At 35.6% G+C, this 72089-nt stretch overlaps 3 protein-coding genes across 3 annotated transcripts; 1 reads left to right on the plus strand and 2 right to left on the minus strand.

The window, feature by feature from the left end:
• Window positions 1-22282: 22282 nt before the first annotated feature.
• Window positions 22283-24323, minus strand: LOC142612909 (putative glycerol-3-phosphate acyltransferase 3). The gene is made up of 2 exons (XM_075785083.1): window positions 23561-24323; window positions 22283-23361 (listed from the first exon to the last, which is right to left on the minus strand). Exons 1-2 carry the CDS (start codon window positions 24266-24268, stop codon window positions 22471-22473), a joined length of 1599 nt encoding a protein of 532 aa, XP_075641198.1. The 5' UTR covers window positions 24269-24323; the 3' UTR covers window positions 22283-22470.
• Window positions 24324-28315: 3992 nt separating this feature from the next.
• LOC142614239 (tRNA (carboxymethyluridine(34)-5-O)-methyltransferase) lies at window positions 28316-32728 on the minus strand. Its single transcript, XM_075786812.1, has 3 exons — window positions 32624-32728; window positions 29734-30833; window positions 28316-28816 (listed from the first exon to the last, which is right to left on the minus strand). The coding sequence occupies exons 2-3, from the start codon at window positions 30798-30800 to the stop codon at window positions 28729-28731; spliced, it is 1155 nt and encodes a 384-aa protein (XP_075642927.1). The 5' UTR covers window positions 30801-30833; window positions 32624-32728; the 3' UTR covers window positions 28316-28728.
• A 12552-nt stretch (window positions 32729-45280) lies between these two features.
• LOC142612585 (putative LL-diaminopimelate aminotransferase, chloroplastic) lies at window positions 45281-51687 on the plus strand. The gene is made up of 10 exons (XM_075784686.1): window positions 45281-45953; window positions 46086-46114; window positions 46252-46319; window positions 46539-46655; window positions 47387-47449; window positions 49198-49302; window positions 49424-49474; window positions 50282-50602; window positions 50725-50931; window positions 51204-51687. Exons 1-10 carry the CDS (start codon window positions 45877-45879, stop codon window positions 51495-51497), a joined length of 1332 nt encoding a protein of 443 aa, XP_075640801.1. The 5' UTR covers window positions 45281-45876; the 3' UTR covers window positions 51498-51687.
• The last annotated feature ends 20402 nt before the right edge of the window (window positions 51688-72089 follow it).

Below are 72089 nucleotides of genomic sequence, written 5' to 3' on the forward strand. Positions count from 1 at the left end.
TGAATGTCTAAGCAAATTTCTCTTACTTTTATTTGTATCTTTGTCGGAATTTTAATGGGTAATTATTGAGTACTCCCGGAATATTATAAATGCGTACTTTTTTCTTTTACATAACTATGGGTCCCACTAATTAAATTTATGATGGGACTCACAATTCATGTGAGAGGGAAAATACGCATTTATAGTATTTTCAGAGTATTCAATAATTTTCCAATTTTAATAATATTTTGATTGAAATTCCCAAATTTAATTAAGGGAAAGAAAACTCCTTTGAAGCAATTAAATTATTGTGAACATATTTGGAATTGGAAAATTTCCCCAACCCAATTTTATGGTCATTTTATTTTAAGAATTATTAACTCTAATCTTGTTTAAAGAATTAATAATCCCAAAGAATTAGTCACGATTAATTTGGTAGAGTTAATGCTTCCATTAATTTGATGGTGGAGTCAAGGACTCTATTAAAAATTGGTGGAGTCAAGAACTCTATTAATGGGGTAAAGTCAAGGGCTTCATTATTTTTGTAGAGTCAAAGACTTCATTGATGGGGTAGAGTCAATGATTCCATTAATGGGGTAGAGTCAAGGATTTCATTCATTTAGTAGAGTGGAGGATCCCATTAATTTTACAAAGTTTGGTCAATGGAAAGTTAGGGGGGGAAAGTGTTTTATTCCTTCAAGTAATTACACTCCCTCTTTTGACATTTAGAGAAATAACACTCCACTCTAAACTTGACGGAAAAAACACTTTTCCACCTTAACATCCCACTGGCCAAATTTTGTTAAATTAATATTAAAAGTACTTTACACTCCTCTCCTTTATGGGTTGAGAAAATGATACTCCACCCCAAACCTTAAGTAAAAAAACACTCCTCTCTCTTGAAGTTTGAATAAATTGACATTCTCCCTTATTATTTTTTTATATTAATAAAGAAATATTCTAATTTTTTATAAGAGTCTCTTTAAAAAAACTAATTATGGTTAGTAAAAAAATAACCGATAAATTTAGAATAAAATACAAAATTTATCAAGCATAAAAAAACACTTGCAAACGAAAATTTCTTCATAACAAGTTGAAAAAAGAAGAAGACAAGAAAGAAAGAAAAATTCACACCTAATATTTTAAATTATACTTTAATTAAAAATTTTAAATAATGAATTTTAATTATGAAATAAGATAATTTTGGACATGTGCTCTTAGACAAACACTTTGTGTATTAAGAGGTATCAATTCCTACAGGATTCTTGACAAGAACATGTATTATTATTTTTGTTTTATACAGTAAATAGAAATTATTATTATTTTAAAGATATGTACGTTAAAGCTAGAGATTGAGTTGATAAAAGTTTGAGTTGATGTGATTATACAGTTTTGAATAATAATATCTTTTTAGAGATTATTTGATGCGATTATACAGTTTTGAACAATAACATCTTGGGCGAGTATTTAATTTTTCACTATCATTAATGGCAAATTATTCAACGTACCCAATGTACTACGCCTTCCTCTTAAATATATAGGTAGCTTATACATGAGACTCATGTTTATGTAAAAAAGAGAAGCATAGCACCGTATAGAATAATTTCTCATGAGTAATAGGACTTTCTTCTACTTTAAATTGAGTTGAATTGCCTGTTGAAAAATTAATTATTTTTTGGGTACAGTTATATTATGTTTTTTGATTAAATTGAAATATATAATTGTATTGATTTTAATTATTTTTAGAAAATGTGACACTCTTTATGCTTCAATAGTTAATGTAATAGTGTGTTTGAATTGACTTATAGGGAATCTAATGTATTACAATAAGGAAAAATTTCACATGTGCCAGAAGCATGAGATACCAGCTCATTACAATAATTGTATCAAAGTTTTGTTCTTGGAAAAGTTATTCAATGTGCAATGATCTCTCCTTTTACATCCATGACAGGTTTAACAATAAATTCGTGGGATCAGTAGTGATAATGCCAAAAATCATTAGTGAGTTGCATAGTCCTCACGTGCTCTTAGGTAGAACCTGCGAGACGGAAACAAAGAAGACCTTACAAAGAGTACTGGTGTAGTACCGACCAAATATCTTCCGAAGGTTAAGTTATAGAGAATTTCTCAAACTCTGTGCCAGAGCTGGGAAAAATTACGCGTACCTTGATTTGTGAGGGCTTTGGAGTTTTTATAATAATGTAAAACTAACCTTAATTTCTTGGTGGAGGAGGTATTTCCTTGTAGAGAAGATCCTCATTAATATTCGCAATTTATGGGATTCTTTCCTTGTAGGAATTCCTATGATTATGGTTGGGCGTAGAGTGTAAGATATTTTCATACTAGAATTCTTAGAGACCACTCATGCCACGTAAATGCCACGAAGGTGCCACATGGCTTCAGCAGACCGTCTTGCTTAGGTCCGTCTACCTTGAGGAATCCAACCGTCGCATCTCCTCTTCGTCCATGTCATGAGTCCGTCTACCTTAAGGAGTCCATCCGTCGCCTTACCTCTCCGTCCAGGTCATGAGCCCGTCCACTAGTTCTTTGATAGGCAAAGTGCCTAGACCGTCTCTTTTGGCAACTTCGTCATTAATGTCTGCTCCCGTTATTTTTGTTCGTCTGCTTAGGGATTTTATGCCTATTAGCTGCCCCTTCACTTCACGAGTCCGTCGCCCAATATTTTGGATGGACACGTGGGGTGACGGCTTCACCAAGTTCTAGGGAGTGGTGCCTTGATTGACAGGGTAGTTAAGAGTCATAAATGTTGAGGGGACATGTGGCATAGCTTTAGTGGCGGGTTACTTGGATCAAAGCGTCGCTTCGTCTTCCGCGCAACTTCTTCTATATATATATGTTGCTTTCTTCCCTTATTTCCATCTTTTGCTGCTAAGAGCATTCACATTGGGCCTGTGAAATGCCAAATGTAAGGAAAATTTGGCATTCAAGCTCAAAGGAGCTCAGCATTTGGAATTGTAAATGTAGACTATTGAAAAAAAAATTTGCAATTGTGCTTCAGTGCAATTCTACATGTAGAATTGCACTGTAGCTCAATTGTAAAAACAAAAATATTATTTTATTCTGTTTCTCTCTCATCTGTCTCCTGACTCTCCCATTCTCTCAACTCTGTCTCCCACGTCTCTCTCTCTTTCAGATTTCTCCCTTTCCCTTTGCTCTCCCTCAGGCCACCGTTGGCCACCATCGCCCAGCAACGCCAAGCCCAGGCCGCTTCTCAATGTTTTGCTCCAATGTTTTGCTCCGATGTGGTGTGGTTTACTCCGATTGGTGTATCATGGGTTAAGTGGTGGCGTGGGTTTGGATTAGTTGTGGCCGGTGGGTTTGGATCGTGGAGATTGGTGGGTTTTTTGGTGGAGATTGGTGGGTTTAGATTGGTGGGTTTCTCGGTGGAGATTGGTGGGTGTTGTTGTGGCCGTGTCTTGTGATTGTGGTTGTTGTTGTTGTTGGTGGTTTTTGGCAAGTTTTTGTGTTTCTTTTCCTCTTAGTGGTTGTTCTTGTAATTGTTGTTGGTGGTGAGTTTGGTTGTGTGGTGGTTGTTGGCCGATGGCATGGTGGTGGCAAGGTGGCCATTTTCATGTGGTTGTTCTTGCTATGGTTGGGGTTTGGGTTTGTTCACGGTGGAGAGAGAGAGAGACGGGGGTGGAAAGAAGAGAGAGAAAATTAGAGAGAGGAGATTATTTTTTTTTGGTTTTATATTTTAGTGGATAATATATATTATTTTAATGAGTAGAATAGGAAAATAAAAGTTGGGATGCTAGATGTATTATAAAATGATATTATATAATTGATAAAGTAGCTTATTGGGATGGTAAAATAGGATAGGATAGAATTCCCGGATGTGAATGTTCTAATTCCCAGTGTCAAAGCTCATCCTTCACCTGCGAGAAACTTGCGATCCGTCATCTCAGTGCATTTGTTCACCGTGCTTTCGCCTTCTTATTCATACCATATACCTGTAAGTAGTTCCGTCCCGTATACTTCTATCTTTTCTTTTATTTAAGACTATTGTGACTGTCATGTATATAGACCTGTAGAGTCTTAGGAGTTTGTGCGTCACTTGTAGGTGTAATAGATGTATAGTGAAGCGTCGAGTGAACAATCGTGTGTCCGCGAAGGAATGGGCTACGATGAAGTGTACCCGTCTGGTCAAACCGACCCTGGCTCTACATACACTGAGAAGGATTAGTCTGCCAACTCACCTTCCGAGGAGGAAGATGAGGACTCGAACGAGTACGGGTCAGAGAGTGATACGGATGAAGATTCAAGCGACGAGGAGAGCAACAAGTCCCCACTTCGAACTGTTGTTGGCCCCGACAGCCTTAGGAACTTCGTCCTCCCCCTAATATGGACGGTAAATGATTTTAGATCGACCATCAAAAGCAAACACTTCAACACCCTATGAGATAGGTATCAGATTCCTAATGATATCCCCATTCGTCTACCTCGAAAATTTGAAAAATGTTACTATCATGATGCCCTTGACGTCGGGATGTACGAGCAAATGTTCAAGGCTGGGTTTAGGCTGCCTTTGAGTGCGCTCCACCGTCGCTTGGTCCAATACCTAGGTCTAGCCGTCACCCAAATCTCTCTGAACGCCTGAAGAATATTCCTTGGCGTTGAAGTTTTATATGGAGTATTAAGAAAGGGGAGTTGTTGCTTAACCGTGGAGGAATTCTTCAACTGTTATTGTCCATAGGAGATAGTCAAGTCGAAGGGCATATACAGTTTCTTGCCAAGGAAACCGGCGCTGAGACGGGTAAATGAGACCCTTAACTCCAACTGGAACTAGAAGAACCGGTATTTCTTTGTCCAGGGGGACAACTGGGTGTGTCACCCTGATGAATGGCATAATATGCCTGTTATTGATAGGACTTGGGGCATATTGCCCCTATCTGGTAGGCGTCCGTTTACTTTGTTTTGTTTGTCACTTACATTTGTATTGTTGTCTAACTTAATGCTTATTTTGATTGCAGCTCAGGACTGTCTAGAAGTTACACTCAAGTAGTGGAATTTTTTGGAAAAGATCTTTCGTATCCCACTTTAAGAGAGGGCCTGGAAACAGCTTGTCACCCTCAACACCATCCACTAGTATTGTGAGGGTCTTGAGCCTACAGATGTTGCCCGTCTCTACGATCAGACTGCTCACAAATCTGAGGTCATTGCTTTCTCTTTATTATTATTATTATTTCTTGCTCTTCATCATTTTTGGATAATTTTGTCCAACTCTTTTATTCCGTCCACTTCGGTGCAGAAATGAACGATGGTAAGAGAAGAGCCCTCATCTGTAAGCAAGCTGCTGAGCGTACGAAGAAGCAGTTGGATGGGGTCGTGCCCCCTGCTGAAGGGACGGCACAAATGAAGCCGTTCTTGAAGCGTAAGTCTACAAATAAAGGCGACCGTCCATCAAAGAAGCCCAAGGAGGTGGTTGCGACCACCGTCGGGGAGAAGCCTGCCGCTGTCCAATTACCTCCACCTCCCCGTCATGGTGATGGCAAAGGTCTGATGACGGCCCAAGGTCCCGTTACCGAGAAATGCCCCCCTTTTCTTCGTGAGGATCCGTGACGTGTTGTGGGGCTTCTGTCATCCATTATCAAGAACGACGATTATGAGGACTTGGACAATCATGCTACCGAGATCATGGGGGAGACGGGTCTCTTCGGCTTGGCTCAGGTACACAACCGTCCTCCTTCCTTTCCATTCTTAATCTATAGTATTTTGGTTTTGACCGTCTCTTAAATTCATGCAGGGGGTGCTGATGATGAAAGGACTGATGGACCGTTGCCTATTCCACGAGAAATGGGTTGACCGTCTGAGGGAGAAAGTTAAAGCCACTAAGATGGAGTTGAATGAGCTTAAGGCTTGGAAGGAAGTACAAGTCAAAAAGTTGACCTTGACCAAGAGGGCTCTGGAGGAGTCGGAGAGCCATGCAGAAGAGCTGAGGAAAATTCTCTTAGACAAGAAGGGGGAGATCACCACCCTAAGGGAGCAAGTCCGTTGTGCTAAGGCTGACGGGAAGGCAGAGTTTCGAGACTCTGACGGCTTCCTCACCGAGCTTAGTGATTGCTACATCGACGACTTCAATGAATGCCTCCGTCAGGTCAAAGCTCTTCACCCCGGTATCGACGTGTCTCAGGTATCTCTAGATAACATGGCCTAGACTCCGGCCAGGACCGTTGATGCTAATGAGGTCTTTGAGGCCAACCCCAAGCCTAACGTTCAAGACGACAAAGAGGCGGCCCCTAAAGATGGGCAGGTTAAATTTGTTGAGGACAAGACTATCTTGTTGTGGAGGAGGACGACCCAGCCGAGCACGATCAAGTTGTGGACGAAGGAGCTCCTGTCGATCAGCCGTATATGTTTAAATTCTATTTTTGTATTTTGCTTTTTATTTTATTTTTATTAAATTATTTAGAGAACAATGGTTATGTAATCTTAACATTGCCCACATATTTTTGGGTTTTTATTTACAAGTTTATTCGCTTCCGTTCTATCTGAAAGATTTAGATCTTATACCCGTTGGCTTTGTAGGTTTTTGGTCATCCGTTTAGATTTAAAATCAAGAATGATCTGTCCATTTTATAAGCGTGACTTAGTAGATTTTTCAGGATGACTAAAGTCCGTCCACCTTAGTGTTTAAATAACTCGGGCTTGCGTAAGGACTTGCATGATTAAGTCATCTCTTGGGTTTTACTCATCCTATCTAGGACTTGTATAAATTTCAAGTTATCCCTTGGGATGTACCCATCCACACAAGGACTTGTATAAAATTTTAAGGCATCCTTTGGGATTCCTTACATTCGTCCACTCATGGACTTGTATAAATATCAAGGTATCACTCGGGATGTATCCGTCCCCTCATGGACATTAATAAACTTCAATGTATCCCTCAGGACGCATCCGTCCACTTATGGACTTTAATAAATTTCAAGGCATCCCATGGGATGCATCCGTCCACTTAAGGACTTTAATAAATTTCAAGGCATCCCTTGGGATGCCTCCGTCCACTTAAGGACTAATAAATTTCAAGGCATCCTTTGAGATGCATTCGTCCACTTAAGGACATAAACAAATTTCAAGGCATCCCTTGGGATGCATCCATCCACTTAAGGACTTTAATAAATTTCAAGCCATCCCTTGGGATGCCTTTGTCCACTTAAGGACTAATAAATTTCAAGGCATCCCTTGAGATGCATTCATCCACTTAAGGACTTAAATAAATTTCAAGGCATCCTTTGGGAGGCATCCGTCCACTTAAGGACTTTAATAAATTTCAAGGCATCCCTTGGGATGTCTCCGTCCATTTAAGGACTTTAATCGTAGACACGATTTTGTGGAAATGTATATGTGCACATGGTATATCTGAATAACTCCTCTTATTATGATAAACACGTGCATAAGCCAAAAATTGTTCTGAAAAAATAAAAAGCTGCCCTTTGGGCTAAAAAGTACTGTAGATAATAAAAAAATAACTAGAAAGAAATAAACTAGAAATAAGGAGTGATAGTCTATATGTCGTTGTCTACTGGTAGTATTTCTTTAGGTATTCAGTGTTCCATGGATGATGCAACTTTTGTCTGTGTTTTCAAGTGATAGGTACCTTTCCTTTACCACGAAGTGATTCTGTAGGATCCTTTCCAATTAGGTCCTAGCTTCCCTTGGGAGGGATTTCTTGTAGCGCCCGCCACCTTCCTCAGGACGAGGTCTCCAACTTGAAAGTCCTTGTGTCTGACTTTGGAATCGTAGTGCTTGGCCATGAGGTCCTGGTATTGTGCTAACCTTTGTTCGGCTGTTGCTCTGACCTCGTCCACTAGGTCCAGTTGTAGGCACATGGCTTCGTCGTTCCTACTCTCATCATGATTCTCCACCCTATAGCTTGTGAGTCCGACCTCAGCAGGGATAATGGCCTCGCTCCCGTACACTAGTCGAAAGGGTGTTCCTCCTGTAGGTGTTCTGGTCGTCATCCTGTATGCCCACAATACACTTGGTAGCTCATCTGACCATATGCCCTTTGCCCCCTCGAGCCGAGTCTTAATGATTTTGAGCAAGGATCGGCTTATGACCTCAACTTGTCCGTTGGCCTGAGGGTGGGCAGGTAAGGAGTGGTGATTCTTGATCCCTAATTGTAAGCAAAAACCCCTAAATGACTCGTTGTCGAACTGATTTCCGTTGTCCGATGCCAAGACTCTAAGGATCCCGTACTTGTAGATGATGTTTTTCTAGACGAAGTTATGTAGGTTTTTCTCTGTGATGGTGGCTAGGACCTCGGCTTCCACCCTTTTGGTGAAGTAATCGATACCGACCACTAGGAACTTCAGCTGCCTTATTACAGTTGGAAGTGGGCCCATAATGTCCAACCCCTATTGAGCAAAAGGCCACAAGGCAGTCATCGGAGCGAGCTCTTCTGTTGGCTGTCTGATGATGTTGCTGAACCTTTGACACATGTCACAGGTTTTGACATAAGCTCGGACATCATTTTGCATGGTAGGCCAATAATATCCTGCTCGTATCAGTTTGTGCACTAACGACCGCAATCCCGAATGGTTCCTGCAAATTCCCTCGTGAACTTCCCTCATGACGTAATTTGCCTCTTCGGTTGTGAGGCATCTTAGGTATGGTCGGAAAAATCCTCTCTTATACAGGATGTCTTTTATTAGGACAAACCGTGCCGCCTAGACCTTCAACTTTCTTGCGATTTCTTTTCTACCAGGTAGTGTATTGTCTCTCAAATATGACACTATCGGCGTGGTCCAGTTGTCTCTCGAGCCTATTTCGTGCACGCTCACGTCATCTATCAAGGGCGAAATTTGAACAAAAGAAAGTACCTTATTGGAGACGAGCATGTGTTCTACTGATGTTGCCTTGGCAAGACGGTTTGCTTGCTCGTTCTCTTCTCTTGGGATTTGAACAAACTTGGCTTGAAGGTCGTCTACCCGTTTCCTTACTTACTCCAAGTATTTCTTCATCTGTTCACCTTTACATTCGTAGTCTCCGTTCACCTAACTTGTGATCACCTGAGAATCGCAATAAACGACCATATTGGTGGTCCCTGCTACTTTGGCAAGATCTAGTCCCGCCACCAAGGTTTCGTACTCCGCCTCATTATTGGTCGTAGGGAAGTCGAGGCGAATCATGCACTCAATCTCGTCCCTTTCTAGAGAGCGGATCACTATTCCTGCCTCGCTAGCCTACTTGTTGGACAATCCGTCCGTATGGATACTCCGTTGAAGATGTTATTCTGCCCCTGGCCTTCCATATTGGTAAATTCTGCAATGAAGTTAGCAACTACTTGTCCCTTCATTGCAGTGCGCGAGCAGTATTGTATGTCAAATTCGCTTAACTCAATTGCCCACAGCGACATCCGTCTAGCAGCTTTAGGATTACTCATTGCTCTCCGTAGGGGCTTGTTTGTTAGAACAACCACTGTATGGGCCTGGAAATAAGGTTTGAGCTTGCGAGCTGCGGTAACCAGGGCGAAGGCTAACTATTCCATCGGGGGATACCTTTCCTCTGTGCCTCGGAGTGTTCGGCTAGTGTAATACATGGGTTTATGCACCCTTTCGTCTTCTTTGATTAAGGCTGCACTGACCACAGCTGGGGAAACGGCCAGGTAGAGAAATAGCTCATCCCTAGGTTTGGAAAGACTTAGCAACGGCGGGGAAGAGAGGTATGCTTTTAAGTCCTCGAATGCTTGTTGACATTCACCTGTCCATTCGAAGGATTTCTTCAACGTGCGGAAGAAAGGTAAGCACTTGTCCATTGCGCTTGACGCGAACTTGTTTAACGCTACCACCTTGTTGTTGCGGCTTTTTACTTCTTTTTCGTTCATTGGTGGTGTCATCTCCATTATCTTCTGGATCTTGTCTGGGTTGACTTCAATGCCTCTCTGAGACACCATGAACCCTAGGAACTTTCTAGCCGTTACCCCAAATGTGCATTTGCTTGGATTAAGCTTCATGTTTGTTAAGGACTCTTTTTTCGCCCCACGTGGCACTACTTTATTAGCAACCCATGCCACATCAACATATTATTGATTTTTGGGGTAAATCTATTTAAAACCCAAAATAAGCTCATATTTCATTCAACTACATGGATTGGGCTCACATGGCCCATGAGATCTTTAATTCAAGAGGCGGATTCATGGTCCATATTTTCTTTACATCGATTGGGATCATAACCTATGATATCATCAACATCAACATATGGATCAGGCTCATACAATGAATCAAAGCTCACGGCCCATATTACCTCTCTCATATTCAGAAAAATCGGCTTCTTCAACAAAAGCCCATATTAACACAAAACGATAACAAAACCCAAGGTACGTCATCTCATCTTCGGCTTATGATCCAAGCTCACGAGTCTCTTTGGGGAAACTTTGGGAGTCGTGGTTTGGAAGGCCAAGAGGTGTGTTCAGTAAAGCTCCAGTGATTCAAAGTTGATAAAAGAAACATGTTGTTTGGCGTGTCTTCTCCAACTCCTTGAACTCTGACAAGTTCGTGTATAGCGGGTAACATATGGTAAGCATCTCTTATTACATAGCACTTAAAATGCTAAAACTCCTAATTACTCTTTTCCTAAAACTTAATATTCATCATATGACAAATACTCAATATCTCCAGCCATCCAAATGCTGAATAAATAACTATTCATTCAATCTCTAACTGTTGTTATTCGAATTTAGAAACTTCATTATATTATTCTACATAAACCACATTACTACTTTCAGTTAAAATCCAACTCAAACACATGACCTAATTTGATTGACTATCTCTAATCTCCAAATACATAGAATATTCATGATATCTCTAATACCCAGCTGCTGCCTGCCACAATCAGACTTGATATCTCTCTGCCAACTGCTAGAGAAGAGCACTAAATGCTCTTCTTGCTCACCAAGATTAAGTCACAACACAATGAGACCTTAACTAAATCTCTAAAGCTTCATTAACTATCAACTAATTATTCTATCATTTACTAAAAATGTGTTGTAATAGAACCTTGGACTAAAAATACAAACACCCAAAAAAGGAAGCCTTTCCAACAAAACCCCAGCAGTGTATTCAGCACTTGACACCTGGCTGAAACTGATATCACCACCATTTAATACTGAAATCCCAGTAGCCAGCTATAATACCCAAAATAGCAATATACCCTTAAAAGAGATATTGCCATCTTCAGTCAAATCCATGAAATATCCATCCCAGCAGCCTGACATCTGACTTCATCTGCTTCTGTCCCAAGCAACAACTGACTTATTACAACTGTGACAGCTATCTTATGACAGTTGTGACAGCTTTTTCTGACAACAAGGATAGCCTTTTCAGAATAGCTGTGACAGTTGACCCAGCAGCCTCAACATTCGTGATTTTTCTTCATTTGGTTAAGAACTAAAACCAACTAAGTAACTATCTCTTTCTTACTAAAATACTTTCATTTTCTACTTTTCTTTCCATAGCAGCTACTACCTAAAACAGTAGAACATCTTAAAGCTAAACATACCATTCTTGGCCAAATCTTAGGATGGATTTTTTGAAAATTCATTGCAATTTGGGACAGATTTTGGCTGAGATTATTTGCTAAAAAACCCCCCTTTAAACTCAGCTATAATTAAGGACCCCCCATCAACACCGATAGAGAAGAACAACTCTCTCATAAAACTTCTCTATTCCTTCTCCCTCTAATAATCTTCTTGAGCTCTTAATGAAGTTTTGAGCTTCTGAGTTTTTTAGTTTCCAAATTAGGAACTAAACTCTTCAGCCCTTAGCTCATAAATGCCCTTCATAAGCCTTCATACATCCTCCAGCAGAAGATCCTAGCAACATTGCTAAACACACTACAGCATTATTACCCCTCTTATACTCATTCTCTCACTCTCTATATTCAGAAAATACACCTATCTTACCGCTCCTATCTCCAGATACTTAAATACATCTCCATACTCTTCTCTTACAAAATCTTTCTTCTTGGAAAGCAATCTCTACAACTTCTCCAGCAGTTATAATCTCATATTTTTACTATCTTTAACCTTCATATCTCTCTTACTTCCATGTATCATACATATTACAAATACTACATCCCACAAAACATTTATATCTTTTACCATCTCCACACTTTTCAAGAAATATCAAACACTCATATTAAAAGTCATTCTCATGGAAGACATAAACTTCTAATGCTAAAGCCCTTCTTCTAGAAGACACCAATAACTCATATCAAAGCCTTTTTCATGGAAGACACAAATCTATCTTACATAAAGCCCTTCACTTAGAAGGCACAAATACTCCGTACAAAAGCCCTTCTTATGGAAGGCAACACTATTCATAACTTCACAACAACTAAAAAAGTATTGTCAAAGGGAAAACTCATTTAAATGCATGATAAGAGGGGCAACCTTAACCAGCCCCTATACATAGCTGGACATACTCTCTCTCCCTCCAGTTGCACCCATTTTTCCCCCTCAATCTTGAAGTTATCATAGCAAACTACATTTCTACCGCTGGGGTCACTCTGCTGGGATATTGTCAACTCACAGAAGCTGTACAGCTGGAGCTACAAACCATACAAAGATAAGTGATTTTGCTTTCATATCTTTAAATATACATCATTGAGTACATGATTACGTCACATTTAAATACATATTACTTTATTCTAACTACTATTACAACTATTAATCAAAGCTATTATATCAAACATATATTACATATTTATTCAACCATTATCGTGATTTTTAGACTTTGGCTTTAATGGTTTTATAGGCTTAAAAGTACGCTGGTAGCTGTTGGACCATATGACCTAATGTTGAGTCCCGAACGCAACTCCCCAAACAAACCCAAGTCTAGCAAGGTCACCCATCTAAAGGACCACACGTGGCCGAGCAACCGAAAAAGGCTCCCGAACAATGTTATAAGAGCGGAGGGTATTGAAGGTCTCCTTGAGGTCGTCCAAATGGTCATCTTCCCGTCAACTTTTCACTAGCATGTTATCCACATAGACTTGGACATTCCTCCCAATCTGATGTGCAAACATTTTGTTCATAAACCTTTGATACGTTGCTCCCGCGTTCTTGAGACTGAACAACATCACCTTATAACAGAAAAGGCCTTGGCTAGTGATGAACGAAGTTTCCTCCTAATCAGCCTCGTCTAGTTTGATTTGGTTGTAACTAGAAAAAGCATCCATGAAGCTCAACAACTGGTGTCTCACTGTTGAGTCTACTAGGAGTGGGTAGCTATCCTTGGGGCATGTCTTGTTTAAGTTCGTGAAGTCTACACACATCCTTCACTTTTCGTTGGCTTTCTTGAACATCACTACATTGGCCAGCCAGTCGGGGTAGTATACCTACCTAATGAATTCTGCATCTTGTAATTTGCGGACTTTTTCCGCTATGGTCCTATCTCACTCCTGGGCAAACACTCGCTTCTTCTGAAGAATTGGGGGAAAGGAGGGTGATAGATTCAACCTGTGAACCATAATTGAAGCGTCAATCCCGGGCATGTCTTCGTGGCTCCAGGCAAAGACATCTTGGTTTTCTCTTAGGAATGTCGTGATTGCTTGGCGAACGGGAGGACTGGCGAGGGTGCCAATTCTGGTCGTCCGCTCAAGTTTGGAGTTATCGAGAAGTATCTTTTCCAACCCTTCAACTGGCTCCACAACCATCCATTGCTCCTCTATGCTCAGAGTCTGTAAGTGGTCGTCCATTTCTAATATTGCTATATAGCATTCACGTGCTGCCACTTGATCTCCTCGCACCTCTCCTACACCGTACTCGATAGGGAACTTGATCATCAGGTGATAGGTTGAAGTCACGACCTTCCATGAATTAAGGGTAGGTCGGCCTAGTATGGCATTGTAAGCAAACGAGCAGTTGACGACAAGGAAAGTTACATTCTTTTTGATCTACTGAGGGTAATCTCCAACAGTCACAGGCAATGTGATTTCTCCGATGGGATATACTTTTGTTCCTCCGAGTAATAGAGGATATCAGTAGAGCTTCTATTATCAATTGGGACTTGGTGAGTGTTGTAGTCCCCTACCCGTATGATAACAACAAGTGCATCGTCGTGGGGGTGGTGGAGACGTCGAGCATCTTCCTCCAAGAACCCAACTATGGGGTTATCGACCCGTGCCATCTTTGGAACGAATCCCATCAGCTGGACGTTCTGAACCATCCTAAGGTAGGTTTTGTAGGCTTTCCTAGACGAGCTAGATGTTGCGGTGCCTCCTACAATCGTCCTTATGTCCCCTAAAGATGGCCTAGGGAACTCACCTTCCCTTCTCCCAGCCTGTTCTTGCGGTAGGTCCGTCATTTCTTTGCTGAAAAAACGTTGTAGTTTCCCCTATCTGATGAGGGCATTCAAATGTGTCGTGATCGTGATCCCGATGAAATAGCAATACTTGTCTCTTAACCTCTTGTTGGGATCTCCCTTCAACTTGCCAGGCCACGTTAAGGTCATATCGTCCTTGATTTGCATCAGAACCTGATCTATCGGGGCAGTCAATGGGGTGAAACTTGCAAACCTTCATGTGGGCGGTTAGGAATGCCTATCCTCCCGTCAATCTCCGGTTCTGGTTGCCTTCCGTCTCCTATCCTACCGTGCATCTTCTTGCCTTTCCCTCTTCTTGGGTTTTTCCTCTTGGGCCAATAGCACATCTTCTGCATTCATGTACTTAGTGGCTCGATAAAGCACATCTGACATGGTCTTTGGGTCGTTTTTGTATAAGGAGAACAAAAAAACTCCCCTTTCGCAAGCCATTGGTGAAGGCAACAACAAGTATCTTGTCATCGGCCTCGTCTATCGAAAGGGCTTCTTTGTTGAAATGTGCTATATAGGACCTTTGCATCTCGTCTTCTCGTTGCTTGATGCTTATCAGGCACGCAATGGATTTCTTGTACCTATGCCCCCCTATGAAGTGCGATACGAATTGCGCACTTAGCTCCTTGAAGGTATCGATGGAGTTGGGCATCAATATGCTGAACCATACCCTGGTGAGACCTTTCAATGTAGTTGGGAAAGCTCGACACATGATCTCGTCCACAACACCTTGTAAATGCATGAGGGTTTTGAACGATTCCAAGTGATCCAAGGGATCTTTAAACCCGTCATAGGCTTTTATCTGTGGCATGCAGAACTTTGGTGGAAGGGGGAACGAAGTGACGAGTGTAGTAAAGGGTGAGTCTGTCCGGTGGACTAGTTCGTCGAGGTCATTTGACACCCGTCCCTTGTGAGTGTTCATCATGAAATCCATCATCTCCTTCATCATCTGCATCTCCGCAACCATGTAAGGTGGTGCCGTTTCCGCAACGGACGGACATCTGGTGTCTTGTTGCTCTTGTCTGCTTAGAGCGTTGTTGCCCTCTGGTCCTTCTCGGTCCCTCCTTTTGACATTGGTACCCTATTGCTCCTCTCCGTGGTACCTTTGGCACAGCTGTTCTTCCCAATGTTATGAATACCGATTCGGTGACCGTTTCGGTTTGTCTATTGGAATGGAAAATTTCGATACCGGCCAATTTTGGTGTACCGTTTTATATTGTTTCAGAATTACCCACTAATATATATATATATATATATATATATATATATATATATATATATATATATATATATATATTATTGCAATTATTTTGACATTAACTAATGAACTTAATAGAGAGGTTAGAAAAGAAATCTTAATCAACTTATCCAAGTAGTTAGATGGTTTTTTTAAAATTAAAAAAAAAAATTAAATCAGAATAGTTGGGTTTTTTTTTTTGGTAAATAAACATGGATGTTGGGCATTGTAAAATAGGAAGCTTCCAAGAAATTACCATCCTCACGTGATTGTCTTTTCAATGACTTCCTATTTCTACTTTTTATACTATTTTATTTATTTATTATTATTACCTGGATTGTGTGGTCAACTCAGTAAAGCAAATGAAACACTATCTCTTACTTTGCTAAAAGTCTGAAACGCCATCTGAAGTTCACTTCTCAAAGATCTTCTTAGCTGGGTTCTAGCGGAGTCTTGGCAAAGACATGGGTTCTAACTTCTAAGAGGAAGCATACATAAATGATAAATCTCATTATCGTGAGCTTTTCTTGATTTTTTTTTTCTTTCTTATCTTCTTTTTCCTTTTGTTTTTTTCTCTTGATTTTTTTCTTCTCACCTCCTCCTCCCTTTTATTTTTCCCCCCTCACCATGGCTCATATGATTTTTCCTTATATTCTATCAATTTTTTTTTTCACATGAAACTCATTTCGGCCGAATCCATAATTTCAGCCAGTATTTCTTGAAATCACCCGAAACAACTGGAACACTCCGGAATGACCTGGAATTTGTTTCGAGGTGGAACAAGGGCGTATACAATTCTAGTTTACTTGCCAGAATGGTATTTTTCGGCCATTCCGGCCGAAACGGAACGAAATTAATAACTTTGGTTCTTCCAGGTCGTGGTTTTGCTTAGTAAGGCGTTCCACAGTCACGGTTAGAGTTTGTACCTGCCTTTCAAGGGCAGTAGTGCGTGGTTCTCTCTTTGATTGTTATTGGTCGCCCTCGAGCGAGTGAGTACCATACAACTCTTTGTTTAGGAAGTGCTGATATGGTTGCTAGTTTTTTCTCATAAACGGCGCTAACTGATGATGCCAAAAAATGTCAGTGAGTTGCATAGTCCTCATGTGCTCTTAGGCAGAACCTGCAAGACAAAAACAAAGAAGACCTTACAGAGAGTACCGGTGTGATACCGGTCAAATATCCTGCAAAGGTTAATTTAGAGAGAATTTCTACAACTCTAGAGTGCCAGAGCTAAGAAAAATTATGCGTACCTTGATTTGTGAAGGCTTTGGGGGTTTTTATAGTAGTGTAAAACTAACCTCAATTTCTTGGTGGATGAGGTATTTCCTTGTAGAGAAGATCCTTATTAATACTCGCAATTTACAGGATTCTTTTCTTGTAGGGATTCCTATGATTATGGTTGGGTGTAGAATGTAAGATATTTCCATACTAGGATTTTTAGAGACCACTCATGCCACGAAGGTGCAACGTGGCTTCAGCAGACCGTCTTGCTTAGGTCTGTCTACCTTGAGGAATCCAACTGTCGTATCTCCTCTTCGTCCATGTGATAAGTCCGTCTACTTTAAGGAGTCCATCCGTCGCCTTTGACTCTCCGTCTAGGTCATGAGCCCGTCCACTAGTTTTTTGATAGGTAGAGTGCCTAGACTGTCTCTTTTGCCAATTCCATCACTAATGTCTGCTCTGGTTATTTTTGTATGTCTGCTTAGGGATTTTATCCCTATCGGGTAGAATATGAAATGTTCTTTTCTTTCATATCCATAACATGTTTGATAGTAAATTCGTGGGATCTATAAAATATGCAATGCTATGTCTTTTTACATCCATGATAAGTCTAGTAGTGAATTCTTGGGATCCGTAGTAATATGTGAAAGGAGGAAGCATTGTTATATACACTCTTGACTTAGGTCCATTTGGTTTGGTAGATTTTAGAGAGTATGGAAAAAAAAATGAGAGAAAATAATTTATTTTTTTAAGTGTTAGGTTGGGTGAATTTTAAGGGGATGAGAGCACTCATGGAGCTTAGGAATTTTCTCTCCAAGCTTACTAAAAATGAATCTCCCCAGTTTGAGGAAAAAATTAGAGAAAAAAAGAAGCCTAAGGGGCAAAAGTTTATTTTGCCCGTGTAACTACATAATACCAGTACCCAGCCACAACTCAATTTGTTTTGTCTTGTCCAAAACTTTTCTTCATTATTTTTTGCATCTAATTCGACATTAACGTACCAGCAAGGTATAGCAAGTACCACTACCCAAGCATTTGTTTTTGTTTTTTTATTCCTTCTTATTTAATATGTTATTTTAACCAATTTAATTAATTAATCACATATATATATAGATAAAAGAAGAAGTTAAAATAATATTTGTGTTATGTCACTTTTATAATGTGTCAAATTATATTTCATATATAATTCCTCTAATATATATATATATATATATATATATATATATATAAATTCTCTCTTATTTTCCATCTTTCTATTTTTCTACCCTCCCATTCAAATACAAATAAAGAAAACTAAAATTTTTCTATCCTCCACTTCCCAATTCCCTTCCTTTATTTTCAATCTTTCATAGTATTTCAACTCCCTAACCAAACTGACAAGACTCTCCCCAAAAAACCCATTAAATGAACCGGACCAGTCTTGCATGTAAGAGCATCCACATCAGTGGATGGATAAATGGGTATAAATGTGTAAAATGAGAAAAAATCATTAATTTTACACATTTTAAACAAAAAAGCCCCTACATCAATCCCTCTAAACTTATTTAAACTCATCTATATCATCCACAATGCTACAGTACCGTGTAAATTTACACGGGTACTGTAGCAAGTGTATATGTTTTTTTTATTGTTTTTTCTCTCTCCTCCCAACTAACTCTCTGTCTCTCTGTCTCTCTCTCTCTCTCTCTCAGACACAGCACCTCTCTCATTCTCTCATCTCATCCATTTTTTTCCTCTAGCCGCCGATCGTCCTCGCCGCCGATAAGAGCAAGGTCGAGCAAGCCGAGTCGCCGGACGGCCATCGCGAGGAGGGGGCGGTGCTGCGAGGCGTCGATCTTGCTCCGATTCGTTGGTTTTTTTTTTTTTTTTTTTTTGGTGTGGGTTAGGCTCGACAGATCGGGGGGTTTGGGTCGACGGATCGGTGGGTTTGTTGAAGGGTGGCTGATCGGTGGGCGACGAATGGGTTTGGGTGTGGGTGAGGCTCGACGGATTGGTGGGTTTGGTGGGTTTTTTGATTGGGTTTTTTTTTTTTTTTTCTGGTTTTCTTTGGATTCCGGTGTGATTGGAGGCCGGAGGCGTCGATGGTGGCTGTGCCAGGTTGTGTTGGATTTTTTTGATTGGGTTTTTTTTTTTTTTTTTTAAACTGGTTTTCTTTGGATTCTGGTGGCTGTGCCGGTGGCTGTGAGAGAGATGAAGGTGGGAAGGAAATAAATATTTTATTTGAGCAAACGTGTATAATAAACAACTGATGTGAGAGGTTTGTAAAAGTGGGTGTATAAAATAGAAAAAGTAGGTTTTTTAATGTAAAATAGAAGAAAATTTTGCATAAACTGATGCAAATGCTCTAAGTAGAGGGATTCATATCCCGTGCAATATCTAAATTTCACTCACAAATTTTTTTCACTTTTTACATTTTCAACTTTCACATTTTACTTTTTTTAATTTTTTTTCTTAACTTTTTTGAACCAATGGTTGAGATTGAAAGTTGCTTTTTGCAACTATCAATTCCAACCATTCAAATGAATTGCATCAGGAGCAATAGCTAGGTATGGTACTAAGACGATCAAGAAATCATAAATGTCAAGAACCACGCGTCATTGTTATAACTTGACTAGAAAGAGGAGCCGGGTTCGTATATTGAATCTCTGGGTAAGCTTTTTTATTTCTTTTGTGTTTGTGTGTGAATGAATCTTTGATGAAGCTAAAAGTGAAATAGTCTAACTTTCAAATATCCACATGAAAATTCCTGCTTCTTTGAGCAAATTATGGAAGGATTATGAAGGAGTTTTGTTTCATCGTATATAGTATCCGTGCATTACAACTTCTATCAACACACCCACTCTTCTCAAAGTGGGTGCTATTCAGTGGTGAAACTAGAATTTTAGTCTAGAGGGAGCAAAATTAAAAGACGATATTAAAAGTGAAATTTATCTAAAAAATATTAATCAACAATAATAACAAAATAAATAAAAAATTGTAACAAAATAAATAAACAATTGTAAGCAAATATGAATATATTTCATATTATTAAAATAAATAAACAAAAACAATCAATTCATAACTACTAAAAAATTTACAAACTGATAGAGTAAAAAAATGATTAGTGTTACTTAAAAAATATAATGAATAAATGTTTGAAATTATTTTTTGTGATTGGTGACATGTTAATTTGTAAGACATAAGTAGTAAAATTTGTAATATCTCTAGCATCATTCAAAGATAAAAATGCTATGAAAAGTATCATAAATAGTAAAAATGGTGTAAATAATGATATAAAAAAAATAGTGAAATAGGAGCAAGTTGCATTTAGGACAAAACAAAAGCAATGCTTTGATCACTTTCGACAAGTAAAAGTTTTTTTTTTTTTTTCCCCTCCATGTGACTACTAATACAACAAAAAAAAATTTAGGAGTCAGGGCGGGCAGGTGCCCCCCTCGCCCCCCTCTGGCTCCGCCAATGGTGCTATCCATTTCACACACAACAATGCGTATACACAAGCCACCTTTGCACCTATACACACCTTTTCAACTTAAATACCGAAAACTGTGAGCCCAAAAAAAAAAAATGGTGTTTTTTTTATTGGAGTATTGTCTGAGTTACGTTGTTCATTTTAAAGGGTTTAAATATTGAATTTAAAAACTCTTTTTATCAGTTTTCAATTTTCAAACAACATTGTTTAATGACATTTTTGTAAATATGTTGAAAACTATGAGGCCTACTTGATTAGACAAAACATAAATTCATTTCTTTCTTCTCAAATAAAAAAAATATTAAATTATATTGTACTTATTACATAGATACCAAACACACAATTATGTATTTTTCATACTGAAACATGTTATTTAAAACATGATACCAAATACATTTTTTACTTTATGAATACTATAAACACGTGTTTTCAGAACTTTTTTAAACCATAATTTTCACACCATTTTAAATAATGACACTAAAGGTCTGTTTGGTAAAGTAGTTCAAACCCACATTTTTAATTTTTAAACAACTTTACACACATTTTCACACATTTTTTTATCTATATATATTTCAAAAAAATTACAAACAATATTATTCAACTTCTCTCTCAAACACTCTCTAAATATCTCCCACCAAACAGGCTGGACATCCTAAATCTTTTTTTTTTCTTAATGAGAGTTGAGCTAGAGTTCACGAGTTAGCCGGTGGAGTTTTAATGAGAGAGCTAGAGTTCATGAGTTAGCAGGTGGAGTTATGGCATTTTCTTGAAAAGAGTGTCGCAAGTAGTAGGCTTTCTTTACGGATTAAATGATACAGTAGTACGAACCCTAGGGTAGACGTAATAATCAATGGATTCTAGTTGGTAGTTAATAAACGCTTCTTTATTATTGTCATTTGTCATTTGGTACGAAATAATGACATGCAGACTACTTTACCAAAAAGAAAAAAAATGACATGCAGAGAGCTGTTGTCCGCGTTCCATTAGTGCTCTGTACAATCTGTTGAAAGTGTTGAGGGGATGTCGGTATATATTTACCAAATATAATTTTTAATTTTTAAACAACATTTTATATATATATATATATATATGTATATACACTTTTTATCCGCATATATTTTTAAAAAATTCTTTTAAATTTAAAAATTATTATTTAAACACATATATTAAACAGGTCCTAAGCATTTGATTCTATATTTCTATTGATATTGATCTATTGAGATTGTTACACATCTATTTTTAAATATGTTTCACCTATGTTCAGTGCACTGAAAACACTGATCCTAATCTGGAACCTTGTGAAAGAACAAAAGGAGAAAGAATTCAAAGAAAAGATAAAAACACATGGCTTTGGTCCGGAGTGAGGTAACCTTTTACTTGAATATTGAAATATATACTAGTATTAATTGTAACAATTTTATTTTATAAAATTATAGTTTGCTTTTTTAATAATATTTTTAATTTTTTGAGTAATACATGCAAAAGACACAAACTTTTTTACAAAATATTTAACAAACAGCTAAAATGATGTTAACAATGGGTTAAATGAAAACCAATAAAAAGTTATCCACAATAATAGTTTGTAAAAATATTGTAAAATAGTTTGTGATTGTAATATTACTCTAATTCTTTTAAGAGTGATGTTATAGCCAAAAAATTTTCTACAATTTTTACAAACTATTAAGGTGGCAAATTTTTATTGGTTCATACCTAGGCTCACCACTTACACCACTTTTTTATTTATTAATAATTACCCACCACGTCAGTAATTTATAAAAATATTTGAAACTATAGAATTTTCTTCTTTTTAAAGACAATAAAAAAATCTATAAATTTAAATTTTAAAACAAAATATGCAAACTCAAAAGAATTAGCGTCCAACAACAAAAATTACTAACAGTGAAAGTAAAAAAATATTATGTCTAATCAACATTTAACCCAAAATAAACCACCCGACCTTTTAAAAATTTTCAAACAAAGTAATTGTCTTTATCTAACAACACGCAAAAAAAAAACCTCAGTGGCTAAGCTACTGCACACAATCCGTAGCATAACGTAATGTCCCTTGCTTATTTAGTTTTTCACAATTACAGGCCTACCCAGTAGTATATAAAAAGTAATTAAAAACTAGATTCACTTCTCTAAAGGGAGATTTGAACATTGATTGGGCTACAAAGTTCTTGCCCACCTTATGATTTTTACTACATAAGACTAATTGTCTTACCAATGGGTGTTCATGGTCTTTTAGAATCCTGAATTATGCCCTCGTTACCTGCTAAGATCATATACTTGTCTTTTCTTGTAAGACTGGTGCACTGGAACCCCAAAGCTTTGGCTATCTCATGCTGCACATGATTAGCTACTTCAAACTTAGATACCCCTCCAAACTTACATGTGTGCGAGTCTGGTAACTTCTCAAGAAATTTGATGCAGTAGGTAGGATATGGATTCAGGAAGTGAAATGCATAGTCTAAGCATTTACACCCACCAGCTGTTGTTCCATAAAACATACTGACCTGCACGTCTATAGCTACAGGAACTATATCATATGCTAGCTCTGCAAACAATGGACTAAACCTTAGTAAATAAGGTTCCCTACAAGTGGTTCCTTCTGTGCAAACCACAACGTCACCATAGCTCAGCAATTTCTTCATTGCCATTCCATCTTTTTCCCTGTCTCGTGTCAAGTGGATGGTCCTGATTGGAGCTATTAACTCTGTGAATTTACTTATGCTGTATGTGACTGTAGAGATTGGCTTATCTAGAACTGATTGAACATACAGTGGATCAAGCAGAGTTCTGTGGTTGCACACATAAAATATGCCATTTGGTCTTTTTTCATTGCTGGTTGAAGCAATGGAGGACTTGGATCTCGAAACAGTGGTTCTTGAACCAGAAAAGGCCAATATTGGATTGGACATCCAGTGAGGTAAAGTAATGCCAACAGGGACTCTAATGAGGACGAGGAAAATCCCAAGTGGAATCCACATGAACATAGCTAACGTGGCCAGTTGAGTTGGCCTCAACGCCAATCTTCCATCATGGAATATCAACCGCTTTGGATACTTCTCCCTTGGAAGGATATGCCAGTTCCTCTTCTCAGCTTCACTCACCAAGCAAACCTCCTGATCATGCAACACATGAACATTGTTAAAAAACAAGTATCAACATATTTATTTTAATAATTCGATATTTACAACAATGAGAACATGAGATTTGAACCCTCAAGCAATGTCACTAAGTTATAAGACTTATGGCCCAAAAAAAAAAAATCTACATGAATGTGTGCGGATGTGAGAGAGAGAGAGATCTAGGACAACCAACCTTGCAATGAGCAAAGAGATGCTGATCAAGAAGCTTTTTGTAGCTACAAAACCCAATAGCAACTGAACCAGTTCTCTTCTCGCCAAGAATCTTATCTAAAATATTTCCATCTGCCTTGATATCCTCCACTAATCCCACATAATACCCACAAACCACCTTTAATTCTTTCCCCAAAACAGCATCTACCCCTAAATAGTCTTTCAAAAACCCTTCAACCATGATTCTAGGCAAGTCACTCACTCCCACTTTTCTCCCACAAATCTTAACCACTTCAAAGCCTTCATCCCCAACATCTTGTAAAAATGACCTTGGTAAAACAGCTGTTCCTAGTCTAAAGCTCTCCTTTTTTATGCCAAAGAAGCATAAGAAAATCTGAATCTTCAACCCCAGCTCTTCACCAAACAAACAAACAAGGGGGTATAAAAGAAAGAAAATGAGAGCCCTTAAGAGCCCTCCAGCTTCAAAGGCCACCAGCATGAAGTAAGGAAACAATGAAGATGATTTCAGCAGGGAAGCTTCTGAGTGAAATATCAATGTTTGGTTTGAAAGCTCCTCAGCTCTATGGACAAGAGAGGTGTATTTCTGATATTTTACTTGGCTTGCATGGGCATTGATGATCTTCCATTGAGTAGAGGTTGGGTTCTCTGGCCTTATAAGATGTTTATACAAGAAGGAGAAGGCATTTTGTGAGAACAACTTTCCAGCCATTCTTATTTCTTGATGAGTTATGTGCTTAGGATTTGGAGATAACAATAGACCTTTTGCGAGCGACTTATACTCATGTGAATGCGAGTGACTTATACTACTCAGGCAAATGAATGAGGGTGAGTAATTATTAGAATTTGTCTTATACGAGAGTGACTGCACACTATTGTTTAAACAACGGTAACAAACGTATTTTAATTTTTTTTTAGAGGAAGAGCATGAGTCTTTTGGGTAAATATTGGTAAAAATGAAGTTTTTTGGAATTATAGTCACTGTTCGAAGTTATTTGGGAAAATAAGGAGAGAGAGTGAATTTCGGCAACAGTGTTGCCGAAATTCGAAGAAAAGTATGAGAGAGAAAATCCAAAATGAGGAGAGAGAAATTTTGAGAATTTCGGCAACAGTGTTGCCGAAATTCCTTCTGCCCAAACCCTGCCCGCTTCACTGAGTGCCCATGCGCATGAGTGCCAAAAGGAAAAAATAAAAAAGGTTTGTGGCAATCCCATTGCCGAAAATGGAGGGAAAAAAAAAAAAAAGAATTACAGTAATGGGATTGCCGAAATAGGGGGAAAGAAAAAGAAAAAGAAAAAAAAAAGTGGCCATGTAGTGCCGAAATAGGAAAAAAAAAAAAAAAAAAGGAAAATTGGCAATGGGATTGCCGAAATAGGGGGGAAAGGAAAAAAAAAAAAAAAAAAAGGTGGCCATGTAGTGCCGAAATAGTAAAAAAAAAAAAAAGGGAAAATTGGCAATGAGGTTGCCGAAATAGGGGGGAAAGAAAAAAGAAAAAAGAAAAAAGAAAAAAAAGGAAATGTGGCAATGGGATTGTCGAAATAGTGGGGAAAGAAAAAAAAAAAAAATTATGGCAATGGGATTGCCAAAATGGGGGGAAAGAAAAAAAAAATGTGGCACTATATGGCCACCTCTTTTTTTTTTTTTTTTTTTTTTTTTTTTTTTCCTGTTTTTGGGCAACCCCATTGCCAATTTTTTTTTTTTTTTTTTTTTTTTTTTTTTTTCTTTCCCCCCTATTTCGGCAACCCCATTGCCAATTTTTTTTTTTTTTTTTTCCTATTTCAGCACTACATGGCCACTTTTTTTTTTTTTTTTCTTTTCCCTCCATTTTCGGCAATGGGATTGCCACAAACCTTTTTTATTTTTTCCTTTTGGCACTCACGCGCATGGGCACTCAGTGAAGCGGGCAGGGTTTGGGCAGAAGAAATTTCGGCAACACTGTTGCCGAAATTCTCAAAATTTCTCTCTCCTCAGTTTGGATTTTCTCTCTCATACTTTTCTTCGAATTTCGGCAACATTGTTGCCGAAATTCACTCTCTCTCCTCATTTTCCCAAATAACTTCAAACAGTTACTATAACCCCAAAAAACTTCATTTTTACCAATATTTACCCTAAAGACTCGGAAGAGCATTCTCATTGGTAATTATAAATGGTATATAAAGGGAAAATTTAGCATAAAGATACAAAAAGAGCCTAGCAGCTGAACTTGTATAATCTTACAATTACAAATTTTTTTATAATTATACTACAGTGTCATCCTACATTTAGGATAACACTGTATCACTTTAGAGCATTCCCATTAAGGATGCTAAAAGGAGTATATGTTAAATTTTACCATCAAAACACCAAAAAAACCACTCCATCAAAGATATCAAATGGCAAAAGTTTTGGCATACTGCTACAGTGAGCTTGTATCAATACAAGCTCACTGTAGCTTGGATTGTAAAAAAAAAAAAAAGGTTTTTTATTCTCATGTCTATTTCTTCCTCTCTCTCGGGTTTGTTTTTCTTTTTCTTTTTTTAGTTTCTCTCTGCCTCTTTCTCTATGCTTTTCTTCTCCCTCTATGCTCTTGTCTCCGATGGTCTGCCTCACCAGAGCCACCGCAAGCCACGCACTCTTCAAGATCACCTTGGCCCGCCTCGCAAGATCGCTTCACCGCCTCTTCAAGATCACCTCGCCGGAGCCATCGCAAGCCTTGAGTCGTGGGTATGAGTGGGTGGGTTTTGTAAAATCGAATCTGGGTTGTGGGTGGGTTTCAGCATCTTTGAGTGGTTTTATGGTCTTGGGTATAAGTTGATTGGGGTGGCTTTGGCTTATGGGTGTGGGTTGATTGATTTGGTGGTTGGTTGTTGTGGGTTGAGGCCGTGTGGTGGGTGGTTTTTTTTTTTTTTTATTTATTTTATGCTATTGAGTGTCGTGGTTAGAGGTGAAAAGCTTAGGCCATGGAGGTGGGAGAAACTTCTAGACCGGGTTGAGAAAAATGGAGATACAGTGGGAGAGAGAGGCAGAGGGAGAGTGAGAAATAATAATAAAAATGAATAAAAATATTAAAAGAAAGAATATTTAAATGATATTGTAAAAAAAAATAGAATGTTTGATGTTTGAGATATTGTAAAATGAGATGTTAAAATTGTAAAAGTAGTGTTTTGAGGTGGTAAATACTAAATTTTTTAGAATGTTTGATGAGAATGCTCTTAGTAAGAAGAAAGAGAGAGAAATGTATTGGAATATATTATATTATTTTAGTGGGTAATATATTATATTTTAATGAATAGAATAAGAAAATAAAAGTTAGGATGTTATGTGTATTGTAAAATAGTATGGTATAATTAATAAAGTAACTTTTTAAGATGATAAAATAAGATAAGATGATATTTTCTATTGTGAATGCTCTAAAAAGCGTATAACATTCACACTCGATGTGTAAAGCTCCAAAAAATTGTATTTTACAATATGAACATCAAAATGCAAGCTTTATCTGGATTTGGGTTCTTAAATTTTTTTACAATTTTGCTTCAGTGTCCTCCTAAATTTAGAAACTACTGTAGCAAGATTGTAAAAATAAAAAATATTATTTTATTCACTCTCTCTCTTCTAAATCGACCAACTGGACTAAGAAGACGTTTGAAGAAAAAAAATGCAGGGTTGACAACATATCAGCCCAAGTGTTGGTGGGCTAGTCCTCGCACAATTATGTTCTGTAGGTGCAGAATGACAATTATGGATGATCACTTGATTGTTGTATCATTTATTAGTAATTATTTTCAAATTTATTACTTTGAAATAATGTGTGCTTCACCTCAATCAAGCACGTGATTGTGCATTGCACCCAAGATCTAGAAAACCTTAGTGGTTAAGGATACTTTGTGCTTTTACTAACACTAGTGCCACCTTAAGTTTGAAGGGGTGTTAGAGATATTATGGTCTAAAAAGCCCAAACTCATTGCAAGTCTATGTACTTATAAAATAACAAAGTAATCATAATCTTACTTGCAGTGCAAATACTACAACCCAAAGATATTAGCTTAGGCTTCATTGTAATACATAGTTTCTATACTATATAGCTATACTTCTATATAGTAAAGATGTAATGGCTCAAGACTGTAGATATAGGTTGTGATATTGAACTACATTACTGTTGCTTCTGCCTCCTATTTTTCTCCTTTTGTCTCTCACTCACAATTCCACAACAATCCTAATACTTAAAAAGTAAAAGTATTTGCAAGAAAAGCACTACACTTTGAACAAAATGAGTCAATAAGGTGGAGGAGAAGAGAATTTGAGGGGATAAATGAATAATGTTAAAGATAGACAGTAACATTTATCACAATTTATGGGTCGGCGAGTTTTTAAATATTGTCTATGCTTGACTTATTTTTCAATAAAGCCTAGTTTACGTCTGATCTCAATCATTTAATGCCTTTGTCTAGCTTTGCTTCTAGTTGTTCACCAACATCTTGATTCATTTGCATATCCAAATCCAGGAGGTTCTTTGCAGTTACTTTTATCATTCAGCTTTGTTTGCGCCTTAAATCAAACAGCAGGTATTACCCACCATACAAGTTGAATTCAAGTATCGAACCATTGTAAACATATGCAAATGCAACCATGGGTCGTCCAAAATAGTCCACTCCAGTCTCTAGGAAGAGTTTCTTCTTCCTTCGCTACACACTACTTTCAAGCATAACAACATGGGCAGGAAGGTTTTTTATGTTCTAATGATATCTGATATCCCAGAGGTACTTAATAAGAATAAAAAGAGTAAATGCAAATTGAATCATAACTTGATAGCAGAAAGAAAAATTTGATACAATGTTGATTAGTACAGAGGCATAGAAGAACCTCAAAAATACATCCCTTACAAGGCCAACGCATGTAAAATACATTGGATTACCCATATTCCCCATGTAATGGTAAGACACATATCCTTTGTGACCAATGTATGCTACGCTTCAGTCTGCTCTCTCTGTCCTCCAAAGATCAATCCCTCACACACATACACCCAGCGTTTCCTCAGATCCACCTCGTATGTAAGAAACAGTGCACTGAGCATCATAACCACACATGGGTCAACTTGGAAAGTGCAAAAGTTTGCAAAGCCCATCCCTTGAGGAGAAAAGAAACCATCTACATAAATCCATTTAGGTCCTTTGACATCCCAGCAAGTTTAATTTGTCATAATATTTTCTCAAGAATGATACACCAGTTTGATTTATCATAAAATCGGTCAACAATGACTGCATTGTCCATACCTGAGACTAACCTGTAGAGAGAAGTGATAGAATGAGGAAGAAACATCATCTATTTTGTGTAAATAAGCATGTCAAGGCATGAAGCAGAAAGGGAAAAAACTTAAGTTATAAAAACTAAAAACTAAAAACATAAAATTAAAAATTAAATTAAATTAAAATTAAAATAAAAAAAGCAATATGTTTAATACATTGACTTTGGAAATCTCAAAATGGCACCAACAAAAAGGCTGGGGAAAAACAATGAAGGGTTATGTCCAGTTGCATGCTTGAGAATGGTGAAGATCATCAAATGTTACCATGAGTTTCCTTGGAATTGTTCAAAATTTCATCAACGCTACCATTAATGGGCCTATTCTCATTTGATGACTTAAAGTTGGCAGAATTGGCCCCCTCATAGTGCATAAAGGGTCTTCTGGCACAGAATTACATAGATATAAGCATTCATGTCATGCAATTGATGCAGGGGACATCCTGATTTTCAGCCAGACATTCCTAATCCTACAAAAGCAACTCAATCTCCATACTAAGAGACAAGTTGACAAAAATGGTTGATATGCATACTTGCTAAACATTGTAGCCTGAATTATCACTAAGATCACTTTTATGCATGTTCAGGTTGCTCTCCAAAAACATCTCAGCGTTATGCAAGTTATATACTCAAATCCATAAGTATGGTTCAGATGATATAATGACATCAGAGATCTCTATTATAGATGCATCAAAATTATAACGGGCAAAAATTCTATTCCAGCTAGCTACATGTAAGATATTTCGAGCAAGAGAAGATAGACTAGAATTTCCTTCAAGTAATTCAAAACCAATTGATAGAAAAGCACAAATAACAATCAATTATACAATTAACAATCAATAGAAAAGCAATAGAAGCAACTTAATCCAAATGAAAACATATAATGAAGAGATAAATTACCTTTCAAGTTCACCTTCACTGAAAACATGGTAATATCTATTGTACACTACAGCACCCTTTTTATCATCTTTCTTTGCCAGACCATTTGCAAGAGCACATGCAGAAACACCACTTACTTCAGCACGATGATAAGGTAAATGCCAAGGAACAAAATACTCCTGGTGATTCATGGTATTCCTTTCATGTTTAAAGACCACTGAATCATTTTTACTTTCAGAGGTCAAATGCATAGTTTCATGCATCTTCTCTGTTGAACTCTCCTTGGAATCTTTTACAAGTTCTCTTGAACTATTCTCCTCACTTTCTGGGATACTTTCTAATAGTAAGGATGAAGGGCTACGAGCATGAGGACTACCCGGTCCTATCCACTCTTCATCATACTTTTCTGTCAGTGGAGTCCATTTAGCAACCAATGACTGATCCTCTTGTTCAACAGCCCAAACTGTTATCAGAACTAGCCCACCCTTTTTGACAACTCTAACTAATTCTTCAATTGCTTTTCTCCTCCGAATCTCTGTACTTAGATGATGTAATACAGCAATAGAGATTGCTGCATCACCAAAACCTGTTTTATATGGAAGATTAACAGCATCTGCAACAAGTACTTCATGCCCTCTATCTGCACAGATTTTGATAAGGGGAGCACTTATATCACATCCTATGAAAAAGCAATCAGGATTCAAACCCAAGTACTTTCCATTGCCACATCCCGCATCCAAGATGAGAGATCCTGAAGGCAAAGATGATAAAAAGGTGGCAACTTTTGGCCATTTAGCAAACCGGGTGGAACTAAAATGGGGAGCAATAGCATCATAAACATGATGGACATACTTCTTTTCTATTTCAGGGGTGGATTTTACACTTAAGGATGATACGCTTTGTGATTGTGGAATTTGAGATTCTCCATCACATACAAGAGTAGACATGTTAGAAGCACCTTTTATATTTACTTCTCCTGTGGTGTTGAAAACTTCTGAATGACACAGATTATGAACTAGAGTGAGTACACTAAAGGCCTGGGGAGATTTATAGAAGAATCTACTCACTCTTAAAACATTATGAAGCATTAGCCAGAAAACCTGAATGTAATCAGAAATGACCTGCAAAAGACCATTGATAATAAGAACAAACAATTTTGCAAATCCTGTGATATAAATCAAATGCAAAAAGAGGTAACTACATAACATAATAGGAGTTGCAAACCATAACATTCTTAATTTTGAGTAAGCAACAGTGCAACAAAGATTAGAAGGGGGAAAACAGCACAGATTGATTAGCATGTCAGCTGTCTCTAAGTATGATTACTCGTTTCTTGATTACTATTTTCATCATGCATATTTTTGAGATCTCTTTTTTCCCAGCAACCAAGGAGTCAAGGACCTAAAATCCATCAGGAAAAACTTGTATGATTTAGTAGGAAGTTAACCAATTATTAAACAGTTGTTAAGTTCACTCAGCAAAAAGTGGGTTTGATAACTTAAAGCAAGGGCGTTTAGATTAAACCAACTTTTCACGAGAAACACAAGCCAATATATTTTGTAAGAAATGCCTGACCAGTGACCTCTATGTGTCTTTCCAATGAATTCCAGTCTTCAATTCTGAAAGACTGAAACCCCACAAACTGATTGCATTGAACGTTACTATTATCCATACTGCCATGAAGACTGAGTGGGTCATAATCAAAGAAGTAGTTTATTATGGTCTCCCCTATTTTTTAATGTAGATGTGGAACCTCGGCAAGGCAGGGCCCTTGGACCCACCACTGGGGAGTAAACCACAGATATTATACCACACCTGCCAGAACTGTGTATCAAGTAATCTAGGGGAACTTTGAGCAGGGATTGAACCCAGGATGTCAGGGCCTTCAACTCATCCCAAGCCTCCAACCACTAGGTTGCACCCCTGTAAGGTATTATGATCTCCCAATTTCCAATTATATCCTTTTGGACTAAGATATGGATTTCTTTTGCTGAAAATAGATCTAGTCTAAATTGAGATTACGAATATCCAAACCATTTCCCATTTCTACTTCTCACAAATTTTTTCCCCTGTTTACATACAGCCATTCAGAATTTCACAATGCTATTAATTTCAAGTAGCAATAAATTAATAATTGTTTCAACCTCAGTTAAGTGCAATGTTTTCATTCTTTCACTTTTACCATCATAGAAAATAAATAAATGAAAAAAATGAAAAAGAGCAAGCTTCAGAAACTCGACCTAATCTGTATTCTAATACCTTACTTCTCAGTTCTCACCTAATCATCAACAACAATAATGTAAACTCGACCTCAAAGTAAACACAGAGACATAAATAACAAACCGAAACAATCATTCGTTTTTTTCTTTTTCTTTTTCTTTTTTTCCTTCTTCAAAGTTCTTGACCTGGAAAACTATAACAACCCTTTTCACATTCACTACTGTATGTGAAATCTGATGTCTTGTTGAAGGACCTGCCTCCACATTCGGTCCAGTGGCACGTGGTAAAGACCAATCAAAGATTGACTCGTTATAAGCATAATAAAACAACCTTGGAATCAGAATATACAGTCTAAGCATGTGTTTGGATGAAGAAATGGTTAAATACACAAATCCGTTAGTTTTAAAGACTTTCCCTATCACATACTACCATTAAGATGAAACAATATTAGAAGAATTAATGAAGCAAAAATTATCACATTACATTCTTATATGAGCAAATGCCACTGATTGTCTCATGGGTGAGTTTTCCCTGATTTTCTCAGTACCCAAACAGCCCAATAATAGAAAAACCAAACCGAAATCCAAAAAAAATTTCTAACAAATTTAGGGCCGAAATCTCATATTAGATATGACTTACATAGAAACAAAGATTGGAAACAAACATATATTGAAAATGAAAATCGGCTAACCTTGGAGTTGGAGAAACCTGAGCAATTGATTAGTTAGGTATTGTGCTCTATCTCTCTTCAAGTTTTGCTTTTGCTTTTTCTCACGAGTTTAAAACGCACCGTTTTGGCTCACACACAAACAAATAGAAATTAATAATTGGCTAAGCCACTGGAGACCATGTTTACTTTACAAGTACGAGTGTTTGTGGGGTATGAGAGGTAAGAGTAGAGATCAAGTTTTCAATTGGCAATTTCATATATATAGGTTAAGTTATAGTAGAATATTGTAGAGAAGGCTATTCACACTTTTTATATCTTGTACCAATTTTTTATATTACAATAAGGTTACAGGAATAACAAAATTTTACAACATTTTGGAATTAGTTTTAGCATTTCACACATTTATTTTCCATGTGTGAAGTGATAGACTAATTTGGGAATGTTGTAAAATTGTTCTAAATTTTTGTTATGTCAACTCTTTGAATTATGTCTCAAGTTTTCAATTTTCTCAATTAAAGTCCCAAATTTATAATTTGTTTCTGCGGGGGTTCTGATGACCAAGGAGTCCCAGCCGAGGATAAATTTGCCCAATCTAGGCTAAGATGGGTAAAGCAAGATCCAAGGACTGTGCCTACTAGAGGAGAACAAGAGAATCAGTACAATTGTTATTCCTTAGAGGCCCAAGGATAGGAGAGGTACAATGACTGGAATAAGGCTGGTGGAAGGAAGTTTCTTGAAAGAGATACCTCCAACCTTCGCATTGAATTCTCTACACCAACCTTATCAGCTACATTAATGAGAAAATGACTCATGAACAGCAATATCACAGTTAACAACTCTCTCTGCCACCTCTAGAAAGGTCCTGATGGGACAAGTATCCTAAGAAACCACTTAAAGCGTACAGATGGAGGGTTGTGATGCTAGGGAAGAGACTATAAAAGGAAAGGGAACCTCCCAGAAAAAGGGAATGAACAATTTTTGAGTAAAAAAAGACCAATGAGAAGAATATAGGATTACCTTATAAAGAACGAAAACTAAACTTATATACTAGAAATTGATCCTTGAATTTTCCCAAGGAGGATATTATCCTTAATTGTTGTTCCAATTGCACTTATCTACTACTTTGGACTCTTTGGTTTGAAACTTGGCCATATCCTTGTATTGCACTTGAGTTATTTACTCATTTCTCTTACAAATGTTATTGTTTGGGCTTGATTTGAGGGACAAGGTACCACTGTTCTAAGTGGACTTAGGTTCTTACTTTTTAAGGCCTTACAGTTTCTATTTGAAGTGTTTATCTATTTTCGTGATTCATTTTCATTATTATGAATAGTAACGAGGTATATAAAAGCAAGAAACTATTAATTTAACTCTACATTTCACCTAAAATTTGTTTATAAATAAATTTGGAAACCATTAAACAAGAAAGGAAGAGAGCGAAAATTTTATTTTTGAAGAGAAAGTTTTGCCTAAAGAGAGAAACATATTAATTACTAGAAAATCAAAGTTTGTGAAGTACAAAATTTTATCAATAAATAATAGAGATGGACAATGGGGTTTAAATTGTATAGGTTTCATAACTTTGGGACTCTGATTGACAAAATCAAAAAACTTCAAACCTAATTTTTAATGAGATATAAATTATGGACTTTTCATGTTATTTCCCTACGCACCATTTTATCTAATTAAAAACTTGGCTCTTTTTTAATGCAAGCAACAACTATAATTCATTTTGTGGTTTCATTTATTATTTTTTATTTCTCTCCCTTACATATGGTTTAATTAAGAGTCTTGTAATTTAATTGATATTTCCCCATTTACAATTTGATATTTTAAAAAAGGGCCCTTCAAGGAACACATCTCTTGCAATATTTCGTAGGCTTTTCACTTGAATCTTGTTATGGATCCCATATGAGACACAAAATATTTAGTTAAATCTAAAAAATCTCCACAAGAAATTACCAAGCATCTAGTCTTAATTTTCCTGTTTCTATGAAGTGAAGGCATTGATGAATGGCTCACCCTTAACTTTAAGGTTATGTATCTACCAAAAAAAACCATTAAGGCTATGTCAGCATGACATAGGTGCTACGTTCGAAAAAGAAAAAGAAATTGAAAAAATAATACTATATATTAATTGCTAGTAAAAGGTGTTCACATTTGAGCATTCACAACAAGAGTGTTAAATTCACTCAAAAACTATTTTTAACATCTCAAACCATAAAAATCATGCTCTATCAAAGATTTCATATCTTAAAAATTTGACATCCTACTACAGTGAAATCTCATAAATGAGAGCTCACTGTAGTAACTTGTTATTATTTTTCAATGATTTTGTGGTGGTTGGTTTTCGTGGTGATTGTTTTTTTTTTAATGAGTTGTTTATATTATTATTGTAAGGACACAATTCAATTTCCCAAACCACGACTGGGAGGAAATGGGCTTGAAAGGCCTTTCTTAACAATGAATTTGTAGAGGATGGGTTTTTAATCTAGACTTCAAGGATGGCTTAGACAATTACAAAAAGAACGGGCTTTGGGCCCAATGGAACAAAAACAAAGAATCGTTTGCAAAGAGTAAGACTAAGAATTCCTCCTCGGACTGTTTCCGAGGATAGTTTATAATAGTATTTCTTAAGTTTGGATACAAATATTGATTATCATACACCTTTTCTTTCTCAAAAAAGCCTCATTTTCTTCGTATGCCTTCCCTTCTATTTATATTCTTTTTCTTCTCTTCATCATCTTCCACTTTCTGGTTGTAATCCTGATCTTTGGATACTTGTCCCATCCATTCTTCCCTAAAGCCCGCTGGGATTAGGGACCAAGTTCCAAACCCTATGCTCAGGTCCCACCCTTCTATCTATACAGTCAGCGTATCAATTACAGAGCTTTTAATGTATGGGCGGTGGTAGCAGCTTTATTTTAGACATTCCACCGCTCTTTCTATTGTCCTCCACGTATACTGTGTATCCCCATAGTTGTAGGACATTTTATAACCTAACTCGGGGGCACTAAACTTCTCTTCCTATGTCCTCGGCTTAATATTCCGAGGACAAATCTACTCCTCAGACGTTTTTGGGACATTTAAATACTCCACGATCATTTTGATGTTTTCGGATTTGGGTTTCTAGCCCAAAAGACTTCGTTGGGCCGTCCTTCATAAATTACTGGGCCCAATACCCCTACAATAGCCCCTCGAGATTCTTTATTTTTCTTCACCTCGGGAGGAAAATAGGATCTTGATTTAAAAGACCTTTTTACCCTGCAGAATCCTGGAATACTGCTCACGGAAATAACTTCTGAATTACCCATCGCGTGTTCCCGATGCTTCGGTATGCGAAACGCCCCCGAATTAATTATTGGCGCTTCTATGTCCCCCACGTTTCATTGATATGACACATATCCAACGGTCGAGAGCGATTCCTGTGTTGAGGCGGGAATTCGCCCGCTTCAAAATACCTTTTGACATATAAATACTAATTTTCTTCAAAATTCTTCACACTACAGAAACCTCATAACGTACCTGCCACACTTTCCATCTCCCCGTACTCTCTCTCTGTCTGTCAAGTACCCTGTCCGAGGTGACCGTGCTTTCTTCTTTTTTAAAAGTAAGTTCTTCAATACTCTTTCCCCTCCTTATCAGCTTTTTGTTTCTTTTGTTTCTCTTCCTTCCCATCTTCTCTTTTTCACTGTATCTTTCATCCTCGGCGTAGTTAGTTTTCTTCACACCTCCTTTTTTCAAAAAGAATGGGTAGATTTGCGTCCCTGGTGGATTCAAACGAAAAAATAGAACAGTTTAAGATTAAGTACAAAATTCCCTCGGATGTATCCATTAGGTACTGTAACGAGGAAGAGTATTATACAAAAAGAAAAACGGGGGAAGTTGTAATCCCGATGATTGCGTTCATCGAAGGGGGAATGAAAATCCCCATGGGAACTATTACTAGGGACTATCTTAGGGCCTTTAGATTGGCTCCCACCCAGTGCACCCCAAATGTCTTTAGGATCCTAGGTTCCATAGATGCTTTAAATGAGAAGATGAACCTAGGGCTCACTCACCACGACGTGAACTGGGTTTATAACCTCCATTACCTAAGCAAAAAAGATGAATATTACCTAAAATCTAGATACCCAGAAGTTAGGCTAATTCAATGTCTGCCTGAATCAAATAAGGGCCTAAAAAACGACTTCCTGATCGTATCAGGAAATTGGCACAACGGCCTCCCCTGCCCGACAAGGGAAGGGACTCCAGGTGAAGTTTCTTTTACATACTATTATCTTTCGGCTTTTTACTTATTCTTACCCACTTTTACTTGGATAACTTTGCAGATCCACACGCAGCGGATCGTCATCCTAACCTTGTTGATTTCGGGCGGTTGGATAGGATCCTACAAGCCGAGATCTTCGTGCATACCGACGGCCAACTCCGTGCGGCTCATCTGATCCTCGGCTATACTCCGATATCTAAAGCTTTTCAGGCACCGAAGTGCGTGATTAAAGCCCACAATCCTCGTCTTCCTCGGATTAGTGTTGCCGTTGAGGGTTTCTTGCTACCGGAGGGGACTACCATTCCTCAAGGTACTTTGGTCACCCAACCAATCCAACCACCACAATTCGTTCCAGTTGGGATTCCCACAGTTCCTTTCTCCACAAAATTAACCTCTGGTGAAGCTACGTCTTCCCACTCTACTGTAAAGGAAGAAGAAGAAGAAATAGTTGAGGTACCAGATTCCGAGGACGAATTTGAGGTTTTTAATCAACCCTACTCTCCTGAAGATTCAACTTCCATCCTCGGCACCTCTACCCAAATCTCAAAGGTTACTACTGAAGAACTTGACAATATGGGCATTCAACGAAAGATTAAGCCCAGCCTAAAAGATGTCCTTGAGGGCGCTGACAAGGGCCCTAGAGTCCAAGAACCTTCAAAAGAGGTGCGCCCTCAGACTCAAGAAAAGGGTGCTGACAAAGGCCCTGAAACTAGGCTTCCTCCTCCTCCCCCATCCTCCCAAACTCAACGCACCAACATAGCTGATCTCAAAAGAAAAAGGGATCAGTCGAAAGGGAAGGAAGTGGTGGAAGTAGGAAAGGGCTCTGTTTCCAAGGAGCCCGAGATGGAAAAGGGTGGAAAGCAGACCCGTACCATGCAGACTAGGTCGGAAAGAAGAACCGACCAACAGGTGGTTGTGCGCGCCCCTGTATGGCTTCCTGACATGTCTATGGACGACGAGGTCATTACCGTGGATGCGTCCATTAGAAATTCCGATGAAGGGACAGCTGCATGCGTCGCAGATGCATTGGAGCAGGCGCTGTTACTCCCCGAGGATATGGTTGAGCTTAGAAAGAAAAGGGACCACACCGTCTTCATGACTTTGAAGAAGGAGCTTGCAATGGTGAGTTTTCTTTCTCTAAAAACCTTGGCTTTTGTTTTTATTTCCTATATATATATACGTGTCTAAACTTTATATGTTTTGTTCGTAGGCCGTTCAATCTGCCCATAGGGCAGAAGAGATTGCCATCAGTTCCTACAAGTCTCTGAGGGCCGAGGAAGCTAGGCGTGAAACCGCCCAAAAGATCTCGGACCTTCACAAGAAGAAACTGCAGGAGGTCACAACAAAATTGGCTAAGGCCGAGAGTGATAAGGCGGGCTTAGAGGCTGATCTGAAAACAACGACTAAACAAGCCAAGGATCAGTGCCTAATGCTTCGTCAAGCCGAGGATGACCTCTCAGCAGCACGAAGGCTCGTTGAGGATCTTAAGAAAAATCTGAACGAGTCTGAGATGGCCAAAGAGAAGGCCATCAAGGGCAAAGAGGAAGCCCTTGAGGAGAAGAAAAAGGCTGATAAAGCAAAAGAAGAGGCCGAGATCTCAAGGGACCAAGCCGAACAAGATGATTATGATATAGGTGTGAAGGAGGTCACCGAAACTTTCAAGGCTCAGGTTCCCGAGGTATGTAGGCATTACTGCCTCCAAGTGTGGAATGAGGCACTTTTCCAAGCTGGGGTTGATGCTTCTTCCATTCTTTGGAAAGCGGAGAGTGTCTACTATCCTCCGGCAATTCGAGCTTCTACCATTCCTGAAGCTGCCCAAGAAGCTGCCCAGGGATCATCCGAGGATAAGGGGGGTGATTTGGCTGGAGATTCAACTCTTCCTGAAGATGCTCCTAAGCAAGTTGATCCAGTACAAGAAAAGGCGCTTGAAGACGTACAGCCCTCAAGTGACGTTCAGGAATCTTCGAAGGATGAGTTGGGTGATCAAGCTAATCCAATAACCTTGATAGATGATCCCAAAGGCAAAGGAATTGCCGTTGAGTCCTCGGTTCAGCTTCCATCTCCTAAAGACCCCAAAGGCCCTCTGAAGATCAAGCTGAAACAATGAATCCTTGCTGCCTTTCTCTATTTTATTTTTATTTTATTTTATCTTTAAGTGTAATTTCTAAGTGTGATTGAAAAAGTACTATTTGGAATCTAATATAAGTACGAATGTTTTGTTTTTGCTTTGTTTTGATCATATCATTCCATAAATACCATCTTTTTGTTCTTTACCAAAGTTAATAGCAACAATTTGAATTGAAATTGATAATCCAGGAAGGTTTAATTGTGCCGGGAACTGCATTAAATGACGCATTTAAGTATTTGATTCTTCATTTTGGATCTCTAGTTGAACTATGTAAAAATAAGGCATATAGTCTTTTGATTTAGATATGCAAAGATCTGACGTCTTTGACAAAAAGAAAAGAAGTGTTTAATTTTTCCCAAGTAAATGATCCGAGGTCTAGGCCTAACTTAGGTTTCGTTTAACACTTGGTAAAGAATATTAATTTAGTCGAGGTATGTGGTCCGAGGATCCAGGCATACCAAGCTTCAGCTTGATACTTAGATAAATAAATTTGAAATGTTAATCTTCCCAAATTAGATGATCCGAGGATCAGACGTAACTTAGGTTCTGTTTAACACTTAGTAAAGAATATCAATTTAGACGAGGTATGTGGTCCGAGGATCCAGGCATACCAAGCTTCAGCTTGATACTTAGTTAAATAAATTGAAATGTTAATTTTCCGAAAGTAGATGATCCGAGGATCAGACGTAACTTAGGTTCTGTTTAACACTTAGTAAAGAATATCAATTTAGACGAGGTATGTGGTCCGAGGATCCAGGCATACCAAGCTTCAGCTTGATATTTAGACTAATAAATTGAAATGTTAATTTTTCCAAAGTAGATGATCCGAGGATCAGACGTAACTTAGGTTCTGTTTAACACTTAGTAAAGAATATCAATTTAGACGAGGTATGTGGTCCGAGGATCCAGGCATACCAAGTTTCAGCTTGATATTTGGACTAATAAATTGAAATGTTAATTTTTCCAAAGTAGATGATCCGAGGATCAGACGTAACTTAGGTTCTGTTTAACACTTAGTAAAGAATATCAATTTAGACGAGGTATGTGGTCTGAGGATCCAGGCATACCAAGCTTCAGCTTGATACTTAGACTAATAAATTGAAATGTTAATTTTTCCAAAGTAGATGATCCGAGGATCAAACGTAACTTAGGTTCTGTTTAACACTTAGTAAAGAATATCAATTTAGACGAGGTATGTGGTCCGAGGATCCAGGCATACCAAGCTTCAGCTTGATATTTAGACGAATAAATTGAAATGTTAATTTTCCCAAAGTAGATGATCCGAGGATCAGACGTAACTTAGGTTCTGTTTAACACTTAGTAAAGAATATCAATTTAGACGAGGTATGTGGTCCGAGGATCCAGGCATACCAAGCTTCAGCTTGATATTTAGACGAACGAAGATAATGAATGTAATGTAGTTTACAACAAAAAACGGCCGAAGTGCCTTTTATTTAGTAATAGTACCTTCGTAGATTATTTACATTCCAGGGACGTTGTACAACACGTTCGTCCAAATCTTCCAGATTGTAGGCCCCTATTCCTGCGACCGAAGTAATACGATAAGGTCCTTCCCAGTTGGGCCCAAATTTTCCCCACGCAGGATTCTTCGTCGTGCCCAGAACTTTCCTTAATACTAAGTCACCCGGTCCAAGAGGTCGAAGTTTCACATGAGAATCATACCCCTGCTTGAGCTTATGTTGATAATAAGCTAGTTGAACCATGGCGTTTTCTCGCCGTTCCTCAACTAAGTCTAAGTTTCTCATTAATAGATCATCATTGCTATCTGGAATAAAGGAGCTTTTTTTCAGGGTTGGGAACCCAGTTTCTAAGGGTATTACTGCCTCGGCCCCATACGTCATGGCGAAGGGTGTTTCACCTGTGGATCTTCATGGTGTAGTTCGATACGTCCACAAGATATGTGGCAGTTCTTCCACCCACCTCCCCTTGGCGTCACCCAACCTCTTTTTGAGTCCGCTCACTATTACTTTGTTGACAGCCTCGGCTTGCCCATTTCCTTGGGGATAAGCCGGAGTGGAATATCTATTCGTAATGCCCAGATCACAGCAGTATTTCCGAAAGGCTTTGCTATCAAATTGTAAACCGTTATCTGAAATGAGAGTATGAGGGATGCCGAATCTGGTAACGATATTCTTCCATACAAACTTTTTTGCTTCCACGTCTCTGATATTTGATAATGGCTCAGCTTCAACCCATTTGGTGAAATAATCTGTTCCCATGAGAAGCCACCGTCTGTTTCCTATTGTTTTGGGGAAGGGTCCGACAATGTCCAAGCCCCATTGAGCAAAAGGCCATGGGCTAGATAGAGGATTCAGGACTCCCCCTGGTTGATGTATATTTGGAGCGAACCTTTAACATTGGTCACATTTCTTTGCATAATCTTGCGCTTCTCTCTGCATATTTGGCCACCAATAGCCCTGAGTAAGGGCTCTGTGAGCTAAAGACCTTCCCCCTGTGTGACTTCCACAAATCCCTTCGTGTAACTCTTCCAAAAGTAGCTCCGTTGCCTCGGGGTGTACACATAACAAATATGGTCCAGAAAAGGAACGTTTGTACAATTTCTGGTCCTCGGATAACCAGAAACGAGTGGCTTTCCTGCGAACTTTATCTGCTTCAGCCTTTTCTCCAGGCAGGATGTCATTTCTGAGAAATGTTACTATTTGATCCATCCAACTAGGCACAGTCCTAATTTGGAGAATTTGAGTGGAGTTACCGTCCGTCTCGGTGGGTTTCAACAGATCTTCAACAAGGATAACTCGTGGTAGACTTTGTGCCGAGGACGTTGCGAGCGTGGCTAATAAGTCGGCATGGGTATTGCCACATCTGGATACATGCAATAGTAAAAAAGACTCAAATTTAGATTGCATATACCTGACCTGGGTTAGGTATTCTCGCATTCTGGAATCCTTTGCTTCTAGTTTCCCTTCTACTTGGCCTACCACCAATAGTGAATCCGAGAACATTTGCACCGTCTTTCCTCCCAGTTTATGAACCATGTTCATCCCTGCGAGGACGGCCTCATACTCTGCTTCGTTGTTGGTGGCCGAGAATCCTAATCTCAAAGATTTCTCAAAAGTAATTCCCTCTGGGGATATCAAAACTAGTCCTATACCCGATCCCCTCTGATTCGCTGCTCCATCAACATGGACTTTCCATAATGGAGGCCCTTCACACGAAATCATGCCTACTGATTTTTTACCCATGCCTTCTTGATAGTCTTCTAACGAAGGCTCAGCAAATTCCGCCACAAGGTCCGCGATGACCTGTCCCTTTATAGAGGTGCGAGGCATATACTTGATATCGAAAGCTCCTAAGACAGTTCCCCATTTGGCAATTCTTCCCATGTAATATGCACTTCGCAGAATTGATTTAAGAGGGAGTTGTGTAAGAACAACAACTGTATGAGACTGGAAGTAATGGGGAAGTCTTCGTGTAGCATGTACCACCGCCAAAATAGCTTTCTCCAGTGGCAAATAACTCAGCTCGGCCTCGTGCAGAGATTTGCTTACATAATAAACCGGTCTTTAGATGTTATTGTCATATCGGATAAGAACCAAACTAACTGCATGGTTAGCCACTGCAATATATGCGAACAGAATTTCATCAACTTCCGGTCGAGACATAACTGGCGGTCGCGAGAGATATTCCTTTAGCTGTTGGAAAGCCACCGCGCACTCCTCGGTCCATTCAAAACCCTTCCATTTATTCAATAATTGAAAGAAATGTCTGCATCTGTCCGCGGACCAAGATATAAATCGGTTGAGAGCAGCAGTCATACCTGTTAGTCTTTGCACTTCTTTAGGATTCCCACAGACGGCGCCAATTGTAAGGACACAATTCAATTTCCCAAACCACGACTGGGAGGAAATTGGCTTGAAAGGCCTTTCTTAACAATGAATTTGTAGAGGATGGGTTTTTAATCTAGACTTCAAGGATGGCTTAGACAATTACAAAAAGAACGGGCTTTGGGCCCAATGGAACAAAAACAAAGAATCGTTTGCAAAGAGTAAGACTGAGAATTCCTCCTCGGACTGTTTCCGAGGATAGTTTATAATAGTATTTCTCAAGTTTGGATACAAATATTGATTATCATACACCTTTTCTTTCTCAAAAAAGCCTCCTTTTCTTCGTATGCCTTCCCTTCTATTTATATTCTTTTTCTTCTCTTCATCATCTTCCACTTTCTGGTTGCAATCTTGATCTTTGGATACTTGTCCCATCCATTCTTCCCTAAAGCCCGCTGGGATTAGGGACCAAGTTCCAAACCCTATGCTCAGGTCCCACCCTTCTATCTATACAGTCAACGTATCAATTACAGAACTTTTAATGTATGGGCGGTAGTAGCAACTTTATTTTAGACATTCCACCGCTCTTTCTATTGTCCTCTACGTATACTGTGTATCCCCATAGTTGTAGGACTTTTTATAACCTAACTCGGGGGCACTAAACTTCTCTTCCTATGTCCTCGGCTTAATATTCTGAGGACAAATCTACTCCTCGGACGTTTTTGGGACATTTAAATACTCCACGATCATTTTGATGTTTTCGGATTTGGGTTTCTAGCCCAAAAGACTTCGTTGGGCCGTCCTTCATAAATTACTGGGCCCAATACCCCTACAATTATAAATAAAATGGTAAAAAAAATAAAATCTTTGATGTGGAATGAATTGTGAAGTGAATTGTTAAAATTGATAAAGTAGATTTTTGATTTGCCAAATGCTATATTTTTTGAGATCATTGATGTGAATGCTCTAAGGTTTTGCGTTTGATTACAACACAATTTCTATATTCTTTTCTACTATCCTAGCATTTTATTTAATTGTCTAGAAAATTTCTCTTATTTTGTCTTTGGCCATTAGACTTTAGTTCTATGAGTTTATGCTGGCTAGCCAATTCCTTTCAAGTTCTTCTTAGCTTCATGGAAACTCTTCTACATCTACCAGTGACCTTGAAAATATACTTCATTCAATAAAATTCAACATTGATGTTAGACTGGTCCTTAAACTAAATTACAACTTGATGTATTATATTTTGTTGTTTGAATCTTAAATATTAAGTCAATCAAATATGGCTATAATAGTACTCTCCCTGTTTAGGTTGCTGCAATTTCAATTTCTACTTTGTGTTTATCTTAGACCTTTTTGTAATTTAATCATGAAATAACTAAATATAATTAAAACTTTGTGTGATACCCATTTATGAAAAATGGTCAAGTTTTAGACATTATCTAAACAATTAGTCCAAGTCTCCTAGGAGACATGGTTCATTAAATAGTGTTTAGTGCTTCTGTCAAACTATGGCGTGCTGCTGATGGATGTATTTGTTGGGTGCGAACAGAATTTTCCACGTCCGAGAGGCTTAGAATTCCATGCTAGAGTATTCTTAGAAAAAAGGGTAGGAGGAATAATAAGATTATCTATATAATATATAAAACCGAAGATTAACAATTATAAAGAATTTCAATTGTGACTAGACTTTTGTAGTCTTGTATCGTTACATGACTCTAAAACAAAGTCGTTTGTTATCATTGTCTTTATAAATATTTTTGATAAACAGTTAACAATTCTAATTTGTTGGAAATTTAAGATATTCTTTTTTCTTCGTGTGTCTTTCTCTCCTTATGTTCAATTATTCAAGGTACAGTTATTGAGGATAAAATAATAATACTTGGAGAAACAGTTTTGTTGTGTATAACTATAAACTAAGGTTGTCTATTATTGAGTGGGTAACTACGTATAAGAAAATAAGTATTTTCAGTACGTATCATCATAATGTGGTTTTCTCAGAAATTGTGATTCAAGTCTCTTGAAGTTTCATGAGATGAGATTTTACAATTCATTTATATTAAACAATTAAAGGATAACCTCGAAAAGTAAAATATTTCAGTTTCTTTCTACAAGGATCATCTTGGTTTTTTTTTTTTTTTTCTTACTTTCTTTTTTGTTCCTCTTTTGCACAGAAGGTCAACTTGAATGTTTTATTTTATGTATAGTCACCGTCATATTGAAATTGTTCCATGTGTTTGATAAAGACCCAATCCAGATGCTCCACGGTTCTTTTAGCAGCCAATCTGCACGTGGGTTGTAGGTTGTGATTTCTGTCATATTACAATTTATAATATGATCAATAATTATATAAAAAATTTCACAACTTTTGAAGCGACATATCATGAATGATATATAAAATCAGTTATAATTTCATTAAATTTGATGTTATTAGTAATCACGATTTGATCAGCAAATTATTAAAGAAAAAATATATTAAATTTGTTGAGTCTCTATCATTGTTGTACAATTTAAGCTTAGAAAGTTTGTCGTGTCGGTGTCTCTAATGATTTTTTCTTTGTCATTTTAGCTTTTTGTAGGAATTCAAAGAGCCTCCATTATTTTTATAATATGACAAATTTCTCTGAAAGTAGTAGGACTCCTCTGTGTGTACGTGAGGGACTTGAAAAGGTGGTTAGGTTCAAAGAAAATACCTTATATGAGTTTTTCCACACAAAAAGTGACCTAAACATTAGGTGGTTTGTGAAAAGTATTTATGAAGTACTCACTGATCAAAAGCTTTCATGGAAGTCATGGTCTAGGAAGTTGTATCGAAAAAATGACACGTTGTGCACTGTGGCTGCCATGAGTTGCTTTTTTTTTTTTCACATCTGTTTGCTTCTAGGAATTACCTAAGAAAATTCTGATGCACAGATAAAATGTTCCCAAGTTGCTCATTTCTTTTAGGGACCCATCGCGGCATATCTATTATTGTGCCAACTACCCTCAAGTATATAACTATATATAGCCTTTTGCTATTGGGATAATCGTGAAGGAGCTTAATAGTGAAGCAAAATTTTCGAAACACATTATGTATTACTCTCTACTTTCATCATCCATTTGCATACCTCTTGCAGTTTCATTACAACCTAAAACAACTTGGACCAGGTTATTGATAAACACCTCCTTACAATCCTTTCATGAATGTTATTTGTTTACCATGCTTGTGTTGGTTGTAAATAGGTTTTATTTATGGTACTCAACTTTTTAACATATATGTTTTTCTTTGGTGACTTACAGTACAAAGTTCAACAATGAGAAGAAAGTTGGTAAGTCACTTTATTGCATCTGCCTAGACTAGAGCTCTCAAATGCTTTCTCTAAATCTCATTGTTTCATTAACTATGGAAATATATAGACTTTAAAATAAATCTGTCTACAAGGGCTAATACATTATATCATCACAGGTTCATGCACAAGAGTCCCACGCAATTTCAATATGGAGAAACTGCAAAGTGGATATTTGTTTCCCGAGGTCCGCTTCTCAAATCTTCACGGATCATAATGTTTTTTTGCCTACTTTTGTTACATTTATTCTTATGCAATCTGTTTCGTGCTAATGTTTCAAGAATAGTAGTTTTGTTGTTGTTTTCATTTGTGAATACCCCTGGTTGGAATTTTATATGTTGTATACTACTCTCCTTTCAAGTTTGCTATTAATCCTAAATATGATACCTTATGGTAACTTGAGCAGATAGGCATGCGCGAGTCTGAACACACTCAGAAGTATCCTCATGCAAGGCTAATAAGACTTGGCATTGGTGACACCACAGAGCCTATACCGGATATAATAACATCTGCTATGGCTGAGGTAAAAAAATTTGTGGCTTCCAAAATTGAAAAATAATGTTCACTTAAAAGCTCAAGGCTTTATAACCCAACAACACCTTAGGGAACGGTTAATATGACATATAGGGACACGGTTTAACTCAAAAGCAAGACTATGAGTTTGAGCTTAACTATGTAAAATTAACACTCGCTCTTCTAGTTATTATTTATGCGGGACTTCAATCGTACGTACTGTATTTCCTTTTCTACTACGGTCCAACTTTTGGGACAGAACTTACGATTGCATATCTTTAGTCCATTGCTCTAGTGTTTTCAACCAACAAGTTGAATTGTGGACGAAAGGAACTCATAGCTAGAGGCCAACAAGCTTGCATTGACTTGGTTAATCTGAGCAACATAGTGGGACCATCTATACCAGTACCACACAGCATGTGAATGTCCATTGATCTAAAATGATGCAATGAGCAGCGCCTTTTCCCAATTTCTATTATTGTTTTTCATCTGACAAAGAATATGCGTCTTAATTTTTGTTTTCAACTTGAAAGATATGTTTGATTGTATAAGCCTGTTCCCTTTTCCTCTGTTGTTAATGAAGAATAAAACTAATATGCTATCTTTGCACTTGGTGCAATGACACAGCCAATATGATTCTAAACCCCACTTAAGCCTTGGTTTGTCTCAGGCCTTTGAAACTTTCTGTATGACCTTCTTTCCCTTTTTTTCATAGCAAATCTGTTTCATTATGTTTTGCAGCATGTACATGCTCTATCAACAGTTAAGGGTTATAGAGGGTATGGAGCTGAGCAAGGCAATATGGTACAGTGGCACTTTTGGTTCTTTATTATGAATTCATCGTTTTTCTCTTTCATTTTTATCTTATCTTGGTTGGTGTGGCTAAAGGAATTTGGATAACGACTTCCTGTAGTGGAAACTACTAACTACAGTTGAAGTAATAAAAGAGTATAAATAATGGGAATTGATTCTCTCATACTCAAGTTTTCAAGTTTTAAATGTGTACATCAACTAAAAAAATGTGTATTGCACGTGAAATTATAAACTATATATAGGAAGTGTACAACAACAAATGTGAAATAATGTTTTCCTATAAATAATTGAAGCCACTCCTGTTGTTAGTGAGAATCATATAAATTTATCATTGACAAAACATACTCTATTTTTTTGGGTTGACCATGGATGCTAGAGCTGTTAGAACATGTGAATCCCCGTGTGTTGACGAAGCACTGTTGTTTACAAACACAATAAAAGTTAGAACATTTCTGGTGTCAGTTACTATCATTATTTCTCCATTAGCATCCAATACGTAACTGTCAATTTCTTTGTGGAAAAAGTTTCTCTCCAATTATTTCTCCATTAGCATCCAATACGTAACTGTCAGTTTCTTTGTGGAAAAAGTTTCTCTCCAAACTAGTTTGGAGAGAAACCCTTCAAACTTATCAAATATTTTTATATTGAGTGTGAAATTTGAAAATCTAACCGTTGCATTGCATGTTCTTATTATATTATTCATGCTTACAAAATTTCAAGAAAATCAAAAATCAATTGCTATGTCATCAAACAAATGTTAAAATTTCAAGTTTTTGTAATCTAAAATTGTGTATAAAAAATAAGTTCATTGATCAAATAGTAAATAAAATCCGATTTGAACGAAATTTGATATGTATGTTAAGAACATAGGAAACATAAAATTTAACGGTTAAATTTTCAAAATTGACAACTAAAAAAAAGATATATGATAAGTTTGAAGGATTTCCCTCTAAACTAATTTGGAGAGAAACTTTGTTCTTTCTTTGTGCCCTTAACACACGAAAGAAAAGAAAATGTTTTATCCTCCTCTTTCCTGTTTCCTCCTTTGGCTTGTCCTTCACAGTTGTATTCATTAACAAAAATCTTACAAAAACGCTCAATTTGGCATTCTATTAAGTTATAAACTTAGGGAAATGCTAACAGATAATCTTAGGCAATTGGTTAATAATCCATTTTTAAAAAAAAATTATAGGAAAAAAAATAATTAATGTTTTGACAGTTTTTTTTATCTCATAAAAGTGGTATCAAAATTTTCTTAAAATGGATTGTTAACCATTGCCCTAAGATAACTCGTTAGCATGGCTCATAAACTTATGTTAGGAATAACATCACGTTCGAGTTCATTATTGACACTCAGTTTATTATGCATCAATCACAACTCGGCGTATTACTATATTATATGAGTGTGAAATTGTGTGCAAGTGTCCCGACACTTATTGATTTATTAAATGTGTTTTAACTATTTTTTAGGCCAATTTTCTGGATAAGAATTTACATGACCTTATAAGTTGTTAGCATTATCCCATCATGTGGCTGATATAATTCTATCAATCCGATTGAATATTTATGAACAAAATAAATGTGAAGAAGACGTGAAATTATTCAGAGCAGGTCCTCTTTCTTACATAAATATCGACCTATATCCATGAAAGGGACGTGTAGTACAAATACACAACGCAATAATGTTTGGTTCAAAGAAAGCCATATCTCACTGTTGAAAGTTAATTTCTTTGCTGCAGGAATTAAGAATGGCTATTGCGGAAACATTTTATAGAGATTTAGGTGTAAAAGGAAATGAAGTTTTTGTATCAGATGGTGCACAATGTGACATTTCTCGTCTTCAGGTTAGAAAAAATCAATTATATCTAAAGAAATTATACTAGTAAATTTAATTAAGCAGTGTAATTTAGCAAGGACCGGTTATTATATGTTATAGATACTCATTACTATTTTCGTCCTTAGCAGTTGCTTCTTGGATCAAATGTGTCAATGGCTGTACAGGACCCATCTTTTCCGGTATTTCTTTTTTCCTTGATATGGCTAAATGCTTAGATGAACCTCAAATGTTAAAAGGCTTTTCCTAAAGAAACTGCAGCGGTGGTACTAACTAATTGTTACCATTTACACATGCTACAGCCTACAGTACGTGCTTGTGTTTATTTTTGTAGCACTTGAAAATTTTTGAACAATAATAAACATTTGGGTGTGAGTTTTTTTTTTTTTTTTTTAACTACATTATTGGCTAATTTGGCTAAAAACCCATTTGGGTTATTGGATTTGAATGCTCTAATCCTGAAAAATGGATCTCTCTCATGATGCAAGTCTCGTTATCTTTCCCTCTATTTGAATCCATCATTTCATTTTTTCCTTAGTGTCTTTTTCTGTGTATGTTTTTTTTGGAGTGGGGTATGTTCTAACCATAAGATCGACACTCGTACTTGTGCCCCATATGCATAATGGTTTTGGCTTTCTCTAGAAGCATATATATACCGACTCTTTCAAAAGCTTTTGAACAGTACTCATGAGTACCATATGGGACGACCTTCAATGTTTATGTTGCTTTCTGTTCCCCAACAAGATGACCCATTTAGATTGTTCATGATAGAAGTCTATTAGATTCTCCTATTGGTCTGCATCTTTGGGAAAGATCATGTGTACCTACTAGTGGATTCAGAGTCATCCTTTTGAACTAGATTTTGTTATCATAATATGCTACTTTAAAAAAATTAAGGCATCAGGCAATCAACAAGTATGATATTTTTCTCTCGAACATTTTTGTGTTTGGGCCTCCAAATTGATGAACATGGATTGTGATTGGAACAGGCTTATTTAGATTGCGGTGTTATTGTTGGTAGAGCTGGCAACTTCCAAGAGAAAACTGGGACCTATGATAATATTGTGTACATGAAATGTGGGCCTGAGAACAATTTTTTTCCAGACTTATCTACTACTTCAAAGACAGATATCATTTTCTTTTGCTCTCCAAACAATCCAACTGGTTATGCTGCATCAAGGCAGCAATTACAGCAACTTGTGGATTTTGCTAAGGCAAATGGATCCATGATCATTTATGACTCTGCCTATGCTACTTATGTGTCAGATGATAGCCCAAGATCAATCTTTGAAATTCCTGGAGCCAAAGAGGTTTGTCACTTTGCATTAATCATCATCTTATGGTTAATAATGACAACTATTCCTACTTCTATATTTGACATCAACCTTAATTGTTAATGTTAATTAACCATTTTGGTCATTCACAAATACAGGTTGCCATTGAAATTTCATCCTTCTCCAAATTTGCCGGCTTTACTGGTGTTCGTCTTGGTTGGACAGTGGTCCCTGAAGAGCTTCGGTACTCAAATGGATTTCCAGTCATGAAGGATTATAATCGCATTGTGTGCACATGTTTCAATGGTGCATCAAGTATTGCTCAAGCTGGAGGACTAGCATGCCTTTCCAAAGAAGGTTATCGGGTTAGTTTTTACCACCTTATCAGGCATTTTTCTTGTGAACTTACTCAAAGTTTGATTCAATTTTTTGGGTAGCTAAAAAAAAAAGTCTGATTAAGTTTTGTCAAGCAACCTGAACAATTTAACATATGAAATTCTTTGGATGTGCGTGACAAATTATAAAAAAATTTGGTCTAATTGAATTTCTATAGAACCTTATTAGACCCAGTTTTATAATGAAGTTGATCTTTTGTTTGAAAATTTAGAAGTCTTAAATTTTTTTTTTTTGGTTTCAGGCCTTAACTACTGTTGTTGATTACTACAAGGGCAATGCTGAAATACTTGTTGATGCATTTTCATCCCTTGGATTGAAGGCGTATGGTGGGAAAAATGCCCCATATGTGTGGGTACATTTTCCAGGTAAGAGTTCTTGGGATGTATTCAATGAAATTCTTGAAAAAACACACATAGTGACAATTCCAGGTGGAGGGTTTGGTCCAGGAGGTGAAGGATATGTTAGAGTCAGTGGATTTGGCCATAGAGAACGTATATTGGAGGCTTCAATGAGACTGAAAAATCTTTATAAATGAAATCATTTTACAATTCCACTTATAAGTTGAATAAAATCGTGAGGTGGATTCTATTGCATAGAGAAATGTATGATCTAAATAGTTGTTTATGCTGAGAATCATTTGGTGGTTTCAGTACAGGAATTTATACTATTAGGAGGTGTAATTGTTGGGATATTATTTTTAATTTTATGTAACAGTTTGAGATCAATCACATAGTGTAGTAGCTTTACAAATAATATTCATGAATTACTTAAAAAGATGTATTTAGTCACATTGTTTTGGTTTTTTTTTTCTCAGCCCCATTCAGGATTAGAAAGGGCCTAGGTTGGCCCACATAGCCCAACAGGTTTTAAGTTGGTTTTCTATCCAAAAACTAATTAGCCCTTTCTAGCTATTGCACACATCATTACCTCATAAAGACCCCCAAAAAAAACCATCATCATTAACAGTTACTATTTAATGTTTTGACAAATATGAGTATATTTTAAGTGATTTAAAATATGAGTATATTTGGCACATCAACTTAAACACATGTTTTTAGTTTTTAAATAACGTTACACGTATTTTTACACATTTTTTCACCCACACATATTTTCAAAAAAACTAAAAAATGTTATTTAAACACACATATCAAACAGGTATTATCAAAACTATATTTTCTTTTACATTTGTTGTTGTTAAGGATAATTTATGAAGGAAAAAAAAAAAAACTAAAAAAGGGGAGGATAGGGCTCATAAGCTTACTCCACGCTTATCCTAAAAGAGTATTTCACTGTTTTGACCACACTCCAAGATTATTTAATTTAAGTACTATTTCCTTTTATTATCTATATCTTCTATATTATTATTTAAGGGGCCTTCAAGCTATTTAAACCACAGACTCTAAATAAAACTCTTAAATTTTAGGCAAATTTTTAAAAATAACTTTTTTCCACTATGTTTCTCCATATCCCATAAAATTAGGCACTACCTCTCCTTATACTTTTTAACTTCTTTTTTTTTTTTTTTTTTTGAGATTATATCAACTTTGGTTTATTTTTATAAAGTTGAACACGTGAAAGGAAAAAAAAAAAAAAAGACGAGAGAAAAACAAAAAATGGGAGAGATTTTTTGATGAATGAAAACTATTAAAACCTTTGAACACATGCTCATTTCTACCGCATTAGAGAGAGAGAGATTAGCATTCCAAATTTTAATGAGAGAGTCGCTTGAAGGACCCAAGCTAGCGGAGATTAGCATTCACAGTGCAAAGCCATGCCATTTGCTCCAGCCTACTTTCGTCTCCTCCCCACAACTGAAAAGAAAAATATGTCAAATTTCGACAAAAATGCCCCCCAGTCACTATAGGCCAAGATTTTTGTCCAAAATAAAAGGTTGGCGTTTTCACTCGAAAACTTTCATATAGCACATTTAGAGCAATCACATCAGTCCGTTTATTTTACACATCCATTTTTACACTAAAAACTTACTTTTTCTATTTTACACGTCCATTTTTACAAGACACTCACATCAGTTCATCTATCATACCACCTCTTTTAATTAAATAATCAATTTTCTAAAATTTTTTATTATTTCTCTTAAACTACCTATACATACGCGCGCATCTCTCTTTCTCTCTCTCTGCCCTTTTTTCTAATTTTTCCCTCTCTCTCTCTCTCTCTCTCTCTCTCTCTCTACCCATCTCTACCCATTTTCCAGATCAACTCTCCCGACAGCTCCAATCCACACTCCGATCCACAGCACCGATCCCAACTTCGATCCACAGCACCGATCCCAACTTCAATCCACAATCCACGAGCTTCAATCCACGAGCTCCGATCTGTGTTTGTGTATCTCTGTTTTTTTTTTTTTTTTGAGCAAGTGTATCTCTGTGTTGATTTTCTGTGTGGATGTGTTTGTGTGTGGGTGTGTTTGTGTGCATCTAAGGAAAAAGAAGAAGATGAGGAGTTGAGTTTTAACTGGGTTTGTTGAGCATAGAAAAGTGAGAGAGAGAAAAAAAAAAAAAAAAAAAAAAAAGGAGCGAACGAAAAATTATAAAATAATGGGATAAACGAGCTACAGTAACCGTGTAAATATACACGGTTACTGTAGCTCGTGGATGAATTTGTACAGTTTTAGACATTTTTACACTCACTGACGTGGGTGTTTTGTTGCTCAAAATATGTAAAATTAGTAGTTATTTCTATTTTAGAATCTTTTATATGAACTGGTGTGAATGCTCTTAGAGGTCCTAAAAACATATGGCAACGCTATTTTGTAGGAAAAAAAAATAGCCAAATTTCGGATGAAATTGCCCCCCCTCTGAGCACCATCATAGGCTCCTGAAAGACAAATTAAATCCTCAATTAAACAAATCTTTCAATATATATTTATTTTGTCTTCTAAAAGAGTCACTTGTGTTAGTTGTCTATTCTTGTCTTAACTCATACCATGAAGTCATTGATAATCTATCATCTATCCCTTGAATTTAAGTTTTTTTACTCTTAGTTCTCTCGTGATATCATGAGATCTGATGCTTTCTTTCATTTATTTATTCTATTTTCAAGCACAACTGCAAACTATTGATAATTTTGTAAGTTTAAAAGGCAAAAGTAGATTGGTCAGGTTCCGGCAAAGAAATTGAAAGGCCATAAAGATGCCAATAACATTATCGCAAGGCATTACGCAAGAAAATTTGGAATAGTATACTGAACTTTAACTCCATGCTTACGACTAATAAGAAAAACAAAAAAAGATAAAGGTAAAGATAATTTTTTGAGAGTGCCCTATGTCATGGTACTTCTTTTTTATTCTTTATGCCATTAGAAATTTTGGTTCAATTTCAATAAATAGTACAACCAGACAAGCTTGAAGGCTTTTGTTTGACTATTTATGGTGTATAATATATAGTATTATAGTCACTAGTCAATACTCCAAATAAACTTGTGGTGCAAAAGCACTAATGTGATCTTAATTATCTCATTGCTGACATAGTGACACCACCTACCTACAAAGCTTCTTCAATTTAATAGCTATTTATCCAAATACATATTTGATTGGCATAGCACGCCGGCCACATGCCAACGATGAAAATGTTTTTGATGGACCTCGTACATATTCCTTGATCACCAAGTTAACACAACCTTCCAATTAAAAAGCACCGTCCCTACCATTAACCTCACTTTGTCTTTGTCTGCAGACCTCGAAGCCACCACGAAATGATTTCAAACCAAAAGGGCCCTCACTAAATTGAAAGCTTTCCTTGCTCCCCAAGTTCATTAAAAAAAATCCTATATAAATATCCCTCTCAAGGCCTCCCAAACCACCAACCAATTGAGTACATATCAATCTATATTTGTAGTCCACAACTTAGACATCTGAGATTTTCTTAAGGCAATGGCAGCTGTGTATGGTCTTGCTGAAATCTACGTGATGAAGAAGCTTCACAAGGAGAAAATGAAAGCAGAGGAAGAGGAAGAAAGAGCCAACATGGATGAGATTGAGTCCGAATAGAAAAAAACAAGTGGTTGTTTCTTCTGGGCTTTCAAGAAAATTCATCAAAGCAATCCTCGAATAATGGATTTTCCTGAAAAAAAAGGTGGAAACTTGGAATTATAATTAAGGTCGATAGCTACATACATTGGCTACTATACTGTGTTGTACAAATTAGCATCGGCGGGTTAAGTTACAGTTAATTAAGTGTAACTTGATTGCATTCTATTTCAGTTTAATTGGCATTTAAAAGTTTTGAATATCAATGTTGAAAAATTCATTTGTATTACAAAACTTGGAGTAAGATTCTTCTGTTATCATGTACAAGATCTATAAATTGTTTTCCATTAAAAGAAATTTTATTAATTAATTCTAAATGATACCAAAATGATATTTATCTCGTTCTCCAATTTCTACATCACAAAATTTGACTTGCCTACCACCTCCAAAAATCAATAGTAAATTGAGGTGGAACAAATTTGTAGTTTAATTGACACCTATTTCATTTTCTAATTTCTACGTCACACTTCAACTCACCTCTCACCCAAAAACAGAATAAGAAAGAAAAAAAAATGGCAGTTATAATTTCAATACATTGTTACATTACAATTAATAAAAATATAGATTAAACATGAATATTTGAAATAAGTGAACTCATGGACAGGGGATGACTTATATTGACCAACCCAAAATATTATTTTTGTCCTAATTTAACGTGTTCCTACCTTCCACAGTAATTCCACATCCTTCCAAATATTCATTATGATCATCCAAATGTGGAGGGATTAATTGATCTTCAATCACTACAAGGAACATATATGATCATAATCTTCCTTTTGTTGACGGGATTTTGTATATAATTACTTGTGTTAATTTGTTTAGCTAATCTCATTCTTGATATAAGTGGTGAATTTTAAATAATGCATTTTAGATAAAATAATTTGTTGTGTGACTTACCAAATGACAAATTTTGTTTTCTTATAAAAAAAAAAAATTTTATATGAAAAATACGGGTTTCCTCTTCCTCTTTTGCAACACTAGATTATATCGTAAAAACAAAACTATCCCTTATAAGATTAATATCTTCGAGTATACAACTATACAAGCGACCTCAAGGGAACAAACTCTATTCGAATTCAGCAAATTCACCGGTTCAACAAAATTACATTCAACATACAACTTTGAATAAACTGATACTTTGACAAAAGAGCAAGGCCATTTTCATCACCAAAGCAGCAGTACAGATGGGATTCCAAACCAGTAAAAACGCCAAACAGCGCCATCTTGATTTTTTAGAGCGTCAATGTGATGTGGGGAAGATGTTTGGATATCTAAATCCACACTATTTGCCCAAAGAAGGGTCAAACCACCACCCAACCCAAGTCTAGGAACTGCAGAACCAGCTGTAAAGTTAAAAATTTTGAACTTCAAATTAATTCTCTTTAACTTTTTATTTTTGGCCCTTCATATATGATTATGTTTTGATATGGGCCTTTTATGTTTCAAAATTTTCACTTTGACTCTCCATGTTTGATTCAGTGATAAAATAGTGGTAATTTTGAAATATTATTTGAAAAATGTTTATCTAACTTTTTGTTGAAAACATTCTAACTAATGCTTTATTTGTTTCGACGTAAAATATTTGTAGAGGTAATATATTTGCAAAAAAATATTTTCATTTTACATTATTAGGCATGTAAGAAAATGCTGTGTAAAATCTTTTATAGTGGTTGGCACAACATAAAATGGAAAAATATATATATATATATATATTAAAAAATTAAAACATTTTTTTTATTAACTTCCAAAAAATGTATAGAGACGGATGAAGGAGCATTAGAGCCAGTAAAAAATACTGCTCTTTACTTAATTTTGAACTAACTTTCTTATCTATAAAAGATTTTACTCACTTTACAGCAAACAAATTCCTTTACTTTCTAAAGTGAAGCTGATGTCAATTTCTTATTCAAAAAGCTGAGCAAGTAACAATCTGGGATTAGATTGTCTTCAGAATATCCTGGAGTGCCCCACGCCATAAATAGAAGCATCACCAAGGAATATGACACCCATAGCAGCTGCAATGACTGTTGAGCATTGACAGTGGCTTAAAGCCTAGTGATTGATACATACACAGGCCCCTCCAAGTGCAAGCACCATGTGTAGCTCGTCAAAATTTTAAAGAACAGAAATATATTTTGGTATTGTGCCCAATGGAAGCCTAAGATGTTCCTATTCAGCTAGTTCACACAATTTGAAGTCTCTAGCTCTGTATATAAGCCAACATTTGCCGGATATTGTGTAGTGTCCAGAAATTACAATCAATATACTTCCCAAATGCATTACTCACTAAGTTTATGGAGGTTGATATAAATAATTAAATATGAATCAAAAGCCTGGTTTCCTTAATTATTATCTTCTTCGATTTTAACTAAGCTTGGGCTATTTGGAACGCAAGAAACAGCTTCAATTTTGAACAAGTTCAGGTGCATCCAAGGGATGATTATACAGGGCGCTAGTGGATTATTGGAAGACTACCAAAGCATGATGGCAGCACAAGTCAAATTTGATAGCTAGAGGATAGTTGTTGTCTGGCCTCAATTTCTTCTCTCTTTTCTTTAGGTCCCAAAAAAAGACATGTTATATATATCACAAAGAAACACTGAAAAAAAAATGCAAAACAAGACAGGACAACATCAATCCAAAGAAAAAGAAAAGGAAATCATAAACTAGTATACAATAATTTCATCACACAAATATCATAATGCTACGCAAGGACGGACTAGGTGGGGGCCCAGCCCCCCTAGTCCAATTTTTTTTTTTTTTATATAGTTATATTATATTTCATTTTTGTAATTGGACCTTCCTTCTAAAACTTTAGGATATTTCTCCTCAATAAGTCTAACTAGCCAATTTCTCAACAAAAAAAAAAAAAAAATCTAACTAGCCTCACCCAAATAGCAACTATCCAACCCAAAAACTTAACAAAAATAATAAAAACATTCACAATGGCGATTGTAATTTAGCAAAAAAAAAAACTTTTTACCACCAAAGAACCAAAAGATCATGTGTTATTGGAAAAGTTAAAACTAAATTTTTTACAACTATAGTAAATTGGAATAAATACCAATTGATTGTAGCAAATTGTTAAAAATAAAATACAATATTTTATCAGAATTCTATCTCTTCCTTCAATTAAAAAACTCAAATTTTCTCGCTTTCTTTATTATTTAATGAGTGGTTTTTATTATTTTAAATGAAGTGATAAAAAAAAATAGAACATTTGATATTGGGTGTTAAGCAAAGTGAGGTAGTAAAATTTAAAAAAAAAAATAAAAAAGTAGTTTTTTGAGGTACTAAAAGCTAAAATTTTTAGCACCACCACTGTAAATATTCTAACTCTAACAAAAAAAAAATCTTAATCAGCCTAGTATTAAAAAGAAACATTATTTTGTTTTTGTTTTTGTCTTTGTTGATAAATGATTGCATTTTAATGTATTTAGAAACAATGATTTTGAATATTTATAATTTTTCGATACTATATGGATGCTTATTTGGAGTTTTTTTTTTCTTTATACTCCGACCTCCGCTAGCTTAAAATCCTGGATCTGCCCCTGATGCCATGCATAAATAAACCCCCCCTAAAATTAAAAAAATAAAAAACCCATATCTAAAAATCATAAACCCTAACTCATATCAAACAACCAATGTCAAAATCATCAAAGAAATAAATAAATCTCAAACAACCAAATCAACACCAAAACACCCATATGAAAAAGGATTAAAAAAAAAATCAAACATGTGTAAAATTATGATTCATAAAAATAAAAATAAATAATAAATAAAAAACCTAAAACTTTGAGGTGTTTTTCTAGCAAGGAGTAGAAATCGAATCTAAGAAAAACTAGAGAAAGGTTAGAGATGAAGAAAAACGAAAAGAAAGGGAAAAATCCAATCTAAAAAGACAAAAAAGTACTTGGGTTTCGCTGGCAGAAGGTGGAGCTTACTAGTGGTGCCTAAGACCTTGGAGCTTGTGATGGGTGTTAGTGAGGGATCGAAGGTGGTTGCGTTTTTTGGAGAGAAAGTTGAGAGAGAGAGAGTTTAAGAGTGAAAGTGACTGTAGGAGTGAGGGAATAATAAGTATCAGGGTGTGAGGGAGAGAGCAAATGTAAAATGTTTTACCAAAATTTAGGTTGATTTAGTTGACTGAAAATATTTTATTACAAAACAAACACCATAAAATAGGAAAATATTTTTTTGAAAATATTTTACATCGAAACAAACGGAACATAAAATGTAAAATTAAACTAAATAAGTAAGTGACTTACGTGAGACCCACAAAATAAGTAAAAGTTAAATAAAATAAATATGTAATTTATGTGAAACCCATAAATAATCAGAAAAATAAACAATAAGCTGGTTTATAAGCTCATCCCAAAAGGGCACAACAAAATTAATCATTAGCCAATTAATTTGCTTCCCTAGTCAAATCAAAATGGCTTTTAGAATGATATTTTCAATTTTGGTTGGAATTTACAAAGGCATTCCTTAAGTATGCAAACGTATGATACAATATTGCAAATAAAATGTGTTTAATCGCTTTAATGTGTTCATTTGGCGACATTTTTTTTCCATTTAATTCTTAGCTTATTTATTTATTCACAACTTTTTTTTTAACCGAATTATATATAATATAAATTTTTAACACCTTAATTTATTTAGATATAAACATATTTTAACCAACTTTGAGCAAGAAGCTAAAATAATTTGGTGAGTATGATTTTTGCTAGATTCAGTCAAACTTGAAAAACGTGTGGAATAGGGATACATGTCAATCAATTCAACTCGCAGGTCGCAGCCCTGTAGATGCCACCAACTTTCACTGATGGATCAATGTAGATGGAGGAATAGTTGTGAGTGGAAAAGAAATTTCTGGCTGGCTGTATTCAGTATTCATAAATACCTTTGGCAATTTCCTGAAAAGAGTTTCATGGCAAGTTAGGAAGAATGAAGAGGCTTTAAACATGAGTTTTTAATTTTTAATCTAAATATTAAAATCTGATAATGATAGTAATTAATAATAGGGATCTATTATGACTGTATTTGTATATAATTTTTTTTCTATTTTCTTAGAACAAGGGAATTATTAATTCTATCATTTATTTAGTATTTATTATGATTGTATTTGTAATTGTATATGTGTTTATCTGTTCTATTATTTTTTAAATTATGAGGAGGTTAGATTCTAATGGAGAAGTTAAACATAAATTAGAATTTAAAATCAATTAAAAAGTTCATATAAAAATAGTGATGGTGTAAAATTGTGATGAATTAAAAGCTTATGTGACATAATATGTAGGTAAAACTTAAAAAAAAAAAAAAACTAAATTCAAAATGCTTTAGTTTTATATATTATAGAATACATTATAGAAGATAGATGAGAGTGAGATGATCGGGGTCCCTAGTCTCTTGTTGCATTTGTATTCTTTTTATTTATTTATAATTTGATAGTTATAATAGTAAGATTTGAACTCCATATATTTCGGAACTTAGAAATATGTTTATTATGAAATATAAATTATGGGTAAATTTTAAATAAACAAAAAAATCACTTCTAACATTTAGGCTAATATTAAGTACTACTAAAACTTTTCAAAAATTTCAAATTTGCTACTTAATAACAAGTGACATTTTAACACTATTTAAAAGTTAAAAGACGATCACAATGTGAAATGTTGAATGATGGTTTTTAGGCAAGACAATAGTGTAGGACCCAAAAGACTCTTAATCTTTTGTAACATCAAATCACATGTTGATGCACAACTAGTGTTCATGACCCATTTCTCTTTTTGTTCATTTGTTAATATGCCTTTTCACTTTACTGATTTATTTACCATTGTTATCGCTAACCCAACCACAAATCATGTTAACATAAAAGTCACTCCTAAATGCACGTGTAACCCCAATGGTAGCACGTGATATCAAAGCTTATCACGTGATAAAGGGGATGGAAAGCTTAGCTGTGATTGAATGTGAGCTTAGTCTATTATTTTTGCCTAATCTGACTAGATTTTTCAAACAGTGCACCAATGGTAAAACCCATGTGAATGGTGCCCATTAAAGGCCATTGAAGGTGACCCCACGAATCACGATACCAATTCCATGCCCAAATTAATAGCATTCTATCATTTGGACCAGTTTTAGTCATATAAAATGCAAGAAAGACTAGCTCCATTAATGAGTCCTCGGCACTAGCAGCACCAAATTCTCTTTTTGCTTGCTACAGTGTCCTTTGCTTTAGACTATTTATACTGAGGCAGGCAAAATCTAACCAAGCCCATGCGCCGCCTTCTTTCTCTAAATATAAATGGTAATGGGCCGGGTTTAGGCCATGTTTTTTAATACCTGGACTCGACTTGTGGGCCTAGACTCGCAGCCCAAACCCGGTCTGTTTATTAAACGGATTTTTTCCAGGCCCAGGCCTGCTCCGCGGGCTCCATTTAGGCCAACCAGATTTGGGCCACCCAAATCATGGCCCAACCGGAAAAAAATAATAATAATAATTTGAAGCTCAAATTCATTTTTGCCTAGATTCAAGCCCTATAACGTGTAGGTTCAAGCCCATATAACGTGACCCAAATGCTAAATCAATCCAAATCATAGATTATTAATCATAAATCACCTGTTAATTATAAATTTATAAATCACATAACTAAGATAATCATTTAATCATCAATAAATAAATCATAGCTAAAATCACATGCTAAACATAAAAATAAAATAAATCCAACAAGTCCAAGAAATTATAAAGCTACAAAATAAATCCCACAAGTTTAAAATAATTACAATCCAACAAGCCTAAGAAAATAAAAAGGCTACTAAATAAATACAAAAAGTCTAATTCTCCACAACTGTGATACCAGATTTTTTTGAGTCTCCCATCTCCGTTTTAGGCACTATATTCACAACAAACAGAAGAAAACAATAAATTGGGAATGTAAAATTTAATGAGAGAGCGTATGTGTAGTTATAATGCTTCTAATTCAACAATTAAGCAACAATGCAATTCAAAACAAGTCAACACAAAGCATTCCCATGCCTATGAACTTCTACAATAACCAAAAAAAAATGTTTATACTATATAAAGTTTATGATTCTTCATTGAATATGAAGCATGAGAAGTTCTTTGATAAGAACAAATAAAATTTGGGCCTTCTTCAATCTAGCACATCTGCATTACATCTTTATAAGGGCAGGGAGGATATTCTACTTCATAAATACTTATTCCACACTTCTCTTTTTCCTTTGGTTGGTAGATTTGGTTTTTTCATAAGTAGCAATACCTATGAACTTCTACTACTGCTACTACAAACAAATGATCACTTCAATATTAGTACAATACATGCTTCTCTTATATATGATGAAGACCAATATAAGCCATAAAGATAAACTTGTTTGTTAAGTTCCAACTTTTTTTTTCCTGAAACTGAAGTAAGCCATGGAATTCAACTTATTTCTTAAGTTCCCAAATCTAATTTTGCACAGTTTTCTCAATGCACTAATTGGACATATAACATTTGACACATCGTTAATCTAAAGCAATCCAGAACTGCAATGAAATGTAACTAGGTTTCTAAAAAAAAAAAAACAACTTACTAATTGAGGTTCTAAAATTATAGATATAACAAACAATCGAAGCATAAACTCGACGCATCTCGACTATGACTTGTTTGGCTTCAAACAGGAAATCGAATTTCAGCAAAATGTACAGCAAATCGGGCTGTGAAAAAGGAAGATAATCAAATTATGGACAGTATGTAATAATCATTGCACAATTCATTATCTTTTCAAAGACATCAACATCTAAATTAAAGAAACACAAAGTTTACTAGGGGGGAAAAAGTTGCAGAAAAAGTGAAAAATTTGTCACCAATTTTAACGACTCTGTGCTCATATTGAATTAAAATGCAAATAGTTTGTGTGTATGTATGAGAGATGAAAAGTCTTGAAACATCGAACCAAATAAAACAAAATTTTAATATTTAATTTGTTTTTATCTCTGATATGGCACTTGAAAAATATTTTAATTTTCTTTGCATAAAATACGCCACTTTGTAGGACCTCATGTTAAATATATATATATATATATATATATATATATATATATATATATATATATATATATATATATATATATTGATATTGATTGATTGATTAGGAGTAATTGTTAGGATCATTGTTAATTATTAAACTGTCATCCTTTTTTTTTTCTTTTTTCTTTTTGAGAATCAATTATTACACTATTATCAAAACTATATTTTCTTTTACATTTGTTGTTGTTAAGGATACTTTATGAAGGAAAATAACTAGAAAAGGGGAGGACAGGGCTCATAAGTTTACTCCAAGCTCATCCCGAAAGAGTATTTCACTAGTTTGATTGAACTCCAAGATCATTTAATTTAAGTAATATTTCCTCTTATTATCTGTATCTTCTATACTATTATTTAAGGGATCATTTAATTTAAGCCATAGAAACAAAACTCCTAAATTTTAGGAATATCTTTTAAAAAATTATTTTTTCCCACAAGTATGGCTTATCTACAATACTTTTTAAATTGAAATCTCTTTTTGTTTTATTAAGAAACGGTCACATCACTCACTAATTAAAATAAGAGATGAAGATTAAAACTCATTACTACGTGCTATTGTATATTTAAAATAACAGGAGATATTCAATTTAAAAAGTACCGGAGGTAAGCCAAACCATTTTTCCACCAAATTTCTCCATATCCCATGATATTAGACACCACATTTCCTTATACTTTCTCACTTTTTTTTTTTCTTTTTTTTTTTAGATTATATCAACTTGAGTTTATATTTTTTAAAGTTGAACACATGCAAAAAAGAAAAAGGTGAGAGAAAAATAAAAAAGGAGAGAGATTTTATGATTAATAAAAACTATTAACCTTTACCCAAAAAAAAATAGAAGAGCTTCTGAGTACACGCTCATTTCTACCGCATCAGAGAGAGAGAGAGCATCACTGAGAGACAAAGATCGGCATTCTAAAAATTGGTTAGAGAGTCGCTTGGATGGCCCAAGCCAGCTGAGATCAACGCTCACTGTGCAAAACCACGCCATTCGCTCCACCCCGCTTTCGTCCCCTCCCCACTGCTGAAAAGAAAAGTCAATCAAATTTCAGACGAAAATGCCCTAACCACTACAAGCCAATATTTTCATCCAAAATAAAAGGTCGGTATTTTCCCTCGAAAACTTGCACATAGCATATTTAGAGGTCCTAAAAACATATGGCAACGTAGTTTTGTGGAAAAAAAAATCAGTCAAATTTTGAATGAAATTGCTCTCCTCACGCGTGTGCTCAGAGGCAAGTAGAGATTAATAATGTAGTATGAAGTAATAATTTTTTTTTTTTAAATCCTAGATAAAATTTTATATGGTAAATGTGGGGACCCAAGGACCAAGGGTGAAGACCCGAGGACCAAAGATGAAGCTTAAAGAATAAAGGAGATGGTAATTAGGATGAAAGTCAAGGACCCAAGGACCCGAGGATGTAAAGGTGTGATTGCCTGGAGAAGTACAAGGGGTAAATTGGTGATACATGGCAGAGAAAGTGAAAATATCAGGTTTAAGGGTAGGTAGCTGTGAATGCCGCATTGAATGCTCTGCACCAAGTTTTCTGGCCGCATTAAATAAGGAACATCAGCTTTATCAGTTGCATTGATGTGGAGGTGACCTGAACAGTGCAAATCATAGTTAAGAAACTTCTTTCCATTACCTCCTACAAGAAAATGTACAAGTGTCAACAAAAGAATATAGTAAGGTGAGAGATGAAGGGTCAAGATAACAAAGGCAAGGGGTATAAATAGGGATGAAGGTGGCAAGGAATGTGGACAGTTTTTCTTTTGGTGGAGAAGATAGAGAGAGTAGGGAGAAACATAGAGAAAATAGTGACAATTGAGTGTAAGAAGTCCTTCCTCGGGAAAAATCCGAGGACTAGTATTGTTTGTTTAAGTGAAATCCTTCGGACGTCACTGTTCTTTGTTGTTGTGTTCCCTTTTTACAAATTCTTTGTTTTTGGGCTTTGAATTATTAATCTACGTTAGGCTTTTGGGCTTGTACTTGATTTTTGGTCCTTACACTAAAGATCACCATCCTAGGCTCCTGAAAGACAAATTAAATCCTCAATTAAATAAATCTTTCAATTTATATTTATTTTGCCTTCTAAAAGAGTCACTTGAATATTCTTGTCTTAACTCATGTCATGAAGTCAGTGATAATCCATCATTTATCCCTTGAATTTAAAAGTATATTTGGTAACTGTGTTTTCTCCTTATTTTCTGTTTTCAAAACAATTTTCTAGTATTTTTAAAACTAAAAAACTTGTTTGGCATCTCAAAATGAACAAAAAACAAAAAATGTTTTCAAAACTCAATTTGTGAAGGAAACTGAAAACATGCAAAATTCTGTTTTTAGTTTCTAGTTTTCAAAAGTTAAAGAAAACACGTATTTCATTTAATAAATTTGTCTCATTTAATGAGTTAGCATTAGAGTTCAAATCCTAATAAAAACATATTTTAGTTTTTTTTTTTTAATTTCAACTAACCAAACATGTTTTTTATTTCAAAAATACAAGAAAACTGTTTTTTCTTTATATTCTCAACAACAAGTTTTTAAAAATAAAAAACAAAAACAGTTACCAAACTGCAAACATAACCTAAATTTTTTACTCTTGTTTCTCTTGCGATATCTTGAGACCTGACCTGATGCTTTCTTTCATTTATTCTATTTTCAACCGCCAATTGCAAACTATTGACGATTTTGTAAGTTTAAAAGGCAAAAGTAGATTGTTAATGTTCCGGCAAAGAAATTGAAAGGCCAGAAAGATGCCAATAATATTATCGCATGGCATTACGCAAGAAAGTTTGGTATGGTACGGTGAACTTGAGAAAAACAAAATGATAAAGATAATTTTTTTAGTGCGCCCTATGTCATGATACTTGTTTTATTTCTTTATTCCATTAGAAATTTTGGTTCAGTTTCAATAAATAGTGCTACAACCAGACACGCTTCTTTAGTTTGACTATTTACGGTGATAAACTGATAATACATAGTATTATAGTCACTAGTCAATACTTAAAATTAAATCTTAATTACCTCATTGCTGACATAGTGAAATCCCCTACCTACAAGCTACAAAGTTTCTTCAATTTAATAGCTTTTTATCCAAATGCCAAATACATATTCAAACGCAACTAATGCACCCCACATGCCGACAATGACAATGTATTTGAAGGACCTTGAACATTCCTTGGCCACCAAGCTTACACAACCTTCCAATTAAAAAGCACCTTCCCAAGCGTTTCCAACCTCGCTTTGTCTTTGTCTTAAAGACCTTGAAGCCACCGCGAAATGATTTCAAACCGAAAGGGCCCTCACTAAATTGAAAGCTTTCCTTGCTCGCCAAGTTCATTCAAAAGAAGCCTCTATAAATATCCCTCTCAACTCTCAACTCAAGGCCTCCCAAACCACCAACCAATTGAGTACATATCAATCTATATTTGTAGACATCTAAGATTTTCTTTAGGCAATGGCATCTGGGTATGGTCTTGCTGAAATCTATGTGATGAAGAAGCTTCAGAAGGAGAAAATGAAGACAAGGGAAGAGGAAGAAAGAGCCAACAGGGATGAGATTGAGTTCGAAGAGAAGAAATCAAGTGGGTGTTTCTTCTTCGCTTTCAAGAAAATTCATCCAAACAATCCTCCTCGGATAATAGATGTTCCAGAAAAAGAAGTGGAAACTTGGGATTATAATAAAGGTCGATAGCTACATTCATTTGCTACTATGTTATGCTCTGTACAAATTAGCATCGGCCGGTTAAGTTACAGTCAAATTAAAGTGTAGCTTGATTGTATTCTATTTCAATTTAATTAGCATTTGAAATTTTTGTATACCAATGTTCAAAAATTCAGGTGTATTACAAAACTTGTGGTAGATTTCTTATCTTATCATGTACAAGATATATAAATTGTTTTTTACGAAAAGAAATTTTATTAATTAAAATGGGTTTGTAATTCAACCACATTTATCTTGTTCTTCCATCTTCCATATCTATGTCGTAAAGTTTGACTTGTCTCCCACCTCCAAAAATCAAAAGTTAATTAATGCAGAACAGTTAATAGATTAAGTACTTATTCCGTTTTTCAATTTCTACATCACACATTTGACTCACCTCTTGCCCAAAAAAAAAGTGCTAATAATTACTTTTTCAATACATTGTTACGTCACAATTAATAAGAATATAGATTAAACATGAATATTAGAAATAAGTGTACTCATGGACAGGGGATGGCTTATTGGCGAAGATATCATTTTTGTCATGGGTTAAACGTGCTCCTACCTTCTATTCTTTTTTCTTTCTTTTTTTTACCACACTTTAGGAACGAATCTGTATCCACAATTATTCCACATACTACCAAATAATAATTTGACTAGATAGATCTTCAATCACTGCAAGGATAATCTTCCTTTTGTTGACGGGATTTTTTATATAATTACTTGTGCTAATTTTTCCTACGCACTTAAATACACACTCAGACTAAAGTTTAAAATTTCAACTTCAAATTAATTCTCTTTGACTTTTTATTTTGACTTTTCATATATGATTTTTTTTGAAATAATTACAATATATTGCTTAACTCGTATACAAACTCTTTCCCCTCTAGACCCCAAGGTGCCAATTTAGCTAATTATGTTTTCATATTGGTCTTTTATGTTTCAAAATTTTCATTTTGGTCCTCCATGTTTGATTCAATGATAAAATAGTGGTAATTTTGAAATAATATATATATATATATATATATATATATATATATGTAATGTTTATATTTTTTAACTAAAAAACTGTAAATAAAATATAAAATTTAAATAAAATAAGTGAGTGACTTACTTAAGACCCACAAATAATAGAAAAAATAAGCAAAACTAAAATAAAATAAATATGTGATTCACGTTGAACCTACAAATAGTAGGAAAAATAAATAATAAGCTGCTTTATAAATGTATTCTAAACGGATACAATAACATTAATCAATATTAAATTAATTTGTTTCCCTAATCAATTCAAAATGGCTTTTCAGTATGATATTTACAAATTTGGTTGGATTTTCCGAAGGCATTTCTTACTATGCAGACATTTAATACAATATTGCAAATAAAATGTGTGCTGTGTTCATTTGGTATCATTTTTTCCTTTAAATTTTTTAGCTTATTTATTTATATATAACTTTTTTTTTAACCAATTTATATAATAAACTTTTTAACATCTTAATTTATTTAGATATAAATCTCTATCTATGAAGAGGATTCAAAAAGTTAGTTATACCTTTAAAAAATGTCAAAAATACTCCTAATCTAGTTAGATAATTCTTATTATTTTTTTTAAAAATAGAATTAAAATTTTAATTCAAAAAATTACAAAATTCAAAAAAAAAATTTACTAAAGAAACTTTTTTCCTAAAAATTAGCATACTCTCTATTTAAATATGAGTAATGCTACATATACAAACTATTTTACAATATTTTTACAAACTGATGATGTGGCTTTAATATTTTCTAAATAGTTATTGTAAGTAAAAATGTGATGTTAATGATGGACCCATATTAGAACTAGTAAGAATTTTTCATATTAGCAATTTGTAAAAATGTTGTAAAATAGTTTGTGTCTATAGCATTACTCTTTGAATATATCTCACGCAGGTTTGATACATTTTTTCCTAAAAATTAACACACACTAAACCTAACAATTTACTCCATTTTAAATCTTAAATTTAAAAAGTGTCTCTTCGCACGTGCGGAGCGCATGCAATGAGGCTCGTATATTTTAAGGGTCTGTTTGGATACTACTTATTACTGAAAACTGAAAACAATGTAGCAAAATGATTTTTAAATGTGTGAATAGTGTCGTAAGACCCAATTTTAATGAAAATTTTGCTGAATTCCGTACTTGTGAGTCTCGTGAACAATAAACAAAACCCACTATTTAAAACGCAAACGCTCTGAAAAACGTTTTTCAGTGCAATTCAAACTAACACTAAGTTTTTAACCAAACTTTGAGCACGAGGCTAAATAAATTGGTGAGTTTGATTTTTGCTAGATTCATTCAAATTGGAAAACGTGTGGAACAGGGATACGTGCCAACCAATTCAGCTCGTAGCCGCCTCCTGTAGAGCACCTAGTCAAGTCTTTCCTTCTTCCATTCTTTTAAGAGTTGTTGAATTTTTTAGGCCATAGGTAGATGCCACCAACTTTCACCTGATGGATCAGTGTAGATAGTGGAATAGTTCTGAGTGGAAAATAAATTCTGGCATATTTGTATATTTATAAACAGTTACAATAATCATTAATATTTACAATGTTATTGTAACATTTTTGTACATTTATAAAGGTTTAGAAAGATTGATGCGGGTTTTTTTTTGGGTGCTATGTTGTGTAAATTTTTACACTTTTTATATTTTACAATGACTAATGCAATTGCTCTTAGTTGTGTTGATCAAGAATTTTTGGTTTGTGCATACAAACATGTCTTTTTGACCCCCACATTACCTATTATATTATTATAGAAACTGAGCTTGTTAGATTTTAATGAAACGTCTAAATATAAATTAGAATTTAAAATCAATTAAAAATTTTATATAAAAATAGTGACTTGTAAAATTGTGATGGGTTAAAAGCTTATGTGGCACATTATGAAGATGTATTTTTTTTTAATTCGATGGTTACAATGGGAGAGGGGAGGATTTGAACTCCAAATATTTTTGATAGAACTTAGAAGCACCAAACGATACCAATTGAGCCACTAGGCTCTAGACATTAGTAAAATATTTATTAAAAATAAGGACAAAGTTTAACTACAAAATTGATTGTAGCATAAGGTTACAATCTTACTCAATAAAATAAACATTACTTAATATTTTGAAAAGCTAACTATTGAATTGTATGTTCTTTACGCTCTTAATACACATGTCAAATTTTGTGTCAATCAAATATTATTTACTATATGATCTATAAACTTATAATTTATGCATAATTTTAAATTACAAAAATTTACAATTAAAACAATTTATTGATGATATAGCTATTAATCTTTAATTTTCTAGAAATAAGCATAAAGGATATAAGAAAAATATATAATTCAATAGTAAATTTGTCAAAATTCAATTCTAATAAAAATATATTAAGTAAGGTTTTAGGCTAAGACTACAATCAATTTTTTAATTAAATTTTGTCCTAAAAATAAAGGACATGTGCATTTATTTTATATTATAATTAGTCATTTTTCCCCTGTCTGGGTTTATGTTAAAGAGGAGAAAGGGAGGTTGAGCCAATTGTATCTGTCATTTTGTGCTTTCTTTTTCTTTTTCTTTTTTATGGGAATTTTGTGCTTTCTTCTGATAAATATGTTTATTATGAAAAATTACAAATAAATAGCACCGTCTCAAGTTCCAACGATGAAAATGTTTTTTGATGGACCTGGTCCATTCCTCGATCACCAAGCTAACACAACCTTCCAATTTCTAAAATTTCAACCTCACTTTGTCTTTGCTTGCAGACCTCGAAGCTACCACGAAATGATTTCAAACCAAAAGGGCCGTCAATTCACTATTCAATAAATTGAAAGCTGTCCTTGCTCCGCAAGTTGATCCAAAAAAAGCCTCTATAAATATCCCCCTCAAGACCTCCCAAACCACCAACCAATTGAGTACAAATCTATATTTGTAGTCCACAACTTAGACATCTAAGATTTTGTTAACGCAATGGCAGCTGGGTATGGTCTTGCTGAAATCTACGTGATGAGGAAGCTTCATAAGGAGAAAATGAAGACAAGGGAAGAGGAAGAAAGAGCCAACATGGATGAGATTGAGTTCGAAGGGAAAAAATCAAGTGGGAGTTTTTTATGGGCTTTCAAAAAAATTGATCCAAGCAATCCTCCTCGGATAATCAATGTTCCTGGAAAAGAAGTAGGAACTTGGGATTATAATAAAGGTCGATAGCTACATACATTTGTAATTATGTTGTGGTGTACAAATTAGCATCGGCTGATTAAGTTACAGTAAAATTAAGTGGAGCTTCGTTATATTCTATTTCAGTTTAATTAGCATTTGAAAGTTTTGTATACCAGTGTTGAAAAATTCATGTGTATTACAAAAATTGCAGTAAAAATTTTATCTTTTCATGTACAAGATATATAAATATTTTTTAAGGAAAGAAATTTTATTAATTAACTCTAAATGATGCCAAATGGGTTTGTAATTCGACCACATTTATCTCGTTCTCCAATTTCTATGTCCCAAAGTTTGACTTATCTCCCACCTCCAAAAATCAATAGTTAATTAATGCGGAACAATTAATAGTTTGATTGATACCTATTTTGTTTTCCAATTTTTATGTCACACGGTTGACTCCCCTCTCGTCCGAAAGTAAAATACTAATAATTATTTTTATAGTACATTTTTACATCTCAATTAGTGAATATAGATATTTTTTTTATAGTAAAATGAATGAATATAGATTAAACATGAATATTAGAAATAAAATAAGTGGACTCATGGACAGGGGAAGACTTATTGGCCAAGATATTATTTTTGTCATAATTTAACGTGTTCCTAACTTCTATTCCTTTTTTTCTTTTTTTCTTTTTTTACCACACTTTAGGAACGAATTTGCATCCACAGTTATTCCACATCCTTCCAAATATTCATTATGTTTATGATCATCCAAATGTGGGGTAGATTCCTATCAAAAAAAAAAATGTGGGGTAGATTAATTGAACTTCAATCACTGCAAGGAACATATGTTATCATAATCTTCCTTTCGTTGACAGGATCTTGTATATAATTACTTTTGTTAATTTTTCCTTCGCACTTAAACATAATACATCATTATCATTATCTTTCTTTTCGTTTTTTACCCCTTCTTTCTCTTTTAATAGGAAGAAGAGCTTTACGGCTCTTAAGCTCTTTAGCAGACATTGTCATTTGTGATTTGTCACACGATTGACAATTTCGCAAGGAGATTTGTAAAGCTGAAAACAACTTTAGACTAAGTTGATTTTTTTTTTTTTGAC

The sequence above is a fragment of the Castanea sativa genome, chromosome 10, assembly GCF_040712315.1.
Source record: "Castanea sativa cultivar Marrone di Chiusa Pesio chromosome 10, ASM4071231v1".
NCBI lineage: Eukaryota > Viridiplantae > Streptophyta > Magnoliopsida > Fagales > Fagaceae > Castanea > Castanea sativa.

Coding starts and splice junctions, on each gene's coding strand:
- LOC142612909 (XM_075785083.1), bottom strand. CDS start 24,268: ATGGCTGGAAAGTTGTTCTCACAAAATGCCTTCTCCTTCTTGTATAAA. Junction 23,362..23,560: donor ATCTCTTTGCTCATTGCAAG/GTTGGTTGTCCT, acceptor TTGCATGATCAG/GAGGTTTGCTTGGTGAGTGA.
- LOC142614239 (XM_075786812.1), bottom strand. CDS start 30,800: ATGCTTCATAATGTTTTAAGAGTGAGTAGATTCTTCTATAAATCTCCC. Junction 28,817..29,733: donor AGTGAAGGTGAACTTGAAAG/GTAATTTATCTC, acceptor TTCTCTCTACAG/GTTAGTCTCAGGTATGGACA.
- LOC142612585 (XM_075784686.1), top strand. CDS start 45,877: ATGTATTACTCTCTACTTTCATCATCCATTTGCATACCTCTTGCAGTT. Junction 47,450..49,197: donor GAGCTGAGCAAGGCAATATG/GTACAGTGGCAC, acceptor TCTTTGCTGCAG/GAATTAAGAATGGCTATTGC. Junction 50,603..50,724: donor AAATTCCTGGAGCCAAAGAG/GTTTGTCACTTT, acceptor TCACAAATACAG/GTTGCCATTGAAATTTCATC.